The sequence below is a fragment of the Calypte anna genome, chromosome 1 (genome assembly GCF_003957555.1).
Source record: "Calypte anna isolate BGI_N300 chromosome 1, bCalAnn1_v1.p, whole genome shotgun sequence".
Lineage (NCBI taxonomy): Eukaryota > Metazoa > Chordata > Aves > Apodiformes > Trochilidae > Calypte > Calypte anna.
This window is the reverse complement of record NC_044244.1, coordinates 114,726,535-114,798,407: the sequence shown is the minus strand read 5'-3', so window position 1 is coordinate 114,798,407 and position 71,873 is coordinate 114,726,535. Positions and strand designations below refer to the sequence as shown.

At 40.8% G+C, this 71,873-nt stretch overlaps 3 protein-coding genes across 3 annotated transcripts in view; 2 read left to right on the top strand and 1 right to left on the bottom strand.

The window, feature by feature from the left end:
* XK (X-linked Kx blood group) overlaps window positions 1-7,649 on the top strand; it is a 15,843-nt gene extending 8,194 nt beyond the window's left edge. Inside the window, exons 2-3 of the mRNA XM_030462516.1 lie at window positions 584-846; window positions 6,158-7,649. Coding sequence (XP_030318376.1) covers window positions 584-846; window positions 6,158-6,984 — 1,090 coding nt within the window. The 3' untranslated portion in view covers window positions 6,985-7,649. The remainder of the gene's footprint in view (window positions 1-583; window positions 847-6,157) is intronic.
* A 12,435-nt stretch (window positions 7,650-20,084) lies between these two features.
* Window positions 20,085-41,251, top strand: LOC103534402 (cytochrome b-245 heavy chain). The gene is made up of 13 exons (XM_030450186.1): window positions 20,085-20,154; window positions 23,103-23,198; window positions 24,638-24,748; window positions 28,392-28,476; window positions 29,631-29,776; window positions 30,494-30,684; window positions 33,813-33,942; window positions 34,744-34,836; window positions 36,189-36,442; window positions 36,717-36,879; window positions 38,226-38,372; window positions 39,492-39,616; window positions 40,258-41,251. Exons 1-13 carry the CDS (start codon window positions 20,110-20,112, stop codon window positions 40,382-40,384), a joined length of 1,713 nt encoding a protein of 570 aa, XP_030306046.1. The 5' UTR covers window positions 20,085-20,109; the 3' UTR covers window positions 40,385-41,251.
* An 11,188-nt stretch (window positions 41,252-52,439) lies between these two features.
* On the bottom strand, window positions 52,440-60,701 carry DYNLT3 (dynein light chain Tctex-type 3). Its single transcript, XM_030462725.1, has 5 exons — window positions 60,575-60,701; window positions 59,152-59,193; window positions 56,729-56,852; window positions 55,697-55,774; window positions 52,440-54,587 (listed from the first exon to the last, which is right to left on the bottom strand). The coding sequence occupies exons 1-5, from the start codon at window positions 60,602-60,604 to the stop codon at window positions 54,511-54,513; spliced, it is 351 nt and encodes a 116-aa protein (XP_030318585.1). The 5' UTR covers window positions 60,605-60,701; the 3' UTR covers window positions 52,440-54,510.
* Between the last annotated feature and the right edge of the window lie 11,172 nt (window positions 60,702-71,873).

Genomic DNA, 71,873 nt, shown 5'->3' with positions numbered 1-71,873 from the left:
TAAGCTGATTGTTATTGTTATTGCTAGTGTGGCTTGTTCCTTGTGTTTTGAGACCACAGCTTGGTAAAGCATGGACTGGAGTCCAGCCATTTGAGGTGTGTGCAACCATTTGTATCTTGAGGTTCTCCCCAGTGTCTTCAGATTGTTTCAGGCAAGGGTATGAGAATTGTATTTATTGCCATGTCACAGATGTGTACAGATAACATGAAGAAAAAGACTTGACAATGTGAGGATGCGATTCCAACCTGGGTCCTGATTTGGAAGCCGATAAATAGTTTGAGGGCTTTAACAGGACAGCAGAAAGCAAAGGCAGCTCTCAGGAAACAACTAAACCATCCCTGTGTCTGAGTACTACAAGCAGGCCAAAGGGCACTGCCAGATTCTTGCCCTCTAGTCACATATAGTTCATGCTTCAAAGGGTGAAATCTGTCATATTCCAAGTTTACCAAGGGAAGAAAATGTACAGGCTTTGCTTTGAGAACAAATTGATTTACTGTGTGATGGCTTAAAATACTAAGGAGTGTGAAGACCTATGCTTTTCTTTCATTTTTCCTTGTTACTCTATTTACTGATTTGTTTGTAGGTGTGTGGAAGTCTTTTATATTTACTTCCATGCTGGTAGAGTGGAAGAGCCCTATGTCAGCATCACGAAGAAGAGGCAGATGCCCAAGGATGGGTATTCGGAAGAAATTGAGAAGGAAGTGGGCCAAGCTGAAGGCAAGCTGTGTACCCACAGGTCTGCATTCAGCAGGGCGTCTGTGATCCAGGCATTCCTCGGCTCAGCACCCCAGCTCACACTCCAGCTCTACATCTGTGTCCTGCAGCAGGAGATCACAGCTGCCAGAAGTAGGTAGAGATGTTGTCATCACTTACAAATTCTGGTGGGAGGGAGAGGAGGAGGGTCTGAGTAAGAATCAAATGTTTTGAAATGGTTTTCATCTCCCTGACAATTTTTGATGGTGATGTTGAGTTTATCATCTCGGTTTAGACTTGGATGCTTCCTGTAGCATATCTGGGTTGCTATAAAAACACTAATTTGATTAGTGACCAAAGGGTGACAGCTGGTGGGACTAAGCTGTATTCGTGAAGGGGGGGGGGAAGGGAGAGGGAGAAGGGGGATGAAGGAAGGGGGGGTGGAATTACCTCTTTCAGTTTGGGTTTTGAGCCAACTTTCTAGAAAATTCCTTGCAGAGTACGTTTTTCCATGCTGCATTAAAGAAGGTGTACTTTCAGGAATGCAGTTTCCAATACAGACTGAGAACATGAACTGTCTTTACTTGTGTCAGATTCTGAATTTGGAATCAAAGGGCAGGACTCAATAAGCTGCTATGCAAATGTGTTCATCTCATCTCTGGACCCAAGCTATTAAGCTTTCAACAAGCAGTGATGCACCACACGAACTTACCAGGGCACATCTCTTTACCGTGGGACTTGTTCCATGATGTGCTCCAGCTCCCTGAAAAACAAAATAATCTTGATTTGCTGGCTGGCTGCTAAATGAAGAACCATCTCCAGCTGATCATAGGACACACAGTGTAAGGAAGGATTTTGGCACCTGTGTGAATAGGAATTCACCTGTGTGAATTCCACTGGAATACAAAATAGCTCTTTATACCTCCAGGGCCCTGAGAAGCCAGGGATCTTGACCAGTTCCACAGCTAAGGAGGCTGAAGCTAGAGAGACGTGGAGTGCACCTAAATGCTTTCTTCAGTTTTGGTGCCTCTCTTGGCAGTGCACCAAGGTAGGAATTGAGATTTTTGGAGGAGCATTTTTAGTAACATCAGGGTTCTCCCCTCAGCACAGGGAATGAAAAACCTCAGCATGTCAAAGGGTGAGTTGGCATATAAGGATGTTACAGTAGATTAAAATCTTTAGACAAAAGTATTTAAGGTCATAGCAGTAGTTGCTGGAAAGACATTGCTCCTGACAGTTTCTGAGTACTTCACACTAAGAAATGCGCTCTGTGACCTGGGATGCAAACAAAGCAGACAAATACTTTGCTGAGTGGTGCAATTAGGGAAATTTCCAATTGCTTTGCTGCAGAAATCATTTGCTTAAGAAAGGTCACCTTTTTATTGTATTTCTTCTAGTACTGGTAGTGACCTTACTGGTCATGATTGCCAAGAGAAGCACTGTGTTCCAGATGATTACAGAACTGCATATTAAATAATGATTTGTAACTTCTGACTTTTGTCAGTCACTGTTGAGATAAATTTTGAATCTCAGACTGGTAAGTGACCTTCTGTGGATGAAGTGAAATTAGACAACCATACATTAGCTGACTCACCAAGGAGTTCAATGAACCCACCAGCAAATGCAGTAGTCATCTCATGTCTCCCAGAAACTGTCTCCATAGCTTACATAACTCTAAAATATAGAAATGAAAACAAATGTTGTGGGGATCTTTATTCTTTTTTTTTTTTTCTTTAATCTGTGATTTAGGAACAATGGCAATGTCTGTTACAGCTCATTTATCAGAAAAACAGTCTTAACCATATTTCTCTTGTATGAAATTTACCTTCTGAAATATTGTAACTTTGTGTAGCTTATTTCTGCAGTCATACCTTTTTTCCACTGGTAGTATTCATCCCCCAGAGAACAGTGAAACAAGAATGATGCATAACATAGTTTCTGTTTGTTGTTTCTTGTATGTCTGCAGAGATTCTGATCTATGGTATAGACATAGTAAAGACAGACTTCAACCTTTTGATCTTGTATCATTGAAGTAATTCAACAGGCAGTCCATCTCTTCTTCCACACTTCACATGTCTTCACCCTGACTGTCCTTTGACACTGGTCCTCCAAACAGCATGTTCTCCATTTGTCTCTGTCATGATTGCCACTCTCTTCTTTTTGTATCTTGATTTCTACGTTTTTTGTCTTGTCTCCTCATCAGTCTCGTAATTTTCTGGATTCCTACATTATCCTGTCTCTTATTCTGTGTAAATTCTGCTTGAAGCTGTTTCCCATTGTGCTGTATAGTGTGTTTTTTCTCTTACAGATGCTTGCAACTTGTTATTGTTTTCAGTATTGAATTGAACAGTTCTAAAAAGTGTGTGCATCCTTGCCTAGCCCTTTGTAAACCAAACCCATGATGCTTTTTTTTTTTTTTTTTTTTCATGGCATTCAATTTATCTGGATAGTTTCTTTTGGATGATCAAAAACTTGCCAGTGTTTGACATGTTCCAATATTGTCATTCCACTGTCTGCCAAGACTGTAAAACCAACAGAACTAAGGAGAGTTGCAAAAGCAGGATGAAGCCCCCTCTAGGTTAGTGATGAAGGTCATAAAGCTTCAATGACTCTTTATCATGAAACACATAGAAATAGTGTTGGATTAAATGCAATATTGAAAGCCCACACGTAATTGCCTAATCTGTGTTCTAGACATCGAGCTTAGTTACAGCCTAACTGGGAAGAAGCTCCCAGGTTGTTACTGTAGAGAATGCCCAGTCTGACTCTGTAGTTGCCTCTCCCAGAGTAGGTGCCAATGTCTCTCTTGTGCCTTTGGGCTTTACCCTGTGCTAAATGCTTCTGCATCTGTCAGCACTGTCCATTGCCTTAGAAGCAGCTATTAACCTTGCTTCAGAGAGGTCACTGACTAAGTGGCTAAGGTCCACTTACATACTCTTGAGGAGCTATCCAGACCTCTTCTGGTAGCATCCCCCAGAGAAGCACAAGGCCAAGAGATGTCAAAAAGATCTGAGTTATTATTAATTACAAAACCAGCTAGCTGGAGGTGGGAAATACATGACCTGGCCTCTTAACCAGCATTGAATGCACAAGCTCTGCTTCTGTCAAGAGCAGTCTTCTAAGTTGAAAGCTTTTGTCATGTCAAAAGCAGTCAAGGTTCTTTTATCACTGCAAGAAACCCCCAAAAAATACCTTAAAAGGCAGATTTCCTCTCGTTTAAAACTGAAATTATTCTGCTGCAAAAGGAGAATTTTTTAAAGATTAAAATCTGAACTAGTTACTGCCATCTGCAAGAATTAAAGCTTTGCTTTGTTTTTTTCCAGCTTGCTGGTGTTTGCAGCATTCCTTTCATAATGTTCATGACCTGTGCTTTGTCACTGGTCTTTCCAGGTATCTTACAGTGCTTCTACAGTTGCTTCACCTCAACTCATCAGGCTCTCACCATAGAATACCTCACTCATTGTTTCAAAAAGTACTCACTGTATGTTTTTCAGTATTAATAGTTTGTAAGCATTGAAGTTTCTGTACCTTAAGACAAAAAATATTGTATCTCAGTGTCTTGTCTTAAGTTATTTTGTCCCTTATTTTTCAAGGGTTCTTATTATCAGTTTAGAAAACTGTTATATATAATAGGTAACTTACGATTCTGCAGCTGAATGTAGTATTTCAATAGTAGATATTAGTGATGTAGCTCATCTAGGGCAGAATTAACTCTCCAAGGTCCAAAGATGGGAAAGACCTGATCTCAAGAAGACTTAAAACACAATAAAATATCCAACAAAATAAAACAGAACTGAATGGTGTGTTATATATATTAAATGATTCTCTAAGTGTGTACCTCTGATTTGTAAAGAAAGCATAGCCTCTGGGAGCAGGAATGAAGAAGAGAAACACTGCTTTTATCAGGACTTCTTCAGGGATTTGAGACTGCTGTAGGGGAATATACTTTGACTTTTAAATTTTCATTTCTTTGCCTGTTTAGGGTGAATAAACAACATCACCCTCCCATATTTGCCTTTGTGGTTGCTTCCAACTGTCTTCCTCACAGAATTAAAAGTGATGCTTCAGCTGAAGGTTTGTTGACAGTGCTGTGCTTTTGGGAAAGGAGCAGAGCTGGAGATCTGTATTAAACCAGAGTCAGCATGACCTGGTTTATATCAATTATATCAATGGAGAAATGCCTCTTTTGAAAGCCTCAGTTTTAAAGGCAAGTTTGAGATTAATATAGAATCCCCAAAATTGAAGTGGGTAATAAGATGAATGTCTCAGGCTATCAAAGCAGAGCTCCAGGACAGCAGTGGCCTTTTCCCAGTGGGCAGTGTTTTTTTGTTTCTTTAACTCTGATAATATTCTTTTGCTTCATTAGCTGATGGATATTTTTTCTCACATAGCTCTAGAGCTGGCTTAAAGCTACAGGAATGGGTTTGTAAAGGGCCACAAGATATTGACTGCACTCACTTGCTCTTCCACTTTCAGCCAGTGTTTTTTAAGACAATGTTTAAAAAATCTCAGTACAGTGCTGTAAGAAAGTTGTTTAAAAGCACACTAAAAATTGAAGTTTTAAGCAAGCAAATATATAACCATTTTTAAAGAATATATGCACTACCAAACTGGCATATAAAAAATTACCATATAAAATGGTAAATGATTTTCGGTTTACTGATTGCTGTTGAAAATTTAGATATAAAGGATTAAGTAATTCTTTTCCAAAGTAATTCAGAGTGTTGGATGGGAGGGGAGTTAGCTGAAATGACAGAGAAATCCGCTTAGAAAATTCTTAGCTCTTAAAATGCTATTTTTTTTCCTTTCAAAATAATTTTTAAAAGGAGTGTCTTTTTTAAATGTATGATATGAAATACATGTATAAGGCAAACAGATGTATAGGAAAACACAGAAAAAACATAGATGGGTGAGCACAGGCAGAAAAAGTACAGATGTTTCTGGGTTTAAATTGCTTTGGCTTTCAGTTTTGAGTTCTATCTCAGATTTTTTTCTATGAACTTAGTCAGCTGGCTTCAACATAGAACTTCATAAGCACAGAGGCATCCGTGTGACAATAACTCTAAGCCTTCAGCTTCTCCTTTCACAGTTCTTCCATCTGTACAGAGGATGAATATGCTGGAGTACTGTGAAAGTCTTGAGAGCAACTTGGATATGCTTATAACTTGGCTGTATAATTACCAATGTATGTATGAGCAGCCCTGGTAAGGAAGAACAGACACCTGTAACTGTCAAGTGCCTTTTTTCCTTTCTAACTACTTGGAAAGTAACGAATGGAGACCAAAAGAAAAGGTAGGGTTAGAATAACAACCCAGAAGTGTGTACAAGGAATTACTGTTTTGGCATTACACCCTGCTTGGAATTCCCAGAAGTGCTATGAAGTCAACTACATCTGCACTTTTCTGATGGAATGTCTTTGACATCTCCTAGGCTGAGGGTCCTGATTTGTGTTTTCTCTTTGTAGGTGTTTTTATGGTCCTTTCTCTGCTGTCAATTGTATATGGTGCCTTACGCTGCAACATCCTGGCTATTAAGATTAAGTATGATGATTATGACATCAGCGTGAAACCAGCTGCCTACCTCTGCATATTCATGTGGAGAAGTCTTGAGATTGCTACACGAGTTACAGTGTTGGTCCTTTTCAGTTCAGTCCTTCAAATCTGGACTCTCCCCGTGGTGCTCGTGAATTTCTTCAGCTTTTTCTTCTACCCGTGGATTCTCTTCTGGCAAAGCAAGTCACCATTTCCTGAGAACATAGAGAAGGCATTGAGTAGGGTTGGCACTACCATTGTCTTGTGCCTTCTCACCTTCTTGTATGCCGGCATCAACATGTTCTGCTGGTCAGCTGTGCAGGTGAAGCTCAATGATCCTGACTTAATTAACAAATCCCAAAATTGGTACCGACTGACTGTGTATTACATCCTGCGATTCATCGAGAATGCGTTCCTCCTGCTGATGTGGTACATCTATAAGACTGATATCTACCTGTACGTCTGTGCCCCCTTGCTGGTCCTGCAGCTCCTGATAGGTTACTGCATGGCTGTCCTCTTCATGTTGGTGTTCTACCAGTTCTGCCACCCGTGCAAAAAGCTTTTCTCCTCCAGTATTTCTGAAGCTTTTCTGTCCTGTTTCAAGTTCCTCTGCTTTATTTGCAAAGCTCCCCGACCCACTGTACTGACGAACAAGGCAGAGGTAAAACCTCCTGAAAATACTGATGAAACATGGAGCAGTAGCAAGACAATTGATTCTCAAAAAGGAAATCCTTATCAAAGTGTTTCTTCCAATGCCTAGTACAACTGGAAGCAAGTAGGTGCCTTTGGAAGGTGTCAGATGACCCGCTGGGAATGTTGTGTACCTTGGACATAGTGTCTTGTGGATGGGGTTTCTTTCTTGTAGGTGTAGCACTGCATGACAACTGACAAGTCTACCCTTGTGGAAAACTTAGTGTATGAGTATGTGTATCTGTGTGTGTTTGTGTACAGAGAGCAATCATTGTTTGCAGACTTCTATTTCACAGGTTTTTGCACACGGGTTTATTATCATGTACTTATTTTGAAATCATTATTGGAGATGTCCTTCAGAACCTGGTGTGATACTCATCTTACTCAGGAAATCTGAGAATGGAAGGACATACATTTTATTTTAGATAGGATGTCTTTATGGCATGCCACCCCAGCATGGAAATGAGCACAGACCTTGACTACATATTGACTGTAGCTCTGGTCTGCTCTGATTTAAGTGCAAATGTTTTTACACTCTAATCAGTGTAGTGAGATAATAGTTCCTCTGTGGTGTAAGAATTAGACTTCTACAATGCACTGTAGTCTGGGTTGCCAAGAAACAACCAATTAGCCAAAATGTGAATGTTACTGAGAATAGACAGAGGGTTTATTGGCTTTGCACTGTTTTACCCTCCATATTTGCTGCTTGTCAGTAAGGGAATCAGATTTAGCACACTAATTGTGATGTTCTAGAATAGCTCATTTTTCTGACATTATCATTTACCTAATATTTTGTGATATTCTGGTATTAAGGTGGTGTTCACTTTATACAACTTCAGGTATTTAGAAGATGTCCAGGTAGTGTGAACTAGTCATATAGGTGGTCTCCAGAGCACGTCTCGAGGGAGTAATTCAACCCAACTTAAAATGTCCTCTAAAGCTGGTGATCTGAATCATTCTCTGGAGACCTACTACTCAGTGTTAACCAAATGCCCTGACAATTAGTTTTTGACACTATCTCCCTGTCAGATGGCTGAAATTAAGAGATGAGCACGACCCTGATTGGCAGGGGGGTGATAGTACACCAAGCTGAGTGACTTCTTGTGTGGGGATAGAAGACACTGAGTCCTTCTTTTTGAGGCTGTGATATATTATATTTAGTTTAATATTGGTAGCTTGAAACCCTTTGACTTTACCTCAGAAGTACCACAGGCTTGAAATCTGAAAGAGGAAATGGAAATCATTGACTTTTTCATCTATGCACTATATCACCACAAATAAAAGTGTTTTGGTATTTTGCAAATTGCTGAGGAAACTCTAGCAGATAAACACCTGAGAGTTTAGTAGATATACACAAAATCAACTGTATTTACAAAAACTAAAGAAAGCTTTTGGCACTTTGTTTGCTTAGCACCTTGAATTTCTTTTGAATATTACACATTATGGCTGCAGTGGCAACAAATAATTCAAGACCCAAAGCATCTTGTGACTGGAACCTGTCATCCATCCTGTTGTCATGAAGGATGTGAAGTTCTTCCACAGCATCAACCTCATTGTATTAGAAGTGTCTCAAGTTTGAATCTGCAGTCATTTATAATGAAATATGTCATGTGTAATGCTGTAAAGAGTGAAGCTGGGTTTATTTTTTTCTTTACCACACTGTAAATGAATGTCTTCATATATCAGTTTTATAATGGAATTATGTTTTTTTAATTTTGCTAAAATGTTTGTGTTTGGTATATGCGTGTACTTCTTATTAAATTATTGGTGGCTGTTAATGGGTATTTTTGGCCTGAACTTGCCATGGGAATGTACTTCCTCTATCTGGGGAAGTCACCAAATATCCCTCTTTCAGTTTCTCTCTCTGAAGAGCATACTATAGAGAAGTGACTCCTTAAAGACACTATGGTATTTCTCTCAACTTATTTAGAAGTACCATGTAGCATTTCTCTGTATTTCTCTTACTTCTCTAGATGGAGAGTAATTCAGATTTTTCTTTTTTCTTTTTTCTTTTTTTTTTTTTTTCTCAGTAATGAGATGAAGGAGCAAATGAGATGGTAACTCTTGCTCCTAAACCTGTGGAGTTCAGCACACAGGAACATATTTTCAGGTGTTCTTAGCTATTATCTGACTTTACAGTTGGATACTCACCAATAATTGGGGGATTATGGTTGTTCCCTATTTACAGGTGTTCCTAGGGCTGAAATGTTAGTCTTTGGGAAAAAAAATGTTAAAAAGGTGGCTTCATGTGTAGAAGTACTTCATATCTAAAGAGAGAGCTTGCCAATCCTAAAAGTAGACTCTGGACAATATAAGTGATGGTGCAGTTGTGATTTTGCCATTTGGAAACAGTGGAAGCTTTACAAACCTCATCCAGTGAAATGCTTGTACTACAGTGGAAGAGCTACACAGCCAAGAGTGCAGCATGTACGTAGTGAGTACCATATAACTTCACATACCACTGATGAATAGCTACTGTACACGTGTATTTTTAGAGTGTGCCATATTACTTCCTATTTTTATACCAGTCTCCTGAAGAGCATGCATAGGGAACTGAATATTTAAGTCACTGTTATGAAAGGGGGGTGGAAAAAGATAAATATTTGTGTGGTTTATATTACTGTCATGTGGTTTTGCCTTAGTTTTGCAGACTAACCAAATACAATTTAAACACTGGGGACATGAGAGCTGTTGCTTTTGCTGTGCCTCATATCACCACAGTGTGGAGTGCAGGTTACCTAACTACAGTATTGCTGCTGTGCAGATGGATTGATCTAGCTGTGATGCCATTACTGGTAAAACAAAAGTGTGAGAGGGACTTATAGGAAAAAAAGTTTTCTGCTAAGACCTGTGTTTTAAAGGACAAGTATAGTTTTTTTCTGTTAAGACCTGTGTTTTAAAGGACTAGTTTTCTCAAGTTTACTACAATGCAAGGAGAGGTGGGTTTTCTCTGAATAATGCACTCTACAGAGTGTTGTTGTCATTTCACCCAGGGGCTCCACTGAGGGAGCAGTATTAGCTACAAAGGATGGATCTGTAGGAACAACAGATCTCTGCAAGCTTACTCTAGTTTTACTCTCCTCTGTGAATCTTAGACACATATGTGTTCAATGGAAGGTGTAGAAACTCTATTCCTATTAGAAACTCATTTAAGTAGTCCTTAGTCAAGCAAAGGATTGTTCAAATGGTTATTCAAGTGTAGAAGAGTATGCAACATAGGTTTTCTTTCACGCTTGTAAACCAGCATAAATTAGTCTGCAAACATTCTAAGTTGTGGTGGTGTGAGTTCTTAGTCCTTCACTTTTTAAAATTCAAGGTGAAGGTTATATAGCACACTGCCATCTGTTACCATGCAGTAGAAGAAATCTTTTCAAGCAGACCTGACAGAAGATTGATTTGAGAGTTCCTTACCTCCAGTCAGTGCTTTCAGTGCTGTTTAGTGTGTTGGTGTCTCAGCAGAAGTTGAGGAGACCAGTGTAAAACAGAAAAAAGATCAGTATAGGTTGTTTATTATCAGAATGAGAATAATTAGTTAACTAATTAGTTAACTACATTGGGAATCAGAAAGAAATAATTACCTCATACAGGATCTCCTAAATTTTTGGGGGACCCTTATTTCATCCTCACCTGGATTTACCATGTGCTTTTCTCTGACCTTGTGAACAGCCAGCAAAATCCATGCTGAGGACTGTTGTGGAGGCACATGAATGCATGAAGCCTTCAACCCATTTAAGTGTTCGTAAATTTATGTATTTATCCATATGAAATATATGTGTATTTTATAAATACAGGTGTGAATAGATTAAGAAATTGTAATTTCTTACAATTTCATTGTAAGAAATTGTAATCTGTACGCATCACTGAAATGAGCAGTGAGAAAGAATTTTAGAAATCCTTCTGAAAAAAATGGTATTTCTGAGGGATCAGTATTGAGACCAGCACTGTATAACATCTTTGACACCATGGACAGTGGGATCAAGCGCATCCTCAGCAAGTTCACTGATTACACCAAGCTGTGTGGAGGTGTGGTTCCCTCCAACATGCTGGAGGGAAGGGATGCCATCCAGAGGGACCTTGACAGGCTTGAGGGGGTGGGCCTGTATCAACCACATGACATTCAACAGGGTTGTTACGGTCCGAGGTAACATTAAAATTTATTTTTGTTTTGGATCTGTGAAACAAAGTCCAACCGTAGAAGGGTCGGGTGCAAGCAGGCTTTGAAAATTGACAGAGGCAAAAAAATATAGAGCCAGGCAAAAGAGGGAGAGAAGAAAAGAAGATATAAGAGAGAGAGAGAGAGAGAGAGAAAAGTGGGGAAAAAGGGTAAGAAAGTGGGAAGAAAAAATGAGAGAGAAAAGTCACCCCCAGGGGCCCAGCTGCCCATGGAGTTTCTTCAAGATGTCGCTGATCCTGGGCAGGGCCCGATGCAGATGGGGCTGGGGCAAGAGATGACCAAACAGCCACAGCCTGGACAGCCCCATATATACCCCTCAGTCCCTTTTGTTCCTAAGGGACAGCTGTCAGTCAGCTGCCACAGCAGCCAGGGGCATTGCATCAGAGCCATTGCAGACAGGATGCCTGGAGGGGGGGCTTCCAGCACCCAGCTTTCATCTCTTTCCAGGCCACTCCCTGCTCTGTCCCAGCCCCCTCAGCCAGGTCCATCAGCATCAGTACAACCAAGGTGGCTTCCTCCACCCTGGCCAGGGTAATCATGCCAGGGAGGACGTCCCAGCATTGAAGGCCCTCAGAAAAGGGGAGAAGTCTCCACCCAGTAGTTCTTATCTCTTTCCGGGTGTCACCCCCTGCTCAGCTCTGGCCAGGCCAGGTCCTCCACCCTAGCCAGGGCTATTCACTTTAAAATTGCTCTTTTGAGACAATTTTAAACCAGTGAGATCAGATTCTCACAAGGGCCAAGTGAAAGGACCTGCATCTGGGCCATGCCAATCCCAAACACAAACCCAGGTTGGACAGAGAGTGGATTAAATACCACGCTTTTGGTTGATGAGGAGCTCAACGTGAGCCAGCGATGTGCACAGTGTCCAGTTCTGGAGACCTCAGCACAGGAAGGACATGGAGCTGTTGGAACAGGTCCAGAGGAAGGCCATGAATATGACCACAGGGCCAGAGCTCCTCTCCTGTGAAGCCAGGCTGAGAGAGTTGGGGTTGTTCAGCCAGGAGAAGAGAAGGCTCTGGGGGGACCTTATAGTGGCCTTCCAGTACCTGAAGAGAGCCAACAAGAAAGCTGGGGAGGGACTTTTTACAAGGGTATGCAGGGATAGTACAAGGGAACATCTTGATTCTGTGATTTTTTTATTGTGTTAATCACAGAGACACATCTACCCCCACCAATGGGCTTGGCCTTGGCCAGAGGTGGGGCTGGATTTGGAATCAGAGGAGCTTTCAGCAGCTTCTCACAGGACCCACCTTTGTGGCCTCTTCCCCTGCTACCAAAATCACACCACACCAGCCCAAAAAATCAATATGAGTGTCTCTATTCAGGTAGAAAAATTTGCCTTTCAGATGTGAAATTTGGATGTGGATGCTGCCATGAGTAAAGGCTCCTAATCACAGATTAGAGATGATGGGTAAGCACAACTAAGCAGGGACAGATGCTAATGAGTTGTATGTTGCTTGCTGAGATTCTTCTGGAATAACATCACACTTGTAATGTTTGGGCCTTCAAGGTGAAAGCTGATTTAATGAACTAGAAACGGCCTCTTAAACACATGGGCTGTGCCTTCATGTTCGTAATTGCTCAGGTTCCTATTTTGTCAGAGCAAGTGAAGTGACAGAGTAAATGTTACAGATACCAGCTTCTGAAAATTCTTTTATTGGGTATTCTTTTCATCTAATTAATGTGACTGTCAGTACAGAGCTTTAATCAGGCACAGATGCTTTCAGGAAGATGATCAGGGATGGAATCAGATGCAGAGCAATGCCGGAGGTTGTCAATGTAAAGATTAATTCATATCTGGCTTTTAGAGTGGGAGCTAAATATCAAAACAGGAGCACAGCACCTTACAGACAAGGTACGAGTGTTGCATTTTCTTTGCATGGGCTTGCAATTCTTGTAAGTCTGTGTTGTAGCAAGATGTGCACTAAACACAGAAGCTAGCAGAAGACAGAGGTGCTTGCCATTGCTTTAGTTTTGCTGTTGGTGGCCCTTATTACACCAGTCGTGTTCTTCAGAATAGGTGTCCTAAATACTCTCTTTCTCTCTGCTGCTTTGTGGTGGTCATTAAAAATAGAAATGGAGGAACAAGTCACAGGGAAACACTCAGCTGCACTTTCCAGCAGGGCTGCTCTTTAAAGCCAAAGTTGTGTGGCCTTGAAAAGGGCTGAATTCATGGAGTGTGTCAACTCTTCCTTGCCACAATTTTTTAATACTAGTGGGCAGACTCATAACTCAAAAGCATGCAGATGCCATTAAAAAAAGAAATTAGAATGGACAGGAGATTTTCAAAAAGGAGTAGCATCAAGTTTGGACCTAAAAGGATAGAAAGGGAGTCTTAAACTGCAAAGTAATTAGGTGTTCCCTATACATTCTTTTTCATTGTGTTTGCAGATCATTGGTGACTTCACCCTCCCCTCTTGTACCCCTCCACTTCCTAGTTTTTAAGCAATGAGAAGAAAAAAGACCAAAAATTATAAAAAGAAATTCGTGGGACAACTCAGAAATATGTGCACCTAGATTTATCCACTGGTGTGTTCTCTAAGGTGCATAGTGCAAGCCCCAGTAAGGAGTCCAGGTACAACCAGAGATTAAACCCAGCCCCAGAAAATGAGAGGGTCTTCCTGATACAGAGATAACCATTTTTAGTTTTTAATACTAGCACAGCTTAATTATAAACATTGTGTTGCAGTACACGTTTCCATGCTAATGGCCAGAACAGAAACATTACCACTGTCATAATATGCAAAGTTTATTTAGCTGATTCCACCTTTCTTGTGCATATAAAGAAAAACAATGAACTGTGCAATATGTCAGAGAGTTTGTAACACCATGTGCACTGGCTGGCTGATGTCTGCTTGGCTTGTGTTTTCTTCTTCAGCTGACAGGATGATGCCCTGAAAAATCAGTATCTGTTCTTTATGTAATAGATTGGAGAAACCCAAGGCATTGCATGTGCTAAGTCTTACTGATGGTGATTTGACTGTCTACATCAGAATTGACCCAAGCTACTTTAGACTAAAAAGAAAAGTTGAAGACATTGCAAGGCAGACAGGTTGTGAGATGGAACAGGGAAGAAGTATACTAATGAAAAATTATTTCTGCATTGCCATGAAATATGGACACCAGTAATGATGTTGCTGTTGTAGCATCCAGACTGAGGGCAGTACCATTAACTCACTAGATGACTCAGCTGCCACTTGCACCCAACTTCAGCCTAATTTGCCTTTGGTACAAAATGAAATGGAAGACCCAAAAGGCACCAAGCAGGCATCCATTAACAGGCATCTATAAATCCCTTGTCCCATAGTAGAAAAGGGCTTATATGTTTGCTGCTCTCATCACTGTTGTTTCCAAGGTGTAACAGCAAATAAAGAGTTGTCTCTTCAAGCAAGAAAAAGAAAAGAATAAAAAGGAAGAAAACACATTAGCAAGGGAAAGGGAAAATTTACTAATGAGATATCTAAAACTGAAAAATAAACAGTCTGTGATCTTAAGCATAACACTCATTCATAAGAAATTCCAGTGTACTGAAAACTAAATGCAAGTTTAGCACGTGCAAGAACATTTGTTTGAAAAGACTACTGGCAAAGGATTGGAGAGTGATTTGGCAGACCCTCTCTGTCAGGTAGCGAAAGTCTTGGTGAGGTGGAGTTGTGTCCCTGAATACAAATGAAAGTGTTGGAGGACACTTTTGCAGTCAAAAGCTCTGATTTTGATCATGGTGGACGCAACTCTTTGATCTTAGGCAGAAAACTATGTGAGAGAAGAATTTTTAACCCCAACTGAGGAAGAACTGAGGTACCTCCAGCTCATCGCTACTCCCATGAAAGCCTGAGCAATGGAAATAGAAGGATATTATTAAGCCATCAGATCCCGTACTAAAGGGTCATAAAAAGAGAATGAATAAATAATATTGCAAACATTGTATTCCTCAATCTAATCCACTCATTTTAATTTCTTTTTAAGAGTAGTTTCTCTCAACGTACTAAAAATTAATTACAGGAGGAAGGTGTGTGCATGTATAAACTGCTATACATAACCTTGCAAATGCAGGTTTCAGTAGCTATTAATCCAATAGTAATTCAGCCTGGAAGAAAGCCATTGCAGTTCAAAGCCCAGGTTGTGTGCCATTTGTGTCTTCATTAAATTTTAAAAAAGAAGGATGGATGCCTCTGGGCTTCTCTTCAGTGTAACTTAAGGGTTTTGCACGCTACTCTCAGACAAGTGTCCAAGTGATTAGGGCAACTCCAGAAGTAGAGAAGATTTGTCTCGACAAATGGGCAAAAGAAAACATCTAAATCTAGTGACTGTATGGCTAGAGCAGTGGAATTCTATATTAAGAGGCATATAGGCTTCTTGCTGAGTCTTGGCACAAGGATGAACCATGTTTTAGTAATCTGGCTGAAGGATAATTTTTAAGCAAAAGCTTCCTTGGTGTCACAGTTCATTGTGTCATGTTATCTTAATTACACATGTGCATTAAAAATTACATCATTCCTCCTGTTGATATTACTGAAAACTAAAAGCTCTCAGTGAAAAACAGGATTGAGCCAGAGGATGTATCTGCCAGATGTCTGGTCACAGACAGGCATTTGCTAACTGAACTGGGTTATTCTGTCACGCCCACACTGAGGGGAAAGAAAAATCAGCAGAAAGCTACCACAGCATGCCTTTGCATTTTATAAGACAAACTGCAGCAATGTACAGTAATACAGAACCAGGTAGTTAGGGTGTAGGCACTACTGTGTTCACACCTGAGTAATTGTTCCTGTGCTTGAAGGTGGATACTGGAAGACTTCTGTGGCTGTGTTGATAAAATTTCTTCCACTGCTGTAACAAACTGACACACTGACAGCCAGCCAGCTAACACATAGAGCTGTATCAGGGCATGGTGCAGGTTTAGCTTAGACCAGGGATTGCAGACCCTGCTGTGGAGGGATGACTTCTGTGCACGTGTGTGCTCCCTGGCTGTCTCCCTGGTATACTCCATCATAACATGGAGGCAGTCAAGTCATGGATCCAACCTGTAAATGCAGTAAAAAGAGACTAATTTTTAAAAATTGTTTTTCAAGTCAAAGATGAGAGACAGGTGACAGTTCTTAAGCAATACAGAAGTCCTAGCACCAGGCAGCTTGCCTCTCTTTAACACCAGAATGCTTCTGATGAGCCAAGTCTGCTAGATTTTCAGATCCATCAGGGAGCACATAGCTGCAAAAGTCAGCAGTGGGCAGTGTGAGTGGGAGCTGGGTCCTGAGGGTAATAGGTAAAAAAGAAGAAAACCCTGTTCTCTGGAGATTTTAGGCCATGGTAGTCTGTGAGTCAAAGCTGCACTGGTATTCTACCCAGCTTTCACAGCAGTGACTTTTATCTTTTTTATGACTTCGTATCACTTATAAATATTTCCCCGTGAAACCGACAATCCTGAATGGCAAGTGAACTTTTACTGCAGAATCACAGAATTGTCATGGTTAAAAAAGACCTCTAGGATGATCAAGTCCAACTGTCAACTGAGAAAAACCACCATGCGACCTAGAGCATGTCCTGAAGTGCCACATCTACACAGTTTTTTAATACCTCCAGGGATGGTGACTCCCCCACTTGGCTGGGCAGCCCGTTTCTGTGTCTGACTACTCTTTCAGTAAAGAAATTCTTCCAACTGTCTAGTCTAAGCCTCCCCTGGTGCAGCTTCAGGCCATTTTCTCTGATCCTATCACTATTTACTTGAGAGAGGAGGCCAACACCCACCTCACTACAACCTTCTATCAGGTTTCCTCTCAGCCTCCTCCGAACCGAATAATTCCAGTTCCTCAGCCTCTTCTCATAGGACTTGTTCTCTAGACCCTTCAAAATGTGAACTTACATGTAGGGCCAGTGGGATTGTTTTCTTCCTCAGCTTTTATAGGTCTTCTAGAATTTCAGAGACTCTCCAGTGTCGTCAGAAGTACTGCGTGTAGCCTAATGAATGAAACTGTACCCCGACAGACACGTAAAGAAAAAGATGCCTCATCCTTTTACCCCTGCCCACCACACTGATGTTTTGCCAGCATCCCCTGGGGAGCAGAACAACCAGCTCTCTCCCCAGACAAAAGCACAAGAGAATCACTGCTGGAATCGGTCCAGGGACCACTGCAAAGGGCAAAACACAGAGACCCACAGAAATCTCAGTCCCCGGTGCCTGGCCCAGCTCGCTAACGCCCTTTGAGCAGAACTCCCCTCTCCGTGTGCTTTTACAGGGACTCCCTCCCCACAACACACTCGCAGTCATGAGCTCAGCTACAGAAGGCTGCGATGTGCCTCGCTGATTTCTCAGTGTGGAAGGGGTAATGCAAACCTGTCAGGAGTCATACAGCTCTAGTGGCTCCTATTTGGGAGCACGGAGGTGGGCTAAGTGATCTCTGGAGGTCTTCTCCCAGGCTGAGCTGCTAGTTAGGAGTGGGATTTGACATCCCAGCGCTGAGAGAGAAGAGATGCCAGGCAAAGGCAAAAGCAGGAAAGAGACTTTGAACGGGGATGTGATAGAAAAAGGGACTCGAGGGCTGGGCAAGCCTGGGAGGCAACTGGTCCCCCGCCTCCCCCCGGAGCCCTGGGGGTCCCGGCGGCGGGCGGGCGCCCAGCGGGGACAGTGCCGGGTCCCCCGCTCCAGGGACAACCCCCTGAGAGCCACCCGCCTCGAAACAGCTGCAGCTTCCTTAGCTCCGGGTTTGAAAGTCTTCTAGGCGATAAAAGCGTAGGAGAAAACTGCCCTCCCTCTCACATCCTTCGAGATGCTTTCTTGAGTGGAAAATCGCTGGTAAACAGCTTCAGGTGAAGCCCCTCTTCCCAGGCTGAGAAAAGTCTCCCCGGGCTGTGTGAAGGCAGTGGATCTGAAGCCATGGGAGGGTAGGTCTAGCTATGCAGGGAGAAGCCAATAGATGGTAGCTGTGTTCCAGTTTCAGAGCCAGACTAGCCGATCGTGAGACCTGGTGCCCTGTTGAGAAGGTGCAAACTGGGCTTCCTCTCCCTCGGTCAAAGTCAGGTTATTTTGGTCTCTGCCTTTATGCATGAGGTTATGCTATTCTAACTTCAGTTCTACATGGAAACTACCACCAGCTTAATATAATACAGTTGCTATATGTACATCTATAATGTACATCACTGGTGGTGGCTCATCCTCCCAATAACACAGCACTGCGCAGCCATCCTGCCCTGATTCATGCTGCTGCTGTTTGACCTCAAGCCAAGGCTGATACAGCCAGAAGAGTGTCATACATGGATCATACATGGACTTTCAGAATATAGCACGTGGGTCTCTCATGATCACTGCAAAAGACAGTGAGAGGAAGTATGGGAGCAGGGAACTACTTCAAAGCTTATAGTGTAAAGCAAAGACATGGAACAATCTGCCAGTCCTGACTGGAGCCTCACTGAATTTTATTTATTTTTTTTTCCTGGCTCGTATCTATCTACTTTTCTGTCCTCATCTACACATGCAATCATTTATTTTGTAAACAAAACAGAAGAGCAAATGTTTCAGGCTATGTCCTTCTCTTGACAGCTTCAGGCTGCATGTGAAGGGAGTCCCTTCAGGAGGGACAGCTTCACAAGTCTCTTGTCCACTTCTTCCTCTTTGATGCAAAATTAAGGGAATTAAGAATTAATTAAGGACTAGATCCTTAAATAATTACGGATTAAAATTAAAGATTTCATCCTACAAAACAAAAGAGGCTAATCAGGGTCTTTGCTTTCCTCCTACTATACAGTAAAGGAGCTCAACAGCATCAGTTCAGCAACATCCTCAGCATGTTTCATTCTGCTCCTCAGATCACTCTCTCTTTTGGAGTTTACACATACAGAATTTTACATTTTCCCTTCTACAACACAGGTATGAAACACCTTAGCCTATATCAACTGTCTGGCATTAAATTTGTGCAGGAATACAGAGTGCTATTGCACAGAACAGGAGAAGAACTAAATTAATTCTTAAGCAAAGGGGTAAAATTACTGCAAGGAAATTAAGAACCATGAGACCTGAATACTTTCACAAAACTTACTTTTTTCTTACTGAAAAGAGGGATTAAAAGCACTGTGCATAATCAACAAGCTTGAAAGAAATTTTAGAAACAGAATTATATCGTTCAATTTTTTCCATACTCTACTTTTACACACTCCTACATAATTAATGCACAACTGCCTTCTCTTGTACCAGATGCATTTTCAAAATTAGACCAAGGTACAAAAAGTCTTTGTAATATTATGCAAAGATGTTCCAGTCATTCAGAAGGTACAAACACCAGACTTAAATCAGTGGTGATGCATGAGTGGTTTTGGTACCAGTTCTACTCATACCTGTCACTTGTAGCAAACCAGACAAATACGGCAGTTTCCCATATTATTCTCTCTAATCACAAAAGCAAAATGTTTATATTATTTTTTTTCTTATATAGTGACATGAATCCTGGGGTTGGAGATTCTCTGAGAGTCCAAATTACAAAAAACAGCTTATCTAGTGAAACGTCCTCAGTATTGGCCCAAGCAGAGAGAAAGCAGCAAGGTGTGCATCTACCAGAAAACAGGAATTATTAGACTACATTTAGAAGCTTCTGTGGACCTTGAATTGCTAGAAGAGAAATAATTCTAGTGATTATTTATCATCAGGAATGGCAATTGAGACCTAAGGTGTTAAAATAGGCAAGGCTGAGAAGAGATAACTCTTCTGTGCATTGAAAGATATGTGAGGTGGCAATACATTTTTTAGCAGAAAACCTGACCAGTTATGTTATTATTTTACCCTCTGTAGACAAGGAAAGAATAGTCTATTCCAAGAGTTTATATACATTTGAATTATGAAAAGTTATATGTAAAGTTGGTAGAAACATGCTTGAAACAGAACTATGGATATGAATCAATGGTTAACTTGTTTCCTAAATGAATGAGAAAGGAAACAGGTTGCTGCAAGCTTCTGCTCTCACTTCCTTATGAGAGAAGACACAGAGGCTGAACCAGAGAGAACAGGGTCGTTGTGCATGCTCTTCTCAGGCAATCATGGGTAACTGGGTAGAGAATGAAGGACTGTCCATCTTCGTCACTGTAAGTACAATTTTTATGGTGATTTGTGTTTAGTAGAAGGTTCGACAGAAAGCTGTATTAAGCAGACCTCACTGTGGAGTTAGGATACATCTATTTTTTCAGAAACCAGGGCATCAAGTGCAGTGGAATCCTTCAAGAGAATATTTTTTAGGAGCTCTGCCTGGTATCTCAGTTACTGTAGGCTTCATTGTAAACTGAAAAATTATCATATATTAACTTGCATTTGCTTTGCTAGAAATACTTAAGTATTTGGGGGGTTTGACTGCAACAGTGACTTAAAGAAAACAAATAACACTGCATGTCACTTATCCATGTGTGCTTCAACAGAAAAAGCAACTACAACATGGATTTCTTTTGCTTTTGTGAACAAAAGTGGGTTTAACTGAAAGCACAGTGACTTGATGGTATAAAATTTGTATTAGTCAGATACCAGAATTTAGAGCTAGGGTTCATGAAACCTTCATTAAGACAAGTAGTATTTGAACTGAGTTTGTGGGCAACTTGCATAGAATAGCTGTGAAAGTTGTTTAAATTCATTCTCTGTAAGTTTTAAAAGCACTGACTGTCCCAGTCACATTTAAAAGTGCTTAAGAGTAAGGCAGGACAGTCCTTCTTGGAGAAAATTTAGGCACAAATGAGTATTTCAGTGGTTGTTTTTTCACTTCTCAATGTGATACCAGACCTGTAGGTATACAAGTTTTTATAAAGGTATAAATAAAATGATATACAACATTGAAATGTAGTACCAGTTAAGGGATTGTTGCCAAGCATGGTTATTGTACATAAGTACTGAGAGGAAGAAAATGAAGAGACAGCACTTTTATATTTGTAGTGACTGAAATGTGAACATCTTTATTCACAAAGCTATTTCTTCCACTACAAATGAGTATGTCAGTCGATACTTATATATTACCTTTACACTGTAGATGTGTAGCTCTAGGTGAAGAACATAACTCTGGCACTTTAGTAATTTGGAAAGGAAAGGAATATTTGTTGTCACCTGCAATGAACTGAGGGAGTTGAAACTTTCAAGAGGTGAATTCTGACATATTTTTTTCCACCAATACTGAAATATTGCAAAGAATTGAGTAAGAGCCTCCTATTTTGTTCAAGTAAGGAATCCTTTTTTAAAGTCTCAAAGGTGTAACAAGGTCAGCTAACAGGGCAGGAAAGTAAAGAAGTCACTGATAAAGAAACCAGCTAAAAGGACAGTTCACTTGAAGCCTTATCAAAGTATTCCACATTGTCCTCTAGAGTTTCACTGCACACTGACCAGATATAGGGTTATCAGAAACTATTTAACTATTATTTAATTATTTAACTATTATTAAATAAATTTATAACTATTAAATTATAACTTAAATTATAAAATTACAACTACTAAATTATATAACTATTAATATTTATTATTTAACTATTATTTCTGCTTGACAGAAACCAGACAGACAACATTTTTTACTGGTTTACCCTGACAAAACAAAAGCATGGCAGACTCAACCCCAGTCCTGCCTTCACTGGCCCAAGCCAAAGAGCACAGTTGGCTGCTGATTGTAACTCAGCCTGAGTTTCCAGAGGGTGTCTCAGTGTTTTCCAAAGGGTCCATGATCCATAAGGATCAACACCACAAAGAACTGTGAGAAACCATTAAGAATCATGCCTAACTTCTTGGGTCTTCTGGGCATGCTGTCAGGCCACTGTAAGTGGGACAGGCACACTGTCACTTTAAATATGTATCTTAAGCAAAGCTTAGGTTTTTTATGAGGTTTTGGGGATTTTCCACACACTGCCTTACCCTGATGAAACTCCCTTCATTTCCCTGTATTTATGCCACATGACATGACTTTCAAGGCCTGAATTACCCCCAAGTTTTTTATAGTGTCAGCTGAGCCAAAGAACTAGCAAAACATAAGGGTTAGAAGGCATGAGGGACAGTAACACTACACTTTCTGGCATCCTTAACTTACAACCAGAGACTTACAACTGGGTTTTCTCCCAGTTCTCAGACTTTCTCTACTCTGTTTTCACAGCTCACCTAATAAATCTACTTAGGCTGAGAGTGCACTGATCCAGATTGGTTTCGCTATGAGATGTGAAATCAGCCAACCAGCTCCAGATGGGTAAATGGTCTGATTCACTATCATCTCTGTGGCTGGACAGGTTTTAGCTGCTCTAGATAGCTTTAAGAAGAGCCAACAACTTCACCTTCCCTAAAGAAGCCTGCATAGTAGTGCATGCAGGTGTGAGAAAAAAACCTGCAGTGCATCTATGAAGAATTCCAGTTTTCAGTTGTCTAAACTGAAATGCCTGTGTTGATTATTTCCTGTTGGCTGATATCAGACCTTCAGAGCCTCCTACTCAGTAGAAAACATCAAGTCCTAGGTGTAATGTAGGCCATCTATATTTAGATCTCAAGCTCCTTTGTCCTTTGGCAAGGCTCCTAAGCCTTCCTTACACAGATTAATATGTCTGAGCAGCCACCATTTGGAGGAGGTCCAAACCTTTAATGAATTTTGGAGATTCAGCTAGACTTGCAGACTTAGCTAAACACCTGTAATATGATAGTCCTTATAGAATCACAGAATCCTTTTGGTTGGAAAAGGCATGCAAGGTTATCGAGGTCAAATGTAGACCTAACACTGCCAAGTCCACCACTAAACCATGTCCCTAAATGCCTCATCCACGTGTCTAAACCCTTTGAGCTATGCAAAAGTTTCAGCTCTTCATTGCTGTATTTTGGTTTACTGCCACTCTTGTACTCACTCTTGTGTGCACAAAGCAGAGCTTTTTGGACCAGAAAACTTCTCTCAAACCTGCTGAACACTCCATACTCTGCAGTATTTCTGTTCAAACAGAAGCACAATGATCTGACTGACCATTATCAGAACAGCCTCATTTCAGATGTATGATTGACAACAAACTGTCAAGTTTTTTGCTTGTTTCTCTTTCAGCTTGTGTGGCTGGGGTTAAATGTCTTCCTCTTTTGGTGGTACTATCTTGTATATGATGTCCCACCAAAATTCTTCTACACTAGAGCACTTCTTGGCGTAAGTACAGAATATGTATTATCTTGGCATATGCAGAGTACATAGCTTTTTTCCCCTAGTTTTATTTCATTATAACAGAGTCAACTGGCTGGAGCAGCGGGTTCATGTAAGGGTTAAAAATCACATGAAAACATATAAGTGAATGTGGACAGTGGTCCAGTGCTTCTAAATAGAAAGCTAGTAAGCAAAACAGAGAGTTCCCAATCTGCTGAGGTTTTCAGGTAACTATTAAGCTCCTGGTAATTAAAGTGAACATTCATTATATCTGCTTTATTAAACAAAAGATGAATAAAACATTGTCATTGAACTACTGTACTATTGTACAATCATTTCCCTGCACAATTATTTGTCATAGAATAAATAGTTTACAAAGCTATTAGCTCTGAAAAGAAGTCACCATTCATATATTCATCAAGTGTGTGAATAGGAGTCAAGTAGTGAAGTGATCCTGGACCATGGGCTATTCAATATAGCCCAACCTATTAATGCAGCATCATGTGTCCCACCACAAACCTGCTTCCAGAGCTACTACTGCTCATGACCAATTGACAGAGAAAAATTCATTGGTTCACATATTTCAAAAGCCTGATCACAGATATAAAAATCAGTCTAAGCTTCCAGTTACAGGACATGGTGCTTCGTAAAAGGTTTGCAAAGCCATGGTTTAATTCAATGAAGCATGAAATCCCATTCTGCGTATGGCTTCTGAACTATGGGTCAAATTCTGTCCTTTGCATTCATGATGCAGTTGCCTTTGAAGTCAGAGAGACTTGTGCTTGGTTAACTAGATTTCAATGTAACCCCAGGTCAGTTACTGTGACTTGAAGCCTGAAAGGGTCCAAATCAATGCAAGGAGAGCAAACATTATCTTTTTGTTCTCCTTAGTGTGTTTGGATTAATATAGTCATTATCCCTTCCTTTCAGTTTTTGTCAAATTATACAGTAATTCAGGATATAAAGAGAAACTTTAAGGGAACATATTCCTAAATGATGGGGCAACAGATTTCCCTAGACTGCCATACTGACACCAGAGAGCATAAAACCACTTCCCTTATAAGTTGTTCTTCTCTCTACCATCGCCCCTCAGCTAACTGAAACCACTGCACTGAGACTTTCTTTATAGCCCTGGGACATAGAACTCTACTAATGGCTTAGACTCACAATTGTGCTTGGCCATTACTTGTCAGCCATGGCAGACAGTTTTTCATACAACTATATTATTCTAAAACCAGAACTCCTATTTGGAGGAACGTGTTCTGCCTGCATACATGCCTCTGATTTGGCCAGAATATGACTATAAATGTGAACATTGTTAGTTAACTCTGGAACTCATACTCATGAAAAGTTCTGACATAATATGTAAATGAAACCTTTCCCTATCCGTGTCCTGGATAATGTCGTGGTTAATTAATTTAATGATTGCATCTCTCCAACTACAGCGTGCTTTGGCCCTAGCAAGGGCCCCTGCAGCTTGTCTGAATTTCAACTGCATGCTGATTCTGCTGCCAGTGTGTCGAAACTTGCTCTCCTTCCTCAGAGGATCAAGTGCGGTAAGATGAAGAAACAATTTCAAAATTTACGAAAGATAATAACCCAAGCAGCCTTGCAAATATACTAAGCAACTTCACCCAAGTTCCCCAAATATGCTGCGCTTTGGGGATATCCTTGTTTAAAAAGCAGATAAGCCTGGAGTTTTGCTATGAGCAAGGCTGAGGTGTGTATGCCAATGCTCTATCTGGAGCTCTGTTGAGAGGTTTAGCCTTGACCCTCCTTTGAGTCTTCCCTTTTTTCTTACCTCCTGGGTGTCATGCTGCACTGGACACAGACCCTCCTCTGTCCGGCAGCAGCTGTAGGTGGTGCTTACACATATTTCCCTTGTTTGTCACTGCTACAGCACCCATTTATAGCAGGAGATATTAGCCCATGTCTTCTGTCATTGCTTCTTCAGTTCTTAAAGTAAATGTAATCTTTTACAGACTTTCAGAATGGGACTTTTTCCCAGTGGTTCATAAATTACTTTCTCTCTTGTTCAAGTTGCATTTCCATCTCAGGATGAAACAGTCCACAGGCCTTTTGATCATTTATACATATACTAATGTTATATATAACATGGAGGAACCACCACTTGGAAAAGGACAACTAGTTCTCGGTGGCAGCTGGAAAGGCCTCCTAGGATAGCACTAACTATATCACACTGCTGAAATGCCAGATCTCTGGCTCTTACACTAGAAATAATGCAGACAACGAATGCCATGGTGCAGGGATAAAGCCATATTCTCCTCAAGCTCAAGAGCTGTCCTTTCAAATATGTAAGTCCTCCTTTCTTTCTTGTCTCTTTAATACACACGTGGTCAACATCAGTTCACAGAACTTGGTATGCCGGGTATAACTTAGAAGAGACAGCCTGCAGGGGCTGAAAAAGCAGAGCAAAAGGGGAAGCAATAAAATAGATGTAGTGTTTCAGGAGTCCTTTACGAGATGCAAAGCAAAAAGAAAATATACAGAGACAATCCAGGCTGTACAACCCTCTTGGATAAATATTCTGGCAATCATCATTGCTGATTGTTACACACACAAATGAGATGTGCCTGCAAAATTAAGATCCTAAATTGCCTGTTTAAGGCATTACCCTCAGAAATCTGAAGTTTGGAACTATACAGACCAAGCTTTCAGTCTTGTGCTGAATCCTTTCAGATTCTGGGACAGCAGACATCCATACCCTCCATGTATGTCAAATAAAAAAAAAAAAAAAGGAAAAGAGTAACACTGTAGGATTAAAGTTGTCTTTCCCCTGCCCTGAAAAAGATCATCTAGCATCTGCCAAAATTAAGAGCTTCAGAAATCAATAATGCATATAAACTAAGTAAGATTTTTTTCCCATTGGATGAATGCAATTGGAAAATACTGATGAGCTCTTGGTCATATAAGGCCCTCAAGATTTCATGGGGTTCTAGCTGAAAGCAGGTTGGGCTTTTCTGAGGTCAAAGCCATGAAAGAGATGAAGACACTTTTGGAGATGTTACAGGAAGGCTAAAAACTGATTCCAAGGGTTGAGAATTCTACTCCAGTCTGGACTTCATGCTACTTGTCTTTAACTGCTTATCTCCTAACATCTATAGCTCAGCTTTTCTAAGCAGGGTCTTCATGAGTCCATCCTTCTCATGTCAATGTTCTAGCAGCAGTCCTTCTGTCTGGGCACTGTAGCAGGGTCACTCAGGCTACACCCAGGCTGCAAATGAGAGCCATGCAGAGAGCTACAGCTGCACTCCTGATGCTGCCAGCACTTTGCTGTCTTGCTGGTAGTGTTGGGCTCTATGAGGAAGTGAAGGGATCTGAGGGTGAGCAGGGAGGGGCATAAAATAGGGCTGTTAGTTGCTGTTTACCTCCATTTGCTTCTTGCAATAAAGCTATAACTCTGGAAGGATGCAATTTGAGGAAATTTTATCTGTTAAGGAAAACATGCACAGCCCAGTGAGCCAGTGGTAGCATCAGGATTGTGATGGACTTGTCTCAGTGGTACAGTTGCCCGTGCTTGTTCTGCTGTTACCTCTAATCAACTTTGCTCTGCAGGTAGTACCTGTGAGGATTGCTTAAGAAAAATCAGAATTTTTAAATGTCAGAAAACTTACTGAAAGGGTAGTGACCTTGCCAAAAACCATGTCATTGGGGTAAAATAGAAGGAACGATTGTTCGAAGCCACTGTTCAAAATGAATGTGCTACAAATTCTTGCCCTTTACATCCTGCCACCCAGAAATCATGTTACAGTTATTTGTTACTAACCAAAAGAAAAGCTGTGTTGTCTTTGCATGCCTTTTATTGCAGCATTCATCACTGCTGTTAATGAACATCACTCCTGAACCTGGATACAGCATTTTGCCTTTGCTTGGCCTCCTGCTTCTTAAGAAAGATCAAGTGGTTTTTTGCAAGGCAATCAAGCAGATTTGGCACTTCCTCACTATACTACACTGTCTTCCACTAATTTTTTAATTGTGTCTCAAGATATATGATACAGAGAAGGCAGAATTTGTCCTGCCTGTTGTCATAGACTACTGAAGTAATTGCAATAGCCCCAGAGTGTTAATTTGCTCTTTAATCAGTGTCACAGCTGGAGAAGAACTGAAGGAGAGCTTTGTACAGAACTGTTTATCCATATACTTATATATCATGGGATATTTAGAAATGGACTGGTATGGAAGAGTAAGGTACTGCTGGTACATCTCCACCATGTAAAGAACAAATCAGAAATCAAATTGTTCTGGTGTTTCATCATTCCTTCTTCTGTTTCACTCCTGGATGGTTGGGATGATGAACTCCACCCTGTTAGCTGGGATGGTACATTACCATACCCTGCCATCTTCAAAGTTAATGTTCAGCAAACACTTGGGAGAATATTTTGATTTGTCTTAATTTGGTATGTGAAATATCTACATGGTACTTTTGAGGAAAAGTTTGTGTTAGTTTGCATAGTGTTTTCTTCCCTTTGCCAAATGTTAACTTTATAGGATCTTTAAGTTACAGGAAAACTCCCACTGACTACAGCACAATTCATATGGGGCCTGTTAGGAACCTGTCATAATTCTTAATGAAAATATCATTTTTGTTTGTTGGTTTTTTTAAGAACCAACTTCTTCAGTTTGTATGAACAGAGATTTTTTTTCTGTCTGTTTCTCTTTGAGAAACTCCAGCAACAAGTTGTCAGTGAATGCCCAGCAAGTACACCCAGTATTTTTGGGAAGGATTCACTTCATATTACTGACTGTAAGTGACTAGCACATTAAGGCTGGGAGGTCCCTAAGACACACCCAGACTTTACAGTCCATTTCTAAACTGAACTACAACAGGATCTTGATGCTAGGTGACTCTACCAAAGCAATCACCCTGCCATGGCAGACCGTGATCCTTCCTTCTGTTTATAACATGTTATTTAACATAAATATAAATTTTAAATACTGTATTTTAAGGGTTTTTTTCATTATCAAAACATTGTTTCAATGGGACATGTTAAAACAAGTTATTTTCATATTCTGAAGGATGAGGGGACATATTTATGTCTATATTTAAGGATTCAAGGTTTTTACTGTCAGTGCCTTCAGTTTTTGTGCTCAGAGCCTCTACTTTTGTCCCTGCATTTAAGTAAGTATGCATAGACATCACAAATAGTCTTCAACTACTTTTTTTCTTCAAATCTAAAGTGCTGTTCTACCCGCATAAGACGACAGCTGGACAGGAACCTCACCTTTCACAAAATGGTGGCATGGATGATTGCCCTTCATACTGGTTAGTATTCAAATGTTTCTTTTTTTATTGCTTTCTTGTGCATTTTATCCAGAATCAAGGTGGAATTCAAGTTTTTAAGAACATGACACTTGATTTCATTAATCTAAAGGAGTCAGCGTGTTCAAAAGCTTCAGTCACAGTCAGTTTCCAAATATTATTCTGCAGGTGTCAGAGAGCAAAAAATGAATCAGAAATAATATTTTTCACTTGAAACATTAGCACCATTTATGACACTGTTTAATAACAAGTGTTTAGCAATGCCCTGGCTTTAATTCCTGTTCAGACTTATTTCTTAGCTGACATGTCCAAAACAAAGAAATTGAAATTATGAAGGAAAAGGATATAAAAAGTTTCGACCGGCTGTGGAAACACATTCATACTTTATCTCTCATTTCTAAAACTAAAGGCTTTTTCTTTTTGTTTGGTTTGTTTTTTCCTTTTTTTTCCATAAAATTTGTCATTTCTCAATGCAAGTGCTTTACAAATTATATATTAGAACAGCCTTCATATCAGTAGATTACTTGAGCACAGCAGGTTCACTTTCAGAGGTCTGCAGCAGTGATGGTTGGGGCTGTTGGATCTGTGCCACCAGGCCTTGTTTTGATGTGAATGAGTATCTGGTGCTACCAAAGTGGAAAAAGTTTGGGAAGTGTTGCACAGCTTACCCCTACAATAATGTGCAATGGAAGTAGTGTGAAACATCCCAGGTGTACTTGGTGTATGGACATGTCCAGCTCAGCAAGAACATTATTAGTGATTATTAGCAATACAGGAGAACAAAGCAGCACAAGCAAATGTGACACCAGAGAGATCCAGATTCAGTTCTTGGCACTTCCACAGAAATTCTTGATGAACCTGAAAAACTATTTAAGCCACCCCATGCTTCAGTTTCCCATGTGTTAGAGTACTACTGTTTGAATTGTTGAAAGCTTTTGTTGAATAAAGACATGCTGGAAACTCCCCTTAGATTCTGTCCTTCCCCTACCAAAAGCTTTCACAGTAAAACACATCAGTGATCTGAAATTGTGATGAAGAGAGTGGGAGTGGCAAAGGTCTTAAGCTGCAGCTGACAAATGTTTTGAAGTTTCAGATGTTACCCCAACCCTCTGAGTACTTGTGTTTAGTCCAGATTATTTCCCTTCTGGAATTTCTAGCAATTCACACCATCGCACACTTATTCAACGTAGAGTGGAGCGTGCAAGCCCGTGTTGAAGAGAAAGGGACCCTGGCAGCTGTGCTTTCTAGCCTTGGTGATAACCCAAATGAAAGCTATGTCAACTTTTATAGAAAAACTATTGGGGTAAGTGACATCAGGCTGTGAAGAAACATTCTTGGATTTGTTTGGATGATCATATAAGACTATTTGGGCAGTGCAGCTGTTTCTGGTGCGCACAATCTGGGTTTGGGCTATCTTGCTCAGTTTTGGTAGTACTCTAAACTTTTTTCGCCTGAGGATTTCAAAGAAGTTTTAAAATATTTTCAAAAAACAAATATCCTGTAAAGTAGTTTTCTGACTAAGGTAGATGTGCCACGCAGAAAGGTACACAGAAATCAATGCCAAACTTTTGAACTTCCCCATTCCTCAAAAGCACTGAGAGTCCAGTCTCTGTATGAGTTACAAGTCCCACAACACTACTGAAAAGAAGAGCTTCCATTCTTTCATTTAGCTGCCAAAAGATGGATGTAGGACTCCAGCTCTTAACAACAGAGCTGTGCAAATGTGTTCACTTTCCCCAAGCCCATGCTGATGAGTAGTGACAGAGTAACGAACAACATTCAATGTGTGAATCAGTAGAAAGCCCATTTGGAAAAAAAAATTTGCACACTACTTCCCAGATTTTAGTAAAGGTAAAACTGTTGGTGCACCAAAAATGGAGTGGGATTTTGGCATTGTTGGCGTACAAATTCACAGAAGATGACTTAAAGACTTAAAACAAGGTACAGGATTTGGTGAGTGATGCAGACTGGTAGCTCAGCTACCCCCTTCCTTAAACCAATGTATGCATTTATTTCACAGAACCCTGTAGGGGGCCTATATGTGGCTTTCACCTACTTGGCTGGTCTCACTGGTGTTATCATCACGCTGGCTCTCATATTAATCATCACATCATCCACCAAAACCATCCGAAGGTCATATTTTGAAGTCTTTTGGTACACCCACCATCTCTTTGTCATCTTCTTTATTGGCCTTGTCATCCATGGTGCTGGGTGAGTATTTGCACTTATCACAAAATACGTTGATAATAATTACTGTGTCTTAATGTAAAGCATTCCACACACATAAATATAGGGACTTCAGTCACTAAGCAACAGCTATTTTTATGGTAATGATGGACCAATACAGGCTTTGGGAGCCAAGAAGCTCTCACTGTTACATACAACAAGCTATTCACATGCATAAGGCTTTATAAGACTATGGCAAACTGTAAAGTTCTTTTAAAACATTCCTATTGCTAATTTTTAGTTTATCTTTCTCTCCTAAAAGGAAGTGCATCACACACATGCATGTAACAAGATCTTAGTGTAAAACTGATACGGAGTCTAGGATTTTGTAGGGTAAATGAAAACTGTAAAAACATGGATTTATCTTTCAGGCTTGGATGAACTTTTACTATCAGCAGCATTTCAGAATAGATTTTTAGTTGTTGCAGCTCAAATATAGGCAACTGTAAACTTGTGTAACTTCCAAATACCAAGCATCTTTTTCCACTATTGGCTCATTCCATAACTTCCTCTGAAACAGCTGAAAAGCCTAATGAAACAAAACTAGCACTAGCAATACAAACACAATGTTAGTATTTAGAAAAATGAACTTTAGTTCCATTTTATTAAATCACTGGAAAAAAACCCAAACTAAAGTATCCAATTTCATAGTTCATAATTATACTACATTGTCCATTTTAAAGAAAATTCTAGGTGCACTAGAAAGCATGCTTTAAAAATGCCCCACAGATATGAGTATTCAGAAACACTTCCTCTCAGTCCAATAGTGCTAGAAAAAAAAGACAGAAATGAGAGTACAACAGGAAGAACAAAAATAGAAGGCAGATATGAATTACCATCAGCATATTTGTCCATTCCAACTTCCAAAACAAGAAGGAGAAAGATTGGGCAAAGCCCGTGGAGAGAAAAGAATAATTGGCTCCTGTTTCCTGTAGCAAATACTATATAGTTACTGAGAAAACATCCAAACTATCCACTAGTTACTACACAGTGGTGTCAGACAGCAAGTAAGGCTCTTTCTAGAGGTCAGTGAGGAGCATATAGTTCATAAAAGTTGACTTTTTATTAACTTGGATGTTCAGTATCTTTCCACCATTTTAATTGCAGCATACTGAAAAGACAAGACTTTATGTAGCAGTGGATTTGAACATGGCTGGCAGAGGAGTTCAGCTATCTATCCTCTGGAAGGGGATAAACAGGAATATTATTATCTGTAGAGAGGAGGATGCTTTTTGGTTATGAACACAGTGATCTCAAAGGCAAGAATCAAAGGATCCACTACCTCAAAGGTAGTGGATCAAGGGTTGGACTTGATCTCTGAGGTCTTCCAACCCAGCCAATTCTATGATTCTGTGATTCTATGAATGACATTTTAAGTTGAGAGGGAACAGTAATACACTAAGAAATATTGGGTGGGCTTTTTACACTCAAGGAAGGCATCTTAGGTGTACAAATATGGATGTTATGGAATAAGTACTATCTGGCAGTCTCAAAGTAACATGTTAGAGAGAGGCACAGATGTCATTTTACCTCAGGAGACAGAAGATTGTATGTCATGCATACATATATATACATATACAGCAAACTGAACCAAAGATGATAAATAGAGTTGAAGGGGCAGATTCTTGTCCATTGCAAGCTGTTATTTTACATTACAGCACTTTTGTATCACTGACAGGTTTTGTGCATGAGCTATGTGTCACAGACAAATGTCTCAGTCTTCCCACAATAGTAGATATAAAGAGGAGAGGCTACAGAGATTCAGATCACCCTGTCTTTGGAGCTAAAGTAACACTTTCAGCTGAAAAAGAAGTAGTTAGAAGGCTATACTACTGAAAGCTTAATAACAGTACTGGGAAAGCATCAGCAGTAAGAAAATGAGTCTTTTCTTACTCTTGTACACTGGCAATGTGGAATCTTGAATGTAGCGTAGGGCAAGGCAAAAAAACCCAGGCCCACTTGCCATTAAGCAACAGGGTGAGGAGTGGCAGGAAATGGACTCCTCCTGTTCCCGTAACTCATCCCAGGGGGTTGTGGGGAAGTAAACTGCAACTGGTGATGTTCCCTCAAACTGCTACTCATAATGCTCCTGTGACAGTGTCATTTGTTCCCTTTATTTTTCAGGCAGGATGTTAATAAAAACATTAATGAAAAAGAGGTTCATTGGAAATATTTATGAGGAGTGCAGTCTTTTAACTTTCAAGACAGCACAGGCTTTCTAGTAATCCTCTGATAAATCTCTCACCTAAAGCTAAGCACACACATGACTCAGACAATAAGTTTTTTGGAACCATCATGAACATGGTCTAGTTCACAGGAACTGAATTAGAAAAGCAGAAAGAGAAGTCATGGGACGAAGATATCATGACAATCATATCAGCATAAAACTGAAGAGCAGAATCAGACAGCTTTGAAGGAAAATCAGTGGATCATAACCCAAATTTCTCTACTATGACCATCATCCTACTTGCTACCATCATTCTGGGAACTCTTACACACCCCTGAGGTTGTCAGAACTTCAGTCAGAGGCATGAAATAGTGAACAAGAACAGTGTCTCTATAATAAAACAAGCAGCAAACCCTAACCAATGCAGAGGGCAGTTCATCAGCTACCATAGCTGCTAGAGCTGGCAAAGCTGCTTTGCTTCAGAAGCATCTGTGATCACACCAATTAACAGCTACTCCACAGCTTTAGAGGGAGAGAGAGGGTCAAAGGAAGAATGGAAAGGGAAGGTTGGGAAGGGCTCTCTAAATTTCTAAGATAAACAACAGAAATAATTTGTTAACTTGTCAGTAGGAAATTGATTACCTTGCCCACCCCATGTTTTGTTTTTATTGAAGAAAAACATAGGATAACTGCAAAGAACAAAGCCTTCCTATTGCAATCACTTTCTGGAAATGGGAATGGGCATACCTCTCCATTCCTTGCCTGATCTTGTAGTCAGTATTTTCCCCTACAAACTTTCCCATTTTTATAATTTTAATATCCATTTGTGGGTTTATTAGAGCAGTAAAGCTCTAACAAAGCTTTAGAATAACAAAACTAACAATAAAATAAAAAACACAACACAAATAGAATAACATTTAATTACCTTAATGATATTTTTTCCCAGCCGTATTGTACGGGGGCAGACAGCTGAGAGCCTAGCTGAACATGATCCAGAGATTTGCTACAAGAACTTCACTCACTGGGGAAAGCAGGGTGCTTGCCCAATTCCCCAGTTTTCAGGGAATCCTCCTATGGTAAGAACCGTCATCTCGAGTGTAAATCCAATTTGAAATATTCACATTTTACTCTTTTTGTTAAGTAAAATATGCACTTCCTGTAGAAAAGGAGCTATGTAACCCTCAGTGCTCTTCAGTGGCTGCTTTCTTTACAAACCACAATAGATTTTGACACAATAGATTATAAGCAGAAATGGACTGCAGACAGACAGACAACCCATTTCCAGTGTGCCATAAAATGAACACAATTAACAAGCTAATCAAAAAAGCAAATTGTATCTGATACCTGCTTAGCCAACACATATTATATGTCTTGCAGGAATTCTAGAAAATGCTATAAACCGCATAATAAATAGTTTCACGTTACCAATGGACTAACAATAGTTATCAAAAAGTTGATGCTTCTGGAAAAGGGATGTTGAAACTTCAGCTTTAATTGACTAACCCAGCAGGTTGGTTGTTCACATTTATTAATAATCACATATTTTCCTGCAGTAATGCAGACTTAAGTCTATAATACATTCAGAGTTTTACTCCACATTTCATTCAGTTACCTTAATTTTTAGACAGCGATAAAATCACTTATAGGAAAATAACTATAAGAACCACAAAGCCAGCTGCAACTCTCAACAGAGAAAAAAATTTCCTCTCTGACCAGAAGTAATTTTGAAGGTGTCATATCTTTTAAGGGTTACCTACTCTGGTTGATAAAGAGCCTACATTACTTGAATTTCACATCAACTTATAGCATTTCCAGGACTCTATTTAATCTAAGTTGAAATCATCATCATCTGTCTTCTCATTTTATTCTGCTTACAGACATGGAAGTGGGTAGTAGGTCCTATGTTTTTGTACCTGTGTGAGAGGCTGGTGAGGTTTTGGAGGTCACAGCAGAAGGTTGTTATCACAAAGGTATGTGTTGATCCTATGCTTAACACCAGGCAAAATATTACCAGTTTTTCCAGATGGTGCAGCAAGGCTAATGGCCCTTACAAGACAGACTAAGTTACCAGAGAAAGGCCTCTAGGGAATGTTCTGTCTGTTACCATGCAGAAAATATGCCAACCTTCAACATCTAAATGTAGTGTGTCTCTAAAAGAGAGCAAGAGGAGGAAGTGATTTAAGGCACAGGATTGAATCTTAGGAAAGAGAAACTAATCTTATTTGTATTGAATCAAACATTCCACAATATTCCAAAACCTTCAGAATATTTAAGATACCAAATACTTGTTTTCAAAACTACTCGGATATTTAGGAATTGCAATTTTTCATCAGAACAAAATACTCTTGCAAAGAAGAGCTAGGGGGTGCCTAGGCACTAAGCACAAACATATAAACCCCCTCTGGCCTTTCCCAGTGTGATTTTCTCACATGACACTGTGCTGCATCTTGTTTTTGCATAGTAGCAATGTTAATAATTTAACATATTAGATGTTTATACTGTACCCTGGCGTGACTGTGACATATTGGAAGGCTCCTATATACTGGTGTGCTTTTTGGTAATTTTACCAAAATATATCTGAGCCATTTCTACACTATATGTTTATGGCATCTGCTTAGCTCTGCTGGCAGAAAATTTCTTCCACAATCCTAAGCACTATTATTAATACCTACATAGATATATAGATAGGAAGACAGACAGACAAACAGACTTGATTCTCCCTCTTGCAGATCTCTTCTGAAAACTGAAAATAAACTCAGCAGACAACTTTAGGATTAAAAAATCATAATGACAGGAATACTAGCCTTGCTCCTACAATATTGATTCTATTTATTCTTGGCTAAAGACAGGCCGAATGCAAATCCCAGTATCATAGGTCCCACCCAACTAGAATAGGAACATGTCAGGTTCCAGTAGTACTTACTATCTACCCAATTCCTTATCTGTATGGTTTGCCTCCATATATCCAGTCAAATTCATTAACATTAATCTGTTCCACTGCTAAAGATGCATCTGGTTCTAACGATATGAATACACAGATCTGGCAACGTTACACGATGTGCTGGTTTGCCTGTCCCTTTTGAAGTACCTGCAAACATGGTGTGAAAAAAATCCTCTGAGCAAAAACTTGGCATCTTCTGCAGTCTTTCATCTGGCTGTCAGGTGCTATTCCTCACTTGCAGTTTTGCTGAGAACTAAGGTTCACCTGCTCTCCTTACTCAGATAACAGAGGATGATGGCAGTGATGAATGATGTAGATACATCCAGAGAACTGTGAAGACAGACTTCTTTTCCCTTTTTCCCCTTGTTCCTCTCACTGCAGGTGGTCATTCATCCCTTTAAGACAATTGAGCTCCAGATGATGAAGAAGGGATTCAAGATGGAGGTTGGGCAATACATTTTTGTAAAATGTCCAGCAGTGTCTAAATTAGAATGGCACCCATTTACACTAACCTCTGCTCCAGAAGAAGATTACTTCAGCATTCATGTCCGTATTGTAGGGGATTGGACAGAGGGCTTGTTCAATGCCTGTGGATGTGATAAGCAAGAATTCCAGGAAGCATGGAAGCTGCCCAAGTATGTACAGACTTTCCACAGTAAAATCAATCAACACATATGAAAGTTTAAATTTTGTTCAACCCGTTTGGTAGCACCTGTGATACAATTCTTAATTACTTCAATCACAGATGTGGGCCTTAGATGGGTCTTTCCAGTTTCCTTCTATCAGCCTCACTTTGTCTTTTGCTCAGTAGTATTCAACTCCAAAGTGCATTGCAGCAGACAAATACCTTACCTTTTTGTTGTTGTTTTAAATGGAGATAATAAATATTCACTATTGGTTCAATTTCAGAATAGCTGTGGATGGCCCCTTTGGAACAGCGAGTGAGGATGTGTTCAGTTATGAAACTGTTATGCTTGTTGGAGCTGGAATAGGAGTCACCCCCTTTGCATCTGTACTCAAGTCTGTCTGGTACAAATATTGCCACGATGCCACTAACCTTAAACTCAAAAAGGTGCATGTCCTCTTTCTCATAATCCATGTAATTGTTCAAGGACTGACTATTCTAACCAAAACAGGCCCAGGTGATCAGGTTCCAGAAATGTGGGAGACACAGGAGAAGAGTACCTCACAAGACCAGCAGACAGGGAAGCAGGATGGTCTAAAGAAAAAACGTAATGAAAGGAGAAACAGCCTATGAGCAAAATCAGACATACAGATCCTGACTTTGGTCCTGGGGATTTCCATTTGCAGTGGAGATGCTCTTCCACCTGAGTGAGAAACACAAATCCCAAGGAACTAATAAAACCCATGCAAATACTGCATTCCTTCCCTAAGCACAGAGAGACCAATTTTACATCAGTGGAAGAGCACTGCTGAAGCCAAAAAAGGCCAGCAAAACTGTTTAGAGACAAAGTTTTGAGCCTTTAAACAGCAAAGGTATTTATTTTCGGATCCGGGGAACCCCCAGCTCGCGCTGAACAAAGAGTTCCAAGGGTTAAGGGAAAGGGTTAGGGTATTTATACATTAAAAGGGGAGGTTACATCATCCTTACATACATATTCATAACAGGCGGAGTCTGGGTGGAGTCGTCTTTTTGGGGGTATGTCTCAGGGTCTTTGGGGGTCTTCAGATGAAGTAACAAAGTCTTCCTCAGGGTTGAACTTTTTAACTTTCGTGCTTTCCATGACTTCATCCTCTTGTTATAGAGGATAATTGGACCCTTGCAATTGTCTTCCCCTTATCTGTTGGTTATGGCAGCCTCAGCCTCATCCTGTCTTCCGTGCAGGTGTTTGCACTCCCCCAGTGTCTCCTACTTATCTTCAAGACAGAAGCTAATCATTGTCTCAGCTGCTTTGTCCACTTCTTTACACAAACAGCTTGGCCTGATCCCCTCTCCTTACAGGAGTTAATCCTGTCAGGATCTTTTCTGTTTTTCACTGCTACCATTCTCCTCTTGCCTTCTGCCCCTGCAAACTCCCTGTGCAAAGGTGTGGAGTCACTCTCTGCATGGTCACATTACGAGAACAGAACTGGCTTTGTTAGCTGCTTTAATTTACCTTGCCATCCAGCAGACAGGGAGATAGGATCTCCCTCTAAATCATTAATTTATGTCTTAACAAATTGTTTTACAGGGATGTAAGTGAACTAAATACATAACCCACTGTTCAAAGAGAAATAGAAAGATGTTTCCTTGTTCTTGCAGTCATTCTTTCTGCTTCACAACCCTCCCAGTGTCAAAACTCCTGACTAGCTTCATTATCAGCCAACCTATCAGCTGAAGTGGTCAGGGCAATTTCTACAGCAACCCTTAAAACCAGAAACCATAAGTGCCTGACAGCTCACTCTTGTCTCTTCCAGATCTATTTTTATTGGCTTTGCAGGGACACTCATGCCTTTGAATGGTTTGCTGATCTCTTGCAATCACTGGAGGCTCAAATGCAGGAGAAGAATAACGCCGAGTTTCTCAGCTATAACATCTACCTTACAGGCTGGGATGAATCTCAGGTAACAACACAGTGGAAAACATCACTTCCATATGCACTGAGGTTGATGTTAGTGTGTTATGTTTTGACAGATGTTCAAATGATGTTTATCTTGGGCCCTGTCTGGTTCTTAGTAGTTACATGGGGTCAGCTGCTAATGTGCAGTGTGACTTCCTTTATGGTTTACTCTGTGCCCTCTGGGAAACAGTCTTTCCTCACAGCAGCAACCTCAGCTGACCATGCAAGCATCGCTAACAGCATTTGGGAGTGGAGAACCTAATGCATGAGTTTTGAGTGCTGACAGCCTATTTGTTTCAGGACTTAAAATTGTGAGTTCTATCTGCTCCCATGCATGTAAGTTACTGTAGGGATACAAAGAAGTAGCTCTTCCATAAGCCACTTGCTAACGTATGGTCGAGTCAGGAAAGGTGCTCACTTTCTTCGTTTTAGTGATGTTTTATTTTACTTCTATCTCAACTTTGAAAATTTACCATGTGCCTGGAGTGCTGTAGACGGACAGGAAGAGGCAGAAATTAGAAAGTTCACACAGGCAGTGAAAAACAGGGAAGAAAGAAGAAAAGTCACCTGATTCTTGCTTTGAGAGAAAGTTCTGTAACTTTTTTTGGCATAGAAAAGTGCTCCAAAACTCCTCAAGGCCTGAACTTATGACCTTAACTACATCTTCTCCTTTTCCTGGTTCAACTTTTCTTAGCAGGTCTGGGTATAAATTACACAGGGAGGGTGGACAAGCCCTCCTTGTGTGGATCAAACATTCCAGAAGTCAAACTGACAGGACTTGTTTAATGTCAAGAAAGTTGTATTGTTGTACTTAGAATATTTTTTTTTTTAATTTACAGCTTTATTTTACAGTTCTTAGACTAAACCAGTACATTGCAAAAGAAACAATTAATTGCTGGATTGAATGCTCTACAGCTTAACTCTTGAGATTACCCAGTCTGGGGAAAAGGCACAGATGAACACTGACAGTCAGGACTTTACCAATGTTAGTTTTCCTTGCTAAACACCATAAATTCCACATTCTTGATTTGGAAATGGGGGTATTGACATGATTTTTTTAACAAGACATAATGCTGCCTTCTATAACTCTGACTTTACACAGTTCTTTGTTTTATTTCCATAGGCCACTCACTTCATAGTACATCATGAAGAAGAGAAAGATGTGATTACAGGCCTTAAACAGAAAACCCTGTATGGGAGACCAAACTGGGAAAACGAGTTCAAAACTATTGCAGGGCAGCATCCAGGGTAGGCCTGTACAAATTGGACTTCTTCTGTCTAAATGCCAAAATAGCACAGCCTTGCTCCTTTTTCTAACAGCCCCCAGGTATTTCCTATTTGTGTTTCCACCATGGACATGATCTATGGTTTGATCAGATTGTTTTAACCTACAATTTAAAAAAAAAGTCATCCCTTTTTGCTGAGGTACTTCTTGGAGTGTCTAATTACACTTAGCTGAAGTTAGAAAAAACTTACCATATCATTCCAGCTGAAATATACAGGAGTATAAGGAGACATCTAAGTGCTTCCAAAATACTTTCTACCTCAAAAAAAACAAAATTTGAATATGGATAGCTGAGCACTCAAAATTAATAGAAAAAAATCAGAACTGTTCCTTTCGAGAATTTGAGCTGTAGAGTTCTTTGAAGCTCTATTATTTCCTTGATTCCACTGAGGTCAATAAACCAGTCTTCACTGACTTCTGCTCAGCTGAGGTTTAGCCCACCATTATATCTGCAGCAGTGAGTGCCCCAGAAGTTTTTAGGAGTTGAAAGTTTCAATAGGTTGCAGTTTTAAGCCATTACAAGTTTCAAGCAAAAAAAAAGTAAGACCTTGCCCCTACAGAACATAAGATTGATATACACGATATATTTTCATTTTCCTAACAGCTCCAGAATAGGTGTTTTTCTCTGTGGACCCGAGAGCCTAGCTGACACACTCAACAAGCAGAGCATCAGCAACTCAGAAGCTGACCCACGAGGAGTGCATTTCATTTTTAACAAGGAAAATTTCTAGCTCCCAAGCACGTGGGAGTCATTCAATACAAAGTCTAAAGAGTGGACCTCTTTTTTATTTGGAGTCTGGGAAGGACAGCTCGGCCTCTAATCTCAGCTACACTAAAGCAAATCCCCATGCTTCTTATTTTGCACTGCGGTAGAGTAGAAGAGTCAAGTTTTGCCTTAAAGAAGTGTACACTGCCCTCCTGGTGCTGGCAATTTAGCAGAAATCAATTTTCTTTGTCTGTGTGAGGAGGTTGCCCCTCCACTGCCTTTATTCTCCTGCTACTCATAGTGACCACAGAAAGGTCTAGGCAACCATATGCATTTGGGAGCCAATTCACATGATAAAGCTTAATGCTATTAAACAATAAAGTGTGCTAGCATAATGCTTGCTATTAGGAAACATCTTATCCTGGATATTGCCAGTCCCTGGAATGAGGAGGGGGGAGGGAGGGAGGGAGGGGTGACTGGGAAAGATTGTTCCTTACAAGAAGAAAACTTCTTAATGCAGCACCACCTTTCAGGCTTCTGAAGGCAAGTTTTATGCCTACTTAAGAGAGAGTGCTGTCAGCTGAAAAGCAGCCATTCCTCTTTAGGCAAGTGGAAAAATGGAAAGGAGTCACCTGGATTTTTAAGTTCCACCCCCATCCTGGCTGCAGAGGGGTGAGGAGGACAGACTCAAACCAAGTCCCACACCCAGCATGTGAGCTATCACTCAGCTGCTTTGAACACTCTCAGTTTCACATCTTCAAATGGTGCAGGGAACCAAAAAAAAAGCAGTTTTATGGTTTCAAGACTGCTGTTTCAGATTTCCAAGTCTGAAAATGCTTATGGCTAAATGATTTACTAGGTATTTTCTCAAGCACTCTTAAATACAAACAGTGGTTTTGGCCCTATTGTTCAGCTGTTCCTCTTTGATGGTGAAACAGGTGTGAGAAAGCAAAGATCACATGGGGACTATCTGGAATGGCTATGAATAATGTTTCTGATGTGTGCAAGGATACATACACAGCTCAGTACTTCTGTATGTACATTGTAGGTAACAGGTTCTTAAAAAAAAAGGAACCAAAACTTGTAACACCAGCAGCAGAGGAGACAAAAAAACCCACAACAACAAACAAAACCAAACCCAAGCAACATTAAAACCAGCAGCATAGAAAAAGCCCAACCTTCCAAACAGAAAAAAACCACAAGTACAAAAAAGCCTTGAAAAAGCCAGACATTGGTATACCATTAGTCTTCTGTCCAGGCCAGTCACCTGTTTACTGATTTTTAAACTCCTCAGCCAAGCCCTGTGAGAACTCCTAAACAGCACAACACCCTTCTGACAGTCACATGAAAAGCAAGAAAGCAGTGGCCTCCTTCTGCAGTTTCAGAATTTGAGACAAGTCTGTGTTGCCATCTGGTTACATGGAGCATATTTTACACCTCAGTTTGCCAGACAGGATGTGTTCTCTCTTTTCCTAATTTTAAAATGTTATCCAAGCACTTCATGCTACTTCAGAAAAACAGCTTACCAGGACATATTTATTAATATCAGTTTCTGTGAAATGTTAAATGACACACTGGATTATGTCAGCATCTGAAGGGGGGGAAGCCACATCTGGCAGACACTAGCAAGGATCACATTTTGGGGGGGATTTTTCCAGTTCTTTCCCTCAGAAGGGCCATACTTAAATACACCCACTGAATCAGAATAATGCTTAAGTAGAATTAAGGGAGCTTCTTCCGTGTAATAAAAAAATGCTACTGGAACGTAGTAAGGCACTCACCCTGTGCAAAAAGCGTTGAAATATTTTATTAATTTTAATGGAAATATGATCAGACTTCTGCTGTTAGAAAGTGAGCAAAGAGGAACTGCAAGGGAGGTCTAATGGAGACAGCATATTTATCAGGTGAAGAGTTATTTCCTAAATATTGCCATGATTGTTCTTAAACCTCCAGGAGTCTTTCCTTACTCATCCAGCTGTACAAATGCTCTCTGACTTGATGCACAACCAGGGGCTGATTGTTCACTTCAAACTCAGTTTATTTACTAAACCACTGTCTTCCCAAAGCATATCAAAGAATTAGCAGGTGAGCTTTTCAGTTTCTTTCAAAAGTTTGTAGTATAAAATCCCGCTAAAGTAGCAAGCCATGAGTAGCAAGTCATGGTCTCCATATGAAGATTTTCTTTTTAAAATCTAGGATACATGAGTGAAACAGATAGTGCTGAAATACAAAGAAACAAACTAGGTTGAGTCCTCCCTACTCCTATCAAAGCAGGGAGGGATGTCAGTGGTACTGTTTTAAGTCAGTGTTGCTGTCTTCTCGGCTGGTAAAGGAGTAAAGGTTTGCTTGGTCTGCAGAAGTTTCCCAGGTTGTTGGTTTAACTGGTGAGCCACCTTTGGTACAGATCTTATCTTAATATAATATATCTGACAACGTTTACACTAGATACAAAGCCCATGCCTGTGCTGTTATATTCTTTTGTGGCTGCAACACCACCCACAGCTTCCCAGGCAGAACATACAATGCTCTTCATCCACCAGGAGACGGCCAGGGCAGGTGAGGTTAAAGGACAGTCCTGATTTGTGGCCAAATGCCACAGCTTGCAATCTGACCATTGCTCTTGGCTGAGCCTCTTCCTGAAAATTTCCTCCTTCCATGTGTTTGGGGACTTTTCTCTCTGGAAGATGGGGAAAGGGGTCACTTTCACAATGAGTCGATTATTTTGCTGTCAAATTGTTGACTATGAAGCACCTGCCCTGGAAACAAAGGGTGGTTTCTTACATCTGTGAAATGCACATGATACACAGCAGTTTAGGCACCATGACCCTGTTGCAGTAGCACCAGCAAGGTTTTCGGAAAGGCAGGGATGCCTCAAGGTTGCTTTTGCAGGCTGTGAGGGGAAGCTGCATGAGGGGAATGGCAGTGAGTGGTTGAAGGCAGAACTTGGGAGGCCTCCAGGTTTCATCAATGAGCATCAATTGCCATCACAAAACTCTTCCTCCCACCTTTACTGAGCTCCTGATTTTCTGGGTACCAAAGTATATGAGCTATTGTACTTGCTCTGGCAGAACTCTGCTACTGCCCAAGCTCACTGAGGTCTCCAGGCACCCTCCAGAATTGTCCCCACGTCTGATGAGATCTGAACACAGCAAGCAGCTCTGCCCTTAAGGCTGTCCTTTAACAGTCACCTTTGGTTCTAGCTCTGCCTCCTCTGCAGAGATGATTTCTAAATGAGGTAAGAAGCTCTTAGCACTCCTGACACCATCAGTAGAGACAAGAGCACAGGATGTGTGACACTCACTATTGAAACCCATGCTGTACCTGAGTTAACAAAGTGGACTGACATCTGATCTGTCCTTCCACCCAGTTCCACCAGCTCCCTGTTCAACTGAAAGATGCTCTGCCAGTTGTTGTTGGATTACTAAAACAAATGCTTAAACTAAGGGAAGCAATTAGGAGATTGATTTGATGTGACAGAGAAGGTGGCCTCACTCAGCATGTTTTCACTCCTTTCTTAGATAATATTTTCTGTGTCTTCCTGTGTGTAGTCATCTTAATTAAGCAACTAATAAATTTATCAATAGTCTTGATTTCCAGCACACTGTAGTTAGTCTTACAGTTAAGGACTCAGATCCTCCAGAGTACTGGGCAGCTCTGGATTCCACTGGCCTCATCTTGGTTTTGGAAACTAGAAGAGAGGTCTGGAAGAAGAGCATGACACCTGGACATATCCAGATAATATACTCAAGTAAGGCCTTGATACGTACTGGGTTTCACTCAGCCCATCTTTTTCCCTGGTGCATGCTTGCAAGGAGTGCACACAGGCAAACCAAATCCAAATTATTATCAGTTTTATCTACAATAAAAATGCACTCTCTGGTTGTTCACCATCATATATGCCCCTGGGGGAAACCGCCCTGGTTGCAAAATAGGACTTCCCCTTTTCAGTCTTGTAAAACTTTCTCTGCTGAGGGGGGAATTTCTGCCTTTAAGTTCTCAAATGGCGGGCTAAAGCAAATTAGAAATAGAAAAAGAAATAAAAATTTGCCTGTGAAACACAAGGAGAACTAATGTTAGGGACTCATTGCAATATTTTTATGAAGACCATGATCTATTTTGAAGTGTTCTTAGCAAATCAGTGTCGAATTTTTTATTTATTTTGTTTTGTCTTTCAATGATTTGCAGAATTCATAGCCAGCTGTAAGCCCTGACATCTCGAACACCCAGGTATGTATGGTCAGAAGAAGTTAGGAGCATACATTAAGCATAGTTATTTGTCATGAGACACATTCATCTTTGCATTTCTGACAAACCCTTGCAACCCCTTGGTCTCATTGACATTCACTGCACACAAACTAGCTCAGATCAGCAGTGAAATTAACTACAGCAGAGGGTGCAAGTGTTGAGAGGCTTGCTAAAAGTTTTCAAATGCTTTCTGCTAACCCCATTCCCTCCCTTTCCAATGGTCCTAATCTGCCTGGTTAACTCATCTATCTGCCCAGGCAGCTCTCACTGATTTCTCTTTATTCACCCTCTCCTACCAACTGCTGCTGTTGCCCCCTCACCCACCCATTTCTTCCTGCTCCCCAAGACCGCATGAGAGTGCAAGAGGGAAAATCTCCAGCCCTCACAACCTTTTTGCCAGTTTTGCAAGTGCTTGTGCCTGCTGCAAACACAGGCAGAGGGCTTTGGTGTCAGCTCCAGCCAGTGCAGAAAAACATGCTTCAGCTGGGACCTCCCCTGTCACTACACAGACTAAGTCTGTAGCCACCTCTGCATTGCCCAAACAGACCTACCCTCCAGTAGTATTCTTTCTTCCTGCTTAATGATTTTTATTTTGAACTCTACATCTATGGAAATATATTAGCTGCGCTGTTGTTGTAGTCCTGGATGTGTGTATCAATATTGTACTTTTATCCTGTAAAACGTACTTGTACTTGACCCTAAATTTCATTAGTATGCATACAAATGAGGGAAATGGCCATAAAAGTTACTTATCCTCAAACACCCACCCTGCTGAGCATTATCAAAGAGAGAAGGAAGAAAAGGCCAGCCCAGGGCAAGTCACATAATCTTGCTCCCTTGGAACTGAAGCTTTATAATTCTGGCAATAGTTCACAAAGCAAGCTGCCCTGCAAATAACTCTTTGGTTGATTCTGGTTTGTACTTATAGGTCAACTGGTATTAGGACCATAAACCATTCATTGGCATTCACCTTGACTTTTATGGCCTTCGGAACAAATGGACTGCAGAGACACTTTTGGTCATGTCACCTTGAAAGGAGAGTGTAGATGTTCCTTATGCTGGTTTTGTCTTTTTACACTCCTGTAGTCAAACTGTGGATAAGTCTAGGGTCTGTTTACACTGCAGCTCTGAAAGGTTTCTCTTTGAAGGATGGAGAGCATTCAGAAATTTCAGGTGGAGTTTTCCTGGGTGCAGAAATGGCATAGGGAAGAATTGAGATAGGGAAATTCACATGATCTTTCACAGTTCACAGGTCAAAATGTAGTTGGCAATACTGATATCAATAGAAGGGCATTTTGGCACAGCAAGAGCCCAGTTTCATATCACAGGCTCTTTACCTTTCTCAACCAAATCGATTTCCCATGCAGTCAGGGCATAATGAGTAAGAGCCCTGCAGTTGTCAGCAGCTACCCACTGCCAAAAATTATGAAAGTTCCTCGCATACGTTAGGAATTGATTCAATACTCTCACTGAAATAGGGCTGCAAATGGTTAAGTGAGTATGTGGGTCATTGTCCATCATTGCTGTCTCATGTGCATAAATCAAGCATTCAATAGCAAAGCCAAAACAACTAATGATAAAAACAGTCCTTATGCAACAAGAGCTGCAATTAAATACTCCTTACAGAGGACTAACTGATGCTCAGATACCAAACATTACCTCACATTCACTTTACAGGAAACCTCTAAAGTCTCTGCCAGTTATGGCTAGAGCTGGAAGCAAGTCCTTTCCCTGACATTTCACATCCTCTGAGGCAGGTGCCAAAGCCCGTGTTGCAAACATAGCCAGGCTATCTTGCCTCAAGTTAGTCACTGCTGTTGGTAATTTAATTAATGCCCCAATGCTTTTGTTTGCATTAATGTGTCAGATGTTCAGCTGTTACCAGTAAAAAAACCATCCTAATGAATTAAGTGACTGCTTGGGGACTGCACGCCTGTATGTCCTGCACTCTCACTTTACCACCTGGGGCATACAAGCAGCTTTTCCACAAGAAATTGCTCTTCATAACAGCTCCTCTCCATGATGACCACACTGATATGAGCATTGGTCCAAGCATTACATTGCAGGGCTAATTGCAGGGCTAATACAATGTAATATTTGGAACATTTTCAAGTGTTCCTTGTTGACAGCCTGCAAGAAGACTCCACCCTATTTAAGCACTTAACGCACTCCATCTCTGGAGGAACTTCTATGCTCTAAATCCTTCCAGGGTAGTGGGGTGGTTAACTCTAAGTCAGCAGGATACACATTTCCGTGCCAGATTAAAGATCTCTGTAGCAATATCTGGAGAGGGGATCTTGAGGCAAACTGAAATAGAACAGTAGTAAACAGGGAAGGAGATGAGAGCCACTATGTGAGTCTTAGCTTGTGAGGCTGGATAGGAAAACCAGCATCCCCCAATAGTTGTAACTGAAAAAAGATCTCTATTTCTCAGACTTAGGGGGTGACAGATAAAGACAACTATTTGGAAAATATAACAGGTACACTTACATTTATGTAAGCAACAGAAACTAACCCCATCCCCAAAATGGGGAAAATTATTAAAAGTCTTCATGTGATTTCCAAGTCATTTGCAAAGACTAAGCTGTAACCCATTAGGATGGCCACTTCCCTTTAGAAGTAACAGATGTTCAGTCCTCTAGCTAGCATCAACAGCCATTTAATTTGTTTAAAGATTCTGGGCCTTCCCTTCTCCCTCTACCAATAGACAAAACAACTCTACCATCACCAGCTAATGGGGACAGATTGTGCATTTTGTAACCAAACAAGGAAGCTGTACCAGCAGAGAAGATCCTGCTGGATCGAGCTAGCAAACTGCTACCTTACGTGCAGAATAGGTATTTACTCCTGCCAAGGAAAGTGTTGGTGGGAAAGTTTGGTCAGGACTGGCATTTGCACTTGTTGTAAATGTCACATCAGCTACAATGACAACCTCTCACCCTGTTTGTCTTTTTCTCCACCCAACTTAAGAATACTCCCATCTTTTAACAAACTAATCAAAACCACTTCTTGCTGATACTACTACCAACCATTCTTCACTTCCACCTATAACCAAAAAAGTAATTTATTGGATTGCCAGTGTTCCCATTTTAATCTGAAACATTCTCCTGCCTGATTTCTAACACCATGCAAAACTCAAAATGCTGCAATTAAAGTTTCTAAGCAGGGAGAGCCCTAACCCTCTATTGTTGTTGCCCTGGACCTGTCAGCACCAAAATGCTCAGACGTGACCTTCCTCAGAGAGTCATCTCTGTCATCATCTTGAGCCAACTGCTGGACTCAAATTCCTCTCTAGGCCCACTGGTTTTAGGGTAGCTAATATTGCTTCTTTGTGTTCCTTGGATTGCCTGTGTCTATACATTGCAGTCCTCCCTTTAAAGTCACAGCTTTCAGACATTAGCTGGGCTTTTCTTTTATGTTTGACTAACATCCATCACAGTGGGGTACTGTTCCCAACTTAGTGCTTGTAGGTGATACAGTGATTACAGTAGTAAAATAACACCACTACTACTATGGAAAAGCAGGATCACATGTTTCCACTGCTACTCTTTGAGCAATTCTTAAACTAGGTTTCCAAGCTAGGTTTATTTGTTTAATCTCTTCCTAAAGACATGAGCAGAGGGATGAAACCATATAGAAAAAATAAGAGACAGAAAGCAGTTTTCATAAACACATCCATTTCAAGGTTGGTCCTATGATTCAGAGTTTTTCTATCATTTCATAGAATCATAGAATAGGCTGGGTTGGAAGGGACCTCAGAGATCATCGAGTCCAACCCTTGATCAACTACCGCCACAGTCACTAGACTATGGCACTGAGTGCCATATCGAGTCGCTAAAATTTAAATCACCCAACCTATATGGAAAGAAATATCAATCTGGAGATCTGTATTCTTTCTTAGGCTTATTTCAGCTGTTGGTGTTTTCCCTGCCCCTTCACACTCCTTCTCTTCTTTGCTTTTTCTCCATTGGGTTGTAAAAGAGTTTAAAAATGTCATGAAAGTTTTATGAGATTGTACAGCCCTTTGCCTAGCTCCAGTGGGTGAATGAAGGAGACTGGCAATATGCAACACCAATTCTATTTTAAATTCCCCAACATCTGTTCAATAACAACAGATATCACTGTTGTAGAACGCTCTTGAATGTTTCTTGAAAGGTAGGAGGTGTAACTCCTTTGCCGTGCCCAACCCCATGTTTGAGGGGCCAATTAGATCAGCCCATAATTCTGTGCTACCTGCACCAGGGATTCGCTGTGCTACAGGTAAACACACTGGGTGTCCAGTAATATGTTATGTTGGTGTGTGGTGACCGGGGTGTGGTCACAGAAACACTATATAAGTAAAAGTTACTGCACAATAAAGTCGAAGCTTGTTTACCAACCATATTGGTTGCATTAGTTTTCCCTCACTGTTTTCCAACATATCACTACTGTTGTGGTCTAACACTGCGGTGAATGGCAGTCCCATGCCTCTTCTCAAGAGAAAGTATTTTTAACGGCAGCAACACTGAAACTAAAAGTGTGTTACACGGATAGCTAAGTGTGTGTACAAAACCCCTTACTGCTGCAATGCCCAGCAGCTAATAGGAAATAGCCGAAGTCAGAAGATGGGTGGATGACTGTGGCAGGCAGAGCTCACAGCCACTGCCCCAACTCCTGAACTCCCAGTAGGGAAGCAAGAAGGGTATCCAGCAGCACTGTGCAGCCTCACATTTCCTGGAGTCCAGGGCAACTTCCCAGAAAACATGTTTCAAGAGACCTGGCATCACCACAGCCGCCCCACGCTGTTTTGTATGAAAATGACTGTTATACGTTCTTTCTGATGTTTTCAAGACCACAGTCGGGGTATTTCCATCTCGGCTGCCATGCCAGTGGCCGCCACCTCTCCTTACCACGGCTCCTCGATGCGCGGGGTGGTCCTGAGCCCGGGGTCCCCTCGAGGCCATCCCCTACCACCCCCGGCAGAGAAGCACCAGAGGATTTTGTACTGGGAGACTCGAAATGGGGAAGCGGTGCCCGACCCTTAGAACTGACCCGCTCCCACCCACCGATCAGCCCTGCCTGGTCGCCTCTTCCTTCCTTCCTTTCCCCGCAGCTGCGGCGCCCGGGCTCTCCCAAGCCGGCCGGGGAAGCCGAGGGAGGGGCCAACAAGCCACCCCCCCCGGCCCTGCGGGTGGGGACTCGGACGGCTGTGGCCGTGCTGCCCGCCGCGGCGTGACAGGGCCCGCGGGAGGGGCGGCCGCCCAGGGAGGAGGCTCCTGGGTGCCGGCGGGTGCGGAGGCCGCAGGGCAGCCCTGCCGCCCCGCCACCTGCTGCCGGCTGCGGCTCCGAACGCGGACCCGGCTCCCTCGCCGGTGCTCGGCGGCCCGGGACTCTCAAAAAAAATCCTGAATGTCGGCGGCTGGGGTGGCTGTGCCCGCCTGGAGCTTGGAGGTTCATGGTGCTGATTCCTGAGCTTCGGCTGATCCAGATCGAAACCTTAAATCTACGGCGTTTTTTCCCGGCCAAGGACAGCTTGGGCAACCTTGATCCCTACAAACAACCATTTCGATTAACATCGACACACAGGCAGCTATAATCTGTGCACAACAGGAGCAGACCATCCGGCTACAGCTGTGGTCACAGTGTGTCTAAGATTAATTCCCTAAAATGCTCAGCTCGGGGATAAATGCTATATAGTTATTGTAGCGTTGGTCTGTGAAGGCTTTACACGTTTCTTAAGATATTTCAAACCAATAAATGCCATCACTTGAAACCCAGTAGTAGATTTCTCTGGGATTTGGGCAGACCAGCTCCAGCAGCCATTGCAGAAGCCCACACAGAAAACAACCCCCCAAAATTATCAACTAATATTGGCCAAAATCATGCCTGCCTCAAGAGGACTGCTGTCCCAGTAAAGGCAGTCATAGCCTTGTTGCTACCCATCCCTCTCACTTCTGCTAATATTTAAAATTTTTTTTATCTCTGGACAGTTGTACTAACGCTGTTGGAGCCCTTGTTTTGATACCTAGACATTGCTGAAGTGGAAAAAGGCAAGAGATGAAATTGTAAATGAACAAAGGATCTATGTATGACTAAAAATTGCTAGGGGTAATGAATAAATAGAAGGGGTTAACATTTCTAAATACATGTATGTGTGTGACAAGTTATATATAGAAAAATCACATTTATTTTTATCAAACAAGTACTTCATTTCATTCCTCCTTTGCCCCAGCCACTAATTTTACCCAAGGTGGTTAGGGACAAGCACTGAATCAATGCTCTAAAACTTCAGTAAGCTCCAAAAAAAAACCAGCAGCAAATTATTACTTTCTCCCTATGGTGCTTATCGATATGTTGGAGGGTTTTGGAGATAGGATGAGGTTTCTGATTTAGGAGGTGCTGGTAAAACAATTTATTTAAGATGGTAGTGTCAGTATAATACTTGCCTGTCTCTTTTCTTTCATGTACTACTGCTATGTGACCCCAGTGGACTTTTTGTATGCAAGAGAAACTGTAAGCACCTGGCACAAACCACAGTGAACAGTGAGATGTGTTTCCTGTGTCTGAAAACAGGTGCTTGGTGAAACATGACCTAAAACCTCCAGTTACTTGATAGTGATTTAGGCTCACTGGAGTAGAGAAACTCCCCCTGGAGGGCATCTGGTGTTTGGCTGCAGCCCTCTTTCCATTGTCGGGGGGAGAAAGAAACTGCTGCACCTACAAGATGCCACCTACAATACCCCTTACGTGGCAGAGACCCCATAGGGCAGGGCAGCAATGCAGGGATGCATTACTTTGGCACCATTTTGCAACTGGGTTTATCACTCCATTTGCCAAATACCATGGCTGAGCTCACATACTCCCTAAGAGACCAGCTGCTGCTGGCTTCAAGATGTGAATGTTCTGCAGACATACAGGCAGAATTTTCTGGCTCAGGCTATTTTGAAGGGTGGTGCAATCTCACTCTATGCGTCACACCACAACTGTGGTAAAAAAAAATCCCTTTCCAAATTAAACGGGACTCAAAAGACCTGGTCAGATTGTACAGGAGGCAGCAAGACACATCCCAATCATCACGTAAGAATTGTTCTTTACAGAATCTGTTGCACTCCTCTCCAAAGGATCTGCTCTCTGTAGTAGAACTAACTCCTATTTTCTCTATATATCAACTACTGTGCTAATGCATATAGGCCACCATGAGTTACTGTTGTCTTTTATGGTGTATTTGAAGTATCAGTGCTCTGACATTCATGTCCAAATAGGCTAGCTATGAGACAGAATTTCAGTGGCTTCTGTGAAGTGCTTTAGATTGCATGGATCTAAACAAAACATACCAGGTTTTGTACTTGTTTCATGGACTGAGTGGAGTACAATGGTAAGTCAGTCATCAGAAAGGTAACAAGCTACTGACAGACATCTGGAAGCAAATGAAAAGGAAAGTTATGCATCTGCTTCAGTACTTTCCCTTTTCACACTTTTCTTTTTAACAAAATCTGCATGGGAAGAATAACAGGGGTCTTTTGTCACGAAATCAAATGTAAGAACATATATGCAGAATGAAAGTACTTTTTCTAGAGTTTCATAATAATCTTTCTGGAGCAACAAAAACTTGGCATAGTCAAGACAAGAAGAAGTCTTGAGTAGATGAGAGGTATGAGAAATAAGGCCAAGTCTAGACACTAGCCCTTGACAAGGTCTTGTCTCTAAAATGCACACAGAACTGCAATAAATTTCCCAAGTTCTCACTATTTTAAGACAAGGGAAGGAAAGTAAGTGAAATATTGTACTCAGGTCCTATTCATATTCATATGATAAGAACACATAAGGCAAAAATACAACTAAGGCAAAGCTTTATTTTTTTTTTGGTAGAAAGAAAAATGAAGCAGTCATAATTAAGAAGTATTTTCTGAGTTTGTTCTGCAGCAGAACCTTCACCAAGCCTCATTAAATTGACAGTCTTACTCAGTGCAACTTGTTTTCAAGTAAAGCAAAAACACCAAATGAGATCACAAATGGCTATTTAGAATCTTTCTTCTGACCATGGCACCAGAATGCACATAAAAGGGGGTGCAGCCATCACTATTTTTAATCATCCTCATCTTACACTCTACCACTGATAACAAACCTTTTTCCAGTTGCTACCCTACTTGTTTTTCCACTTTGTGCATCAGTGAAACTACTGCGTTTTTCTTGGTTCCAAAACTCATCTCTCAGATGCTGACACCTAGGTCAGAAATTGTCCTGACCCAAATAATATTCAATTACTATACATTTGAAGTTCAGTACGACATAAACACACATCATCTTCACACTACACTTGCCTGTTAGGCAAATGCAATATTACAGTACTAATTTTACTTGCACTTGTGTAAAAGCAAAACTGTTTGTCTGCAAAGCAAGAGATTATGAATAGCACTGCGAACTACACATACATTGTTCCTTCTGTATTCTCACACTAGCTGTATGTATATACAATTTAAGCAATGACATTGTTTTTAGCTTGTTCCTTTTATGGGACACTTGCTATGTGCCCCGATAGTCAGTTGTCTAAAAATTAAAAGAAAAATAAACAAAACTGCATAATAGTGCTTTAATTGTAATTTGTTAAAACCCAAACCAGCCTTAAGATAGCTGTTAGATAGTTACCAGTCTCTTCCAACAATGTGCAGTAATAAAGACAAAAATCTATCCTTAAGCAGCATCTGAGAAAACAACTTAATGTAGCTGCCACTTAGTGGCAGCAATCATTCAGGCATTTTTGGTATTGATACATCTCTTTATCATATAATTTGTGCATTAGTCAATAAAAATGTTGTCTCTAATCCAACAAATACTTGTGTGCAAATGTTTTTCTTTCACGTGGATTATTTCAAGTTAAGACTCATCAAACGAGGAAAGTTAAGAGCTTGCATAAATCTTTACAGGAAGGGAATTCTACGTGCTTGAAACTTAACTGTATTAATTCATAGGACTAAGATCCAATTCTAGACTTAGAAAACATAGAAAACACTCCTATGAAGAACAGATATGTTGCTTTAAGCCAACAAGAGCCTCTAGAAATGCATGTGCCTTCTCTATAAACACTTCAATTCTGCTTGGGAGTCACAAGAGTCCAGTTTTACTGCCCTAGCTCCCCGCTACTGCATGAGGAATCAATAAAGTGCTTGTCACAAATTCTGCAGAAAAAAACAAATTGAAGTACCTTTCAAATGGTTTCAGATTTGTAAACTATGAATTAAGGGCTGACATCTGATCCCCAGCATGTTTCCCTGAATCAATAACAAATATTACGTTCTTCAATCTGACTAAAAATTAGAATTCTGCTAGGACTAGATATATTTTACCTTCATCCACTGCCTCCAGAGGAAAAGCTTAACTGGATTTAATTTCAATGTAAATGTTCATGCTTGACCAAAATGTGCTCATGCAATTTCACAAGCACTGGCACTCAATGTGTGACAGTTAGCTTTGTTTAACTGAACATGAAGCACCAGTACTGTTGGCAGTACATACATTTGGAATTGTGTATTTAATTTGTTCCCAAATGCACCATAATCCTGAGGGGTCTTGCTTGCCCTTTGACCTTTCCATTGTGTTTTGTTCATCTGGAATAAAGTGTCTTTGCAATTAGCTTTGATATAAATTGTGTTGATCTTTGTGACATCTTTTTATTAACATACTTTTCAATATTTAAATTATTAGAATTTTCTCTTTAGATTGATATATATATATATATATATTTAATTTTTTTGCTAGCCTTCAGATAATTAATCTATGAGAACTGGCTTAGACTGTATGCTCACTGTATATAACTTTTGTATGCTACTCATACAAAAACAAAAAAAGGTTTGAAATATTTAGCCATGTATTTGGACAGTTATTTGTTTTTAAAGGCTTTGGTGTTGCTTATATTTGTCTTCCAGTCAGCTACAGGAGAATAGCAACAGCAAACACATTGACAATGCAGTTCATTGTTCGGTTTTCCCATCTCACCGTACAGGTTCCTAGAAGAAGAGATCATTACAAAATAAAAATAGAGTTCCAGTGTCTTTGTTACATTCACTTTATCACAGTGTACAGTATGTCAAGTTAGTATGAATAATTCAGCTGTTATTTCAGGTAAACACTATTATGTCATCTTGGCTATAAATAGACCACAGTCCTCAAAACCTTTTCATTAACTCCTACATTGTTTACTTCTTAAAATAAAACTGATTAAGATGATTAAGATAATTCCCTGGAAAACACAGTTTCAGTACCTCTCTTAAAAAGCTGGACTTGCAAAAATTCTTGAAAATTCTCCTAGTGAAATGGGCAACATAATCAGGCATGAATTTAGAAAAAAGACTGAATCAAATACTTTCTAGTGTCCTTACTTTCTGTAGTTTTCCTTCTTCTATTAATATATCAGTGCCTTGAAAGCCAACAAAACATGAAAACTAAGCTGTACTTGTTTACTTAACTTCATTTAATTATTTTCTCTTTTTTTTAACCGTGGTTGACCTTCTAATATCATCTCTATTTTGAATTTAAATCTTGGTGCCCTCTTCTAAGAAGACCTTTCTGAGCCCTGTGAGAGACATAAGATCATTTTAATATCATTTCCCTATGCTGCTCTTAATCTGAGGAAAAACTCATTTAGAACTAATTTAGAAGCAATAAAATGCATCCAAAGCCTGGATGAGAGTTAATCAACTAAAAAGCATACTGTTAGTCAAACTATTTCTATTTTTTGCCATGTTCTGTTCTCCTCTAGAGTAGTGCTCTCCCCTCACAGCAGGTAAGTATGTTCAGGAACAGCTATCTGCATTTACTGCAAGCAACATTTTACTGCCTCTTCAACTGATCTATGGTTACTGGCAAGGATTAAATGTTTTGATTAATTTCAGAATTAATACATTTCTGCTCTTCCTTCTCATAATTTACAAAGCAATTGCTCTTAATGCAGGCACTGACTGCTAACAAAATATCTCTGCTGGGATTGTAAACAAGCACCTGATCTTGGAAGCTACTGCTTCTACAGTCTTGAAAATGTTCAACTTAGCTATTACAACTGGGCAGTAAGTAACATTTCTTTTACTAAAAATTTTTTAATTTGACTGAGGAAACTTACCATCAGTTGTGGTATCCCAGAAGCATGAGTTTGCTGTGTGAAGACCAGCTCCACTCCTCTGCATCACTGCACAGGTTACTGCAAGACACAGTCATAAAACCCAGTAATTCATTACTAAAGCAGAGGAGCTGAATCATTCAGTACTTCTGAACTCAAGCCTGCATCATGTTTTCAAATGGCTGGCAGGCCACTGACTCAGCAAAGTCCAAACTTGCTATTTTCCTCAAGACCTTGGTTTTCATTTCATGACATTTTTACTCACAGAAAGACAACAGATTTAACAAAATGCTTGCTAATAGGATTATGGATTTTATCTTTTAAACTACTTGGGTATGGCTTGTGTCATGTGCACCACAGAATGGGATGACAGGCGCTTTCCTCACAGCTACAGCAGAAGTCACATTTGATGAGAGTTGTTTCCCAAAAGTACTGGTTGGCTGACCTCTGAAACCACACTCTGGTAACATGCAGCATTTCTACACTGACCTGTAATGGTCATAAAACCAGTGACAAACTGAATCCAAGACTTTCAAAACAGAACAGAGTGCTATTACACTTGCTCTTACATCAACACTCTGCATAAGGACCAAACTGGGTTCAGCTTCTACTTATTTTAATTTCCCTGCCACAGATACGCATGTAAATATGACTCAGCCTAGGACTTAGGTCTTCCAAATGTCTGTATTTATAGGAAACTTAATTCTACTGAAAATTTTATTTAAGATAAATAGCTTGTATTTCCTAAACTGCTATCAAAAAGGGGATAATAGTAGTTTTGGGTTGCTTAGCAGTCAGGTAAAACTGTGTAATGTGTCATTTTCTGTGCTAAGTGTTGCTAGCATGCTTAGCCCAAGTGAAACTGTCACAGTTTTACCACAGGTATTACTAAAACTCCACATAGCAGAAAAGTTCAAATACCTACTCTGCTTTGTTTACAGTTTAAAACTTTCTACTGAATATAGCACTACTTTCAAATGAACCTTTCAGCAGTTATTTATTGTGATTCTATGTGGTATCACTGCTTGTACTTACCAATGTACTTATATGTTTTTCCAAGTTTTACCAGATGTGTCAGTGACTGTTCTACTATAGCAGCAGTCCACTGGTTGACTTTGTTGTGATTATAATCTGCCTTGCCTAGAACGCTTTCTATGCACTAAAACAGAGACAAAAAAGGAGTTACAGTAAACATACTTCAAAATGTAGAGGTTTAACGTGTCTTGCATAATCTGAGGAATTTTGTCTGGCAGTGGGATTACTTTAAATCATGTGAGCCACTGCTGAATAGGAAGTAAAATGAAACTTATTTTTAGTACATTTTTACCATATTACTACAGAGAGAAGAATGAGGCTCTGACTGAACATTTCTTGTAGGAAAGACCTTAGTCATATGCTTTCTGTACCAGATAAGGTTAATGCATCTATTTACAATTGAGGATACTAACACAACCCACAACCTCCTACCCCAACTTGGTTTTTAGAAGCTATGGAACTGGAAATGGTAGTGCTCAAATCATATCATAGAATCATAGAATGTTGGGCTAGAAGGGACCTCAAAGATCAACCTTTCCAGTACTATTGTTTACATTATATGTTTCAGCACCCCATTGAGCTGAGACTTTTTAAAGTGGGGGAATCCACCACTTCCCCAGAGAGACCACTTCCATGTCTGACAGTCCTCAGAGTGAAACATTTTTCTGTTGTTTTGAAATGGAATCACCCCAGAAGCAACTTGTGCCCATTGCCACTTGTCCATGTGACTCCTTGTAAGCAAGCAGTCTCCATCTTCTCTGTAGCCCCCCTTAAAGTACTGGATCATAATAAGGTCTCCTCTAAATCTTCCCTTCTCAAGGCTGCACAACCTCAATTTTTCAAAATGTCATCTTGGGCTGGTCAGCTTTTCAGAGCCTGTGAGCAGTTGCTGAGACATACTAACTGTTCAGCTTATACAAATACATCATAATTAGAATAAGTTACTTTGGGTTACAATATTGTGTGATTTATGTTGTTTCCCTAGTTTTACTTCCTTAGCATGGGCAACTAGATCTGCTGAAGCCTTAGACTGCAACAGAGTTAATTTTCTTACTAATTTTCCTAGTAGCTGGTACAGTGCTGTGTTTTGTCTTCCTAGTGTGAGAAAAATGTTGATAACACACATATTTTGGCTGTTGTTAAGAAATGTTTTTCCTAAGTCTGGAACTTTTTGGTTTCCCAAAGGGGCACAGGTGGAAAAGAAGCCTCAACTAGAAGACAAGGAGCCTTCTGGACACAGAAGAATCCAATAGGGTGCAAGAAGACCCCAAACCAAAAATTACCATTGGACTAGAAGACATATGAACAGCTTGTGATGGGCAGGTTTATAGTTCACAAGGGTGTAACTGCCCAGAGATTTCTTTGTTTGGGGTTCCTCTCTGGAGGCACCCAGCTTGAGGTGACCCTGTTGCTGCAGATTTCAGATGGTGCCACAGATCTTAAAAAGCCCAATTAGTTCTGATCAGAGTGTATTCACAGACAGAATAGAAGACAGCAAAGGGACAAGATCCCTCAGGGATTTTGGTTCTTCAAGAAATGTACCCAGTGGTAGAGCTCCTCAGCTCTGGATAAGCTTTCAGAGGCAAAACCACTTGGCTTTATTCCCAGTGCCTGGTGTGCAAGTAGAAAGACTCTGTCGTATCGTATTTGGCCTTTCAAGGCAGGGACAGTTATATAAAGGGTTGAATTGTCATTTATCTGATATCCAAGCTTGCTGCTGTGTACTGGATAGAGCCACTCTTGAAGTCCAGCCCTTTTCCTTCCAGACAGGGCAGGGGGAAAAGGACCTGCATAGCCCCTCTAGGAATTCCTTTCTCAAAATTGTATTTCCTTGCAAAAGCTACAGCATCTGCACATCAATCACTTCCCTGTTACTAGGTGTGTAATTGAGATCATCAAGCTACTCTCTTTCAGACTGCTCTTTTTATGTGAAAACTATTTTTTTAAAAGCACTGCCAGAATAACAGGCTCATGCTGTGCAATCTCCTGCACAAGCCAAGACCAACTTCAAGTCTGATCATGTTGCTCAGGTCCAGTCAAGTTTTAAAAAGGATGGAGACCTCATAAGTGATGGAGACCCTGCAACCTCTTCAGTGATTACCTACTCTGTAGCTGGATGGAAGAAAAAAAAATTGACTGAATTTCCCTTGCAACTTGTGACTGCTGCCTCTCTTTCCACTGCAATGTGAATTCTGGCACTGCCTTCTCTCATCTACCTTCTTCTACCTCTTTATGTAGTTGAAGAAAACAATTAGATGAAGCTTAAAGCAGCACCAAATGGAACTCCATCTTTATATGATATAAATGACAGTTTCAAGTAAGTTTGAATTTTTCTGGGATGCTCAATGAAACTAACTGCTTTCATTACTGGGAAAGGCAAAGTAAAGACTTCCTTTAAAATACAGATGTTAGATAAAACCTACCTCTTTAACTATGTTGTGGGCCTCATCAGCATTGAAAATCATCTGTAATAAAAATTAAATATTATTAATTCTGACAGGAAAGTAAACAAATCATGCAGTTGTGTATGGGGGGGTTGTTTGGGTAGGGTTTTTTTGTTGTTTGTTTGTTTTTTTACTCTAAGTAGCCCATAATGATCAGGCCTCCTGTCCAGGAGTTATGCAGTCTGTTAGTATAATTCTAAAATCTTACTTTTTTCCCCAGCACCATATATCAATTATTTGTTTTGCTAGTCACACCTCAATGGGTCCAAAAAGCTCAGGCCTCGGGGAGCTCAGAAATGGGTTACATTTACAGCCTCTGTAAATATTAAATTCCACCACTGTCTACGCTTTTCATTGTAATATTCCCCAAAACAGTAAGTTAAATGGCAAACCTTTCCTTCAGGATCATAATCCTGGTTTTAACTGGAGTCACAGACTTACATTAGGCACAGGTTACATCTTGGTGCCAAAATACTAACACGAGGTTTTGCGACCTTCATGTAAAAAAGGCCAGTTTCCATAGTAATTTGCTTATCCAAATAACTTCCTTGAGAGCAGAAAAAGCTCGCAAGTTTTAATACCTCCTGCTTTCTGTTCGTTCCTGCTTGCCAGAATTTACCTGAGCTGCCAAAGGGAGCACAGCCCGTGCCACCTGCCTCTTGGCATTCAGCGATTTCAAACACGAGCCAGAACAAAAAAACCCAAAACCAAACAAAAAGAGGAAGAAAATACAAAACAAAAACCAAGCAACCAACCAAACAAACAAAAATCCCCAAAAAAGGCAAAAACCCCAAGACCACCACCACCAAAAAAACCCCCAAGGACAACGTTTCTACGAGGCACTGTGTAAATACAAGCTGCTGGCTGGGCACCCGCAGCAAGGCGGTCCGGGCTCCCCAGCTCTGTCTGGGCAGGGATCATCCCGCAGCGCAGAGGGGGCCCAGCACTTGTTGGGCGTTTTTCCAGAGGTGACACAAGAAGATGGCGGCAGATGGACAGCACTGCAGCGGGCGGCAGCAATCCCCAATCCCGCTTCCATTTTCCCTCGCTGGAAAACTTTTTTATCTCCCAGAACCGGAGACCCGCAGCCCCAGGAAGGCAGCGCCAGGCCCCCCGCCCACACAGGGAAACCCCGATCCGCCCCGGCCGGCTGACAGCTGTTGCACGGCTCCCGGCGTGCCCGAAGGAGGGGGAACGGCACCCCCGACGTGCCACAGCCCACCTACACCTGCCTGGGCACGGCAGGGACAGCGGCCCCGGCAGCACCACTGCGTCCGGCAGGCTGCGGGCCGCCTCTCCCTTCGGCGTGGCGGAGCCTGGCTAGGCGGACGGCCCCGCACCCCTCCCGGGCGTCAGCCCACCCCACAGCCTCTCCGCCCCAGCGCAGTGCGGCGGTCCCTACCTCGTCGTTGAGGGGGTGAAAATCCTCCATGGCCCCGGCTCGGGCGGCGGCTGTTCCGGCAGCGGCGGCTGCGAGCCTTGCGCGGCTCCGCCTCGGCCGGGAGGGGCCTCCTGCGGCAGCGGGGAAGGGAGGGAAGCGGGCGGTGCTTTGCGGGGCCGGGCCCGACCGGGGCACCGACTGCCGGTGGGGCCGGCGGGGCCGGCGGGTGGTGCCGGCCCCGGCAGGGGTGGGTGCCGGTGCTGCAGGGCAGATGCAGCCGCTGCGGAGTGGTCTGTCCGGTCCTGCCTAACAGCGGTGGAGTCTTGGTTTGTAGTTTCACTGTGCTGGACGCAGAGGATTCGTAACAGAGCAGCTCCTCCGGAGGAGCAGTAATGCCGCCTCCCCCACCCCCATATTCCCCCCCCCCCCCCCCCCCCTTTTTTTTTTTTTTTTTTTTTTTTTTTTTTTCCTTCTTTTTTTTTCCTTCTGTTTCTCGAGGAATCTATTGGTTATCGAACACAAAATCACCATTAGAGGTTAACAGGGGCAAACTGCAACTTCTTCTACTTACACTACAATAATGAATCGGCCCTGAGATTTATTTGACTCTCTATACGAATGGATCAGATCTTTCATTCTCTTTCTGGAGGTGCCTGAGAAACAGGAAGGACACCTAGAACAAAACCTAGATGCAGAGTTTTCAAATGCCTGGAGTTTTCATTATTTTTATTTTGAGATTTTATTATTATTATTGGACTATTATTGTTACTGAGTAAGGCCTTGTGTAGATGCACCTCCTGTGATACCTGGTCCTTATAAACCAGACAACATGAGAGAGGACTTCAGACTTCCTTCAGTTCCAGTTTCACTTTTGATGAAATATATTTGGGTGGATATACACTTATGTGACAGAAGTATCTCTTGTACAGTGATAATGGTACACACACAGGGAAAACTTTGTTTGGAAACAGTACAGGCGGAAGCAAAATGGAACATTTCTATGTTGCTTGCTTTCAAACTAACTTTCATGTTTAGTGTTTGCTAATGGCTACAGTCGGAAAAGACTGAACATGAAGACTAAATCTTCTTAAAAGCAAATTTTTAAGAGCAAGAACAAATGCACATAGTCATAGGAAAACACGTGAAAAGAAATCTCCTTCGGTATAAAGATTTTTGTGTCGTGACCCCTGCAGAATTTTCATAGGCTTTAAGGCTCTTAGCAGTAAAACAAAGTAGCTTTTTAGTTGTTAGGGCTTAAATCGAATGCTTACTTTGAAAGAAACAAAAGCTACTGGAGGCATGTACTGAATATGTATTGACATTCTGGATAAATATCTAATAGTGGTAAAACCTGTGTATTTTTTCTTCTCTGTATTTTCAGAAATCACGCATCTTTGCATACATATCTTCAGGATGCAGCATACTATATAATGAAAGAATTTTCTATGCCAATTTTTCCAGTTCCACTTAAAAATATTCAAAGAAATGCCTTCGTTGAAATAGTATCAGCAATTTTCTGAGTGGATTCCCTGGAAAACAGAGAGGGTGCCTGAATGACCAATGTACATGTGGAGGTCCTAATGCAAAAAAATTATCTGTCCTTCCTCCCTGGAAGGACAGATAGGAAGGAAGGACACATAGGAGAACATCAGAATGTCAGAGGGAATTGAGTCTATCAGGCTCAGCTCAACATCCAGAGAGCCATTAGATAAGTAGCAAAATGGCAAAACAAGTATTAATCCAGGAAGTATTTATAAATCAATACCCAGCATCACCCATGACAAAAGTATATGTCAAATAATCTGATTTTCATAGAATCATAGAATTGTCTGGGTTGGAAGGGACCTCAGAGATCATCAAGTCCAACCCTTGAACCACTGTTGCAGTTGCTAGACCATGGCACTGAGTGCCACATCCAGTCCACATTTTATTCTTTGGTAGGATAGCTTGTTTAATGGATGAAGGGGAAACAAATAGTAGGTGTACTATTTGGTAGGAAACATGTCATTTCATGCTCTCCCCCACAGGAATATATAATCTACGGGAAACTAGCCAATCATTCCTCAAAAGAGGTTATCAAAGTAGGAGGAATAAAAGCCAGAAGATGAGTGTTTTACTTCCCTAAGAACTAATCATTAGAAGTAGAAACAACCAGAATCATGGAATAAAAATGTTGCTTATAAAAGGTTTTTAATGACAGCATCTTAAAAAGAAGTTACAAGGACATTGAATGACAGGCTCAAAATGGAAAATATTGACTAAGCTGGAGAAATCAAAAGAAAAAAAATTAATAATATATAAAGTACTATGTGTAAAACCAGGACATCAAATGCACAAATACAAATGGGGACAAATTATCTAGACAATAATGCTGCAGGGAAAAATATGAAATTACACTAAATAAGAGCACAACTATGATATTATAAATATATATATATATATATATATATATATATGGAAGAGCTGGTCAAGAGGGCAATGTATGATGGAAAGTAGGACAAGAAACAATGGCTTTAATTTTAATTCATGGAGGTTTATGTTAAATATTAGGGAAAAATCCAGATATAAGAATAATAAAGCACTGAAGCAGACCTGGTTTGCAATCAACTTTGCTGGATCAATAACACATTAGATGACATCTGCCAGGCATGCAGCTAGCCTTTAGGGAAGAGGAGGGTTTAAATAATCTTTTGAGGTAGCTTTAGACTCACATTTATTCAATTTTCACAACTATTGAGTGGTTACTTTGTTTCCTACCAGTTTCACTTTTTATTGAGTTTCAGTAAACAAAATCGCCAATATTTTCCCTTTTTTTCCCTGACAATGACTAATGCACAAGAACAATGCTGAAGTATAACATGGAGCCATTACACTTTTCAAGGGGAGTTACCAGATAACATTGCCTAATTCTTTATTCTGTTACAATTAACTGAAAACTGGAAAATGCAAATGGATTGGCAGTATAATTAGTTCTGTGAATTGTAATAGGAACTGTGAAAAATGCTGAAAGAAGTGGCTCAGAAATACAACCCTCAATTTGAAAGTGCTGTATGCTTTCATCATTCAAGTGCAGAACTGGAGCTCTTAAAGAGACAGAATAAATAGAGCAGCTCAAATCATTTGTTGGTTAAAAAGCAAATATTTGAAGAAGATTTGTCATACTGGAGAGGTGGCAGACTGTGAGGGCTGTGCAGATCCTCCGTTGCTTGAGCAGAGGCAGTAAAATATGTTAACACTGGTGCAGCTGAAATAGCATGCCTCCTCTCTCACTTTTTCCTTTAAGCTGTTGTAAATATTTTAAACCTTTGCACCTACTTTAAACTGTTGAGTATGAAATCAGGAGAATTCTGGTATTTAATTTTTCTGACTTAGTTTCTAAGCTAGAGATGTCCAGGTGCTGGGGGAAGGATTGGACTGTGCTGCTCTTCTTCCTGCGCTCTTCCTGCCTGCTCTCTGCTCAGTACCACAAGGAAGGGAGAGGTGGATTAGATGGACTCTGGGGCTAATCAGTTGGGCAGCTTTTGTGTTGACCAGACCAGCAATACTTGGCCCTAGCAGAAGTTTCAGTGATTTGCTTTTATTTACTTTCTTTCTCCTTAGAGGTGTTTTATTGTTAACTGCAGTGGCTTGCTAGAACTCCTTTGAAGGGCTGAATGCCCACTCAGAAATTGTTTAAGAAATTCTTAATGAATTGTCAGAAATATTGCTATTTCCATGGCTACAAATAAATGGTTTGTCAAAGTGGATTATGTATTTTTGAAATTGTCATTATACTGTTAAATCATATTCTGATCATGAGTGAGAAAAGAGTACAGTACCCATCCCGTGCAAGGGGCTTAGCCCAGCTCTATGGAGTGAAGCATGGAGATGCATCCATGCTGCCTTTGGTTCATTTTGCTGCTGAGTTCAGAGTGTTTGCTTGGTCCCACATTGGTGTGGCTGTACTGCAAGCCCACGCTGGCTTCCTTAGATGCTGATGTGATTTGTCAGATGAGCTTTCTGATATGACAATGTATACAGTCGATTTTAGGGTTCACCTTGAAAAGCTGGCATTCTTAGATGCTTATTTCATCCTGGGACTGTGTTAAATCAGTGCTTTTTCTTTTCCACACTCAGATCTCTGCTTCCCAGCACCCTGGGCATGCTGCCCAGGCAGAACAGCAGCACTGAGCTGTGGTCTGCATCATCGGTGGGCCAGGGCCCTGGTAACATGCTACAACAATCAGCAGGTAGCTGCAGATGAATCTGTGGCACTTAGTACTGAAAGACTGCTTGGAGCTCTTCTTTTCTCAAGCACTCCTGAAAACTTGAATAAGCTGGGGTGACCAGAAAGAAATCAGGGGAAAGTAACTTGACTGGCCTAAAAAGAAAAGCCACCATCAGAGAAACAGAATTGAGGGATAGTGTTACATCTGAAGATGTCCTTGGACACAACAAGCCTGAGACAGATAGACAAAACAATAACAGAGGTATGGTGAGGAAGGAACAAGAAATTGACAGCCAGCATGGAGCATTTTGGAACACAAAGCCCAGTGTACCTGAATTTCAAAAGGCCTCTGCCTGTCAACAGATGGCTGTGAGTCCCACTGGCAAAATTAAGATACTCTAGCATTAAAAAAGAAAAGAAAAAAAAAAAAGAAAAAAATTATCTACTTTCTTGCAAGCCTAGGATTGAGTGTCTTGTAAAGGCTTACTACAAAGTAATGCTGCAGCCTTTCTGATATGGAAAGTCAGAAACATTACTCCTATGCAACATGGCTATTCTGATGGGAACTACTATTTCAGCACAAAGCAGACCAAACAGTGTCAGGTTCTTGTGCCCAAGAAACAATAAGACATATTTCATTTGGATAAAAGCTGATCCACATTTTGAATTTCTATTCCATGGGAAATGCTGACATTTAAGACCTTAAAGTTTTGGCAGAAAGTAGAATTTAAAAATGAAATGTTGCTTGTGGGAACTGCACCTGCTGGCTGCAGGCAATGTATTTGTTGTGGTTTTCAGGACACGGCAAAACAATCCATGAAAGAAACAATTTGCAGTGCTGCATATTGCACATACTGGAGCTAGCAGTCAGCCCAAGTATTAGCAACAAGCATGCCTGCAGGTGGAGAAGAAAAAGTGATGAACACGGGACGAGGCGCTGATGTCACAGTTGAGGTCCAGCCGGTACCAACCGGTCCTCTGCTCACTCACCCCCCACCTCCACTGTGGGACAAGGACAGAGAGGTTTGCATTCCCCAAGTACAGTAACAAGTAAACACCAGACAGGTTCAACTTGGGAAGGAAAAAACCTAATTGAATCCACAAGGAGAAAGAGAAACACGGCCACATCTGAATACCTTCCCCCCTCCCGTTCCCGTATCCCTTCCCTGCTGCCTTCCCCTTAGGGCACAGGGAAGGGGCGGGGTTTTAGAGTCAGTTCCCCACACGCTGTTACTGCCGCTCCTTCCTCCTCAGGGGGAGGACTCCTCACATTCTTTCTTCCCCAGCTCCAAGGCGGGGTCCCTCTCCCGGGAGAGTCTTTCAGGAACCCCTGGGACATGAGTCCCTCCCACAGGTGCAGTCCCTCAGGCACAGACTGCTCCCGCCTGGGCTGCACACAGAGTCACGGCTGCTGCGGGAGCAGTCACCTCCTCTCTCTCACACAGGCTCCTACACGGCTGCACAGACACATCTGACCCTTCCCGGGATCCTGTACGGGCTGTGGCTCTATGACTGCCCACCCGTGACATTTCAGGGGCTACAAATCCACATTTACCCCACCGTGGTCCTTCAGGGACTGCCCCACCGCGCTCCTCCATGGGCTGCAGGGGCTCAGCTGCCATCTCACCATGGGCTGGGGGCAAATCTCTGCTCGGGCACCTTTCCCCCTCCCTTTGCACTGACCTTGGTGTCTTTCCTCTGGCAATGCTCTCTCACCTCTTCCTCTCCTTTGCAAGTCTCTTTTTTTATATTTTTGAAGTTTCATTTTCCCTTTCTTGGCTATGTTACTCTCAGAGGCACGTCCAGCTTCCCCTATCTGCTCAGCCTTGGCCAGAGCTGGGGTCAGGATTGGCACCGGGGAAGCTTCCAGCTGATTCTCATAGGAGCCACCCCTGTAGCCCCTCACTTCTAAAAAACACGGCACTAACCCAAGATATTTGGCTGCAGTTGCTGTTGGTGTCCCTGTCAGGTTTTTTCTATCCTGGTTCTCTCAAACCAGGACAACTAACAAAATGCAGAATGAGGTTGTGTGAAGAAATGAACACTGCTGTGCATGGCACACTCCTGTAACAAACTCTTTAATATTTTCCATGGCTCCAACATAAGAAAACTTAGTGGCACATCTAATTAATCTCTCGGGTTTTTAAAATACAAATGTTATCCTCAAAGGAAGAAATACAGGATTTTAGGCTTGTTCATGGGATCAATGGGTGACTCTTCACTCGGTTGTCTCTGCTGCTTTTAGGAAGCAGGCAAACTTACCTAGAGTAGAGCTCTAGCTAAACACAGGGATCTGACTTCCCATTTTGTTTCCTTCTGTGCTGGCAGAGATCCCAAATAATGTCACAAACCTACACTGCATTTACATCGTAAGGTGCTGGCAGCAGGCACGGGGCTACACAGATGGCTGCTGTGAGGAGACACCACCAGCTGCCTGCATGCAAGGTACAGCTGGTTCCAGATGGCTCCAGAACAGTTCAGTTGCTGCTTAAAGCTGGGCCCATCAGCCAAGCTGGTGGTGCCTCTCTGACAATGTGTTTAAGAAAGGGTAAAAACCAACTGTGCAGCAGCTGTGAGAGAGAAGAGTGAGTAGAAAAAAAAAAAAAAAAGTGAGAAACAGCCCTGCAGACACCAAGGTCAGTGAAGAAGGGGGTAGAGGTGGTATTCCAGCTGCCAGAGATTCCATTGAAGCCCATGGAAAAGATCTTGGTGAAGCCAGTTCTGCTCCAGCAACTCATGGAGGACCTAGCACAGATGATGTGACAAGGCATTCTCCATCCCATGTCTTTTTTCACTTGTTCGGAAAGTGATGCCTTTGTTCCAGTAAAGTAAGGAAATTAGAATACATTTTACTGGTTAATGACAACGCACACTATATTTAAAATGTATCACTAATTTTATATCTATTATACAGCACTATGATGTATTAACATCTTTTTAGACCAATTTTAGCTGTAACTCTGGATTAGAACTTGAATATATAATTGTATGTTCCCAAGTAGATCAAATGAACATTGTAGAACGTGTTTTACTTTTCACAGAATCATAGAATTATCAGAGTTGGAAGGGACCTCTAGAGATCATCTAGTCCAACTGTCCCACTAAAGCAGGAGCACCTAGAGTACATTATATGCAGGACTGCATGCAGGTGGGTTTTGAATATCTCCAGAGAAAGGTACTCCACAACCTCCCTGGGCATCCTGTGAACATTGGTTATCAAAACAATGCTCAAGGCAATTAAGATGGAATTTCTGTGATCAGAATGTTAAAATAAATACCTTAAAACAAATAAATTGCACCATGTGGATTTTTTCATTTTTTTGCTTCATTTGGCAGTTTTTATAACTAGAAGTTGGCTGGGTTCAGTTTGAAATGCTTCCAGATCAAAATTATTTAATTACTTTCTCCAGCAAACCAAAATTCACCACAGATGGTTCATGAACAGTGTGTGATCCTATATTGAAATTCTCAATTGCCACTTGGTTTACTTAGGTATATGGGTAGTCTTTGAAGTTAGAGAACCATAAATAAATAAAGTCTTAGTGAGGCTATTCATATGGCTATGAAAGCTCATATATTTCAATGATTTTTGGGACAAATATTTTATTTTACAAGAAAATGCCAATGTGTGACAAAGAAAATGACCTTCAGTGAGCTTATTGGGTAAACATCAGAGTGTACCAAAGCTGCCCAGTCACACATTTGTAACTCTTCATTGTTCCTGTTAAATGATATTAAATAATATCTTAAAATGTATGGAAGATGGTACTGTTTAAAATGTGATTCAAGAAGTCATTAAAATGCTGCTGTAAAATTATAAATTATGAGACCATGTGTCCAAAAACTCCTACAACATGCATGTTGGAAGACAGCAGGTTTCATGATGTATAAACATTTAAGTAAAAATAAGAACTGTTTAATAAGTATTTGTTTAAAAACATCTAGCCTGTGAATTTTGTTATTGTGTACTATACATAAACCTTCTTAATTTCAGTCCTTCACAGATTAGAAATGCTGCAGCATCAGCCACTAAAAGCAGGCACACTGCTGTCTTTTTCTTCAATTTGCATGACTTTAGTTTCATGAAAGTTAAGTTAAAAGGGGTTCTTTACCATGACCAGAGCACTTACCTTTTGAGCAGCTAAGACTGGGATGCATTCCTGACATTTTTGTTAATACAGCTGATGTAAAAGGCCATACCACTAGATGTTAATTAAAAACTGGAAAGAATGTCACATGGATGTGTTTTACCTTTTGGTGATCCTATTATTTTCTTGTTGTTAGGAAAAACAATCAATCAAACAAACAAACAAAACCAAAACAGACAAACACACTGCTTTTAAGGCTGAGCAAGCCCCCCAAGGCAGCTGAGCTAATGTGAGGGCTCAGTGCCAGCAGATGAAGTGGTCCAGCCCCTACTCCCCTCAATTTCCTCCCTCAGAAGCACAACCCTGCTTTCCCTGGCACAGGCTCCACACTTCCTCTTACTGACACCTCACCCTGGGGATGTGGCTCAGTAAATCAGCAGCAACAAAAACTGAGTAAATTTCTGCTAATTTTCTGCTGGGCTGGTAAGAGGCCAGATAAACAACAGGGCAAAGGAGAGGGCAGGACACCATTGAGAAAAAGGGAAAAACAGTAGTAAATAGTGTGTTTCATCTTTCCATGTCTGCAGGTTATTAGACAAATGTAGCCTTTTAACCAAATTTTTTGACAAGCTTTTTTTTATGGTAATAATCTATTTATACCTGAACTAGGAGCTACTTTCAGGCAGCAAGAAACCTTAATGATTCCTGTCATGGGCTTGGTCTAAGGCAATGAACATTTATTACAGCTAAAAGAAAGCCACCTTGAACATCCCTTTTCATCATTCTGAAACAATAAGAAACTTTGTCCTAAGTACTCTCCAATGTGCCATAGAAAAGCATGAAAATAAACTCATTTTTTGGACTAAAGGGCTTTTCTTAACTGGAAATATGGGAACTAGAATTTATCTTTGGGTGTGAAGGGAGGTGAGGCCAGTAAAGAGATGTGAATGTGCCCAAAGGAGTCAGAGCTTACTTTGGAAAATGTGCTTTCTATGAAGAGGAAACTGGATGTCTGCATAGAAAACTGCCTATAGAAAGTTAAGTATCTTTCTACACTGTTGAAGGCAACACAGTTAGGCTATGAATTCATTCATTCATTCCATATTGAATTCATTCAAGATGGAATATTTTCTCTGAGCAAAAATTACCTGATAAGGCTACACCTGTGAACAAGTCTTTGAGCAAAGCATGATGCAAGTGAAAGAAAGACAAACTAGTGACTCTTACTATGTCGCTGAGTTTTTCAAATGGTGAATAATTCTTTTAAAAGATAAATGGAAGTATTTGTTTGCTGTGAAGATATATTTGTCTTATTAGTTATTTTTTTCCAAACCTGTTTCAAATGCAGAATGCAGCTTCTCATTTCGTAAGCTGTTTGCCTTGTTAAGGACATGCTGAACCAATTTATTTGAGCTAAAATGTCCTTCCAGTTTCTGGCCAGAAAGGAAAGCATTAGCTTATAAAGCCTGCTTTAAATGGTGGGGGTTGGTGTTAACAAATATATTTGCTTATTGCAGAATACTTACATAGATGAAAGACAAATTTGAAGATCAGTGAGTTGGCATACTATGTTAATCCAGTGCATGAACCCTGTGGTTATAGACTCATTTTCTGGTTGGCATATATCAAAGTGGTACAGTGAGTCAAGAAAATGCAAAATAATTGGTGAAACATCTTGATCATGAAGTAATTCAGTGACAGCAGAGGAGAAGGAATAGCTTAGCCTGATACCCTAAAAATATTTGCAAGCCTGTCAAGTCATTATTGACAGGTTCAGGGGGTCTTGTGTATGCATTTTCAGTCAAAGTAACTATGGTCATTTTGTAGAGTTTTGGGAAGGTTTTGTTAAAAGAAATGACATAACTTATCACAGCTCCATCCAAAATGTTGAGGTTAAGCATGAGAAAAAATAATTAATGAGCTAGAAGACTCTTCTCATTCTGTATTGTGAGTAATTTTAGAGGTAGCTTTGGCTTTTCATCTACATCTTCTAAAAAGCCTTAAGTCTTGTCAATTGACAATTAGCTAGATAATAACTAACATTTAGGTGACTTGAGCTATGTTCTTGATGATCTTCAGAAATGTTAAATGTCAGAAATCACATGGTTTCAGGAAACAACTGAAATGTTTCCGTCTTTTGTATATGCCATTAAAATTCTTTGCAATAACAGATTCACTGATGGATTTGCTAATTAATAGAACTGTAGCTAGTTATTTTGAAGTAAAACAGTAAGTAGTTCTAAAAAATACCTAGGTACATTAAGGATTAAATTATATGTTGTGCTCCCACGTTATGCTTTGTAGGTGCATGATACATGTTCAAGTTCTTTTAATGGTTCCCTCAGTGCTGCTGCAAGGAACATTTCCCCATCACCTACTGTGGAATACATGGTACCTGGGTGTTAACTGAATATTTGTGCAGCATTTCATTCTGCAGCTCTTAGTCACTTTGCCCAACCCTTGCTTGTGTGAAGAACACCATAGCTGACATCAAAATAATTGTCTTAGCAAATAGCACACACAGTAATGAGGGCTGTAAGAGCATTCCTTGAGCTTGCGTGAGTTCATTCTAGGCAATAATTCAAATATTGGCTTAATATGGCACAGTGAGTGCATTGTCTTCTTTTAAATATACTACAGAAAAGCAGGGGCAAGTAAATAGATTCCTCACTTTATGATATGAGGGAGAGAAGTATCAATATATCTCCAAGTCTGCTTCTAACTTCTTAAAAGAACAGGAGACTCTGTAATTACCCTGCAAAGCTTTTTGTTAATACCTGCTTTCCTAGGTCTTTTCACAGGCTGAAACAGAAATGGCCTTGTCTCAGAACAGCTAATGACACTGGTTCCCTTGTTCTCATTTCTAAGCTGTTTCTGTTTGTGTAGTAACTAACATTAAGAAAAAACTTAATTACCTGTTCAAAACATTGCCCTCTTGTACAAGAGAAGGATTTGTTTTTCTCATAGCAATTTCTTCATCTTCATCCTGCCTTTGACAGCACTTGTTCAGTGTGAAGAGGAAGAG

Excerpts from the sequence above, each read along its gene's own strand:
- LOC103534402 (XM_030450186.1), top strand. The coding sequence starts at position 20,110 with ATGGGTAACTGGGTAGAGAATGAAGGACTGTCCATCTTCGTCACT. Across the intron at positions 23,199-24,637 it reads ACACTAGAGCACTTCTTGGC|CGTGCTTTGGCCCTAGCAAG; the intron begins GTAAGTACAGAA and ends CTCCAACTACAG. Across the intron at positions 38,373-39,491 it reads CAGGCTGGGATGAATCTCAG|GCCACTCACTTCATAGTACA; the intron begins GTAACAACACAG and ends TTATTTCCATAG.
- DYNLT3 (XM_030462725.1), bottom strand. The coding sequence starts at position 60,604 with ATGGAGGATTTTCACCCCCTCAACGACGAG. Across the intron at positions 55,775-56,728 it reads AAAAACATATAAGTACATTG|TAACCTGTGCAGTGATGCAG; the intron begins GTAAGTACAAGC and ends TGTGTCTTGCAG. Across the intron at positions 54,588-55,696 it reads CTGGGATACCACAACTGATG|GAACCTGTACGGTGAGATGG; the intron begins GTAAGTTTCCTC and ends CTCTTCTTCTAG.